Source organism: Ylistrum balloti, unplaced genomic scaffold (genome assembly GCF_031769215.1).
Source record: "Ylistrum balloti isolate Yb309-2 unplaced genomic scaffold, AGI_CSIRO_Ybal_v1 Utg371518, whole genome shotgun sequence".
Lineage (NCBI taxonomy): Eukaryota > Metazoa > Mollusca > Bivalvia > Pectinida > Pectinidae > Ylistrum > Ylistrum balloti.
Window position 1 is genome coordinate 50,308 of NW_026782784.1, and position 69,693 is coordinate 120,000.

At 34.9% G+C, this 69,693-nt stretch overlaps 2 protein-coding genes across 3 annotated transcripts; both read right to left on the reverse strand.

The window, feature by feature from the left end:
* Nucleotides 1-19,003: 19,003 nt before the first annotated feature.
* Nucleotides 19,004-21,718, reverse strand: LOC132562813 (uncharacterized). The gene is made up of 2 exons (XM_060227585.1): nt 20,404-21,718; nt 19,004-20,365 (listed from the first exon to the last, which is right to left on the reverse strand). Exons 1-2 carry the CDS (start codon nt 20,782-20,784, stop codon nt 19,820-19,822), a joined length of 927 nt encoding a protein of 308 aa, XP_060083568.1. The 5' UTR covers nt 20,785-21,718; the 3' UTR covers nt 19,004-19,819.
* A 6,699-nt stretch (nt 21,719-28,417) lies between these two features.
* Nucleotides 28,418-59,292, reverse strand: LOC132562814 (LHFPL tetraspan subfamily member 2 protein-like). Of its 2 annotated transcripts, none has more exons than XM_060227587.1 (4): nt 59,222-59,292; nt 39,713-40,560; nt 33,241-33,354; nt 28,418-29,159 (listed from the first exon to the last, which is right to left on the reverse strand). In XM_060227587.1, exons 2-4 carry the CDS (start codon nt 40,149-40,151, stop codon nt 29,017-29,019), a joined length of 696 nt encoding a protein of 231 aa, XP_060083570.1. In that variant the 5' UTR covers nt 40,152-40,560; nt 59,222-59,292; the 3' UTR covers nt 28,418-29,016. The 2 variants fall into 2 exon arrangements, with proteins under 2 accessions (XP_060083570.1, XP_060083569.1); XM_060227586.1 differs by lacking the exon at nt 59,222-59,292 and adding an exon at nt 44,572-44,677.
* Nucleotides 59,293-69,693: the final 10,401 nt, after the last annotated feature.

The following is a 69,693-nucleotide window of genomic DNA, read 5'->3' on the forward strand; positions in this document are numbered from 1 at the left end:
GTGAAACCTGACTGTTCTAATATTTATCTTTGTTAAAAGATATTGTTTTATATATTTTGTTAGACAGAAAAATCTGTCTTCATCGACACACAACAATAAACGTCACTTATCACGTTAAACCTTGGTTTACTGAGACATGTATGACGCTAATCATATTTGGTGTCGATGTATAATGGACAGCATTTTTAAAGCGTTAACGATTGTAAGAACGCTATATGATACGGACTTGTTAGCGCTATATTTAACATATATTTGTATCCGTTTGTGTTCATATCATCGTTCACGCAATAAAATTGTTAATCACTATATTTTCATCGTTGTCACTTTATTTTGGGTATACATTTGTATTTTAAGTGTTTTACTAAAAGGAGTAACTATGGTAACCCAGATTTTAGGTTCAAATATCCTGAACGTTCAAGTTCTATCTCCAGGTTGTGGGAAGTGTTAACCCTGTCGTATGTGATCACCACACTTCACAAAATTATCATGACGTCATCAAATCGCTATTAATGTTTATTTACTAAACTGTCATTAGAGCTAAGGAAGGCAGACCTGTGACCAATATATTTTAATATAATCTGGCTAACTAACCTCCTATAATTACAAAATTTAATTTGTTACAAGTGTACTCTTCGTGTTCGCCATCAAATTGCGCTTTTAAGTACAATTGTGGAACTAAATTTGAACTGAATTGAAAATTGATATATATATATATTTTTTTTTTAGAATTATTACAATATTTGTCTACATTAATGAGTGCTTTTGTAATAGATATAGCAAAGAAAACGAAAACGATTTGTCAGCCACGCTATAAATGAAACATATATCAAGATCGTTAAGGTGAGTGTAACCCACGAACCAATGCAGTGATCCGGCAAAAGTTTAAAGTGTTCGCCATTTTGGTTTCAATACACGGATATATGTTGCTTTCCGTCTCGCTGAAATAACAATGATAGGCGGTAGAATGTTGGTGTAAAGGTTTGAGTGCCACGTTTATCAATACTGTCTCTGTGCGCTAGCTAAATACATTGTGTCTTCATAGAATCGGTCTTTATCTAATATCGAATAACTATGATTTTCCTAATTTGATTGAACATCACAGATTTCTATCGTCTATCTAACCATTATATTAGTATGAGTCATTGGGACGCTTGTAATCAAATAATTCGGAATGGCTTGGATTTTTTCCATTACTTTGCCAGAGGTCATCCATCTTTTTTATTCTCATGCTGTTTGCGTACGTAATTCGGAACGCTTCGGTTATCGATTCAATCTCCCGATCCTTTCCGAGCAGGACACATATAATCTGATTGGTCGATACGTATGGTAGTCCTATTGAATTAATCGAAGGGGGAGTTCCAACTGGACGTGCATATGATAGATAGGTGAAGAGAATATTTCAATTATTGCTAATACGATGATATATACAATACTATAGTCAGTATCAAAGGCACCCCACAAAGTCATCTCGCCAAATCTGACTTAAGCGGCACCTGACTTATTGGCATCATGTTATACAGTGAAACCTAACTTTTCTGACACCTGCCTTTATTGGCATCATGTTATACAGTAAAACCTGACTTTTCTGACACCTCTTTTAGAAGTCTACCTACCATACATGGCGGCGACGTAAAGTACAATCAGGATTAAAATAGCGTTATTTCTGTATTTTAAATTTCGTCAACATGGCATGCATTAATGTACTTTCTGGTCCTCTTTCCATCCTTTCGTTTTTTTTTTGTTTTTTTTTTTCATTCTGTCGTTCTGTCATTCCATTACTTTAGTATCTTGTCACTCTGTCATTCTGTTGTCCTCATTTTCTCTTTCTTGCATTCTGCCGTTTTGTCTTTCAATCATTTTGTTATTGCACTACTGTGTTATGTTTACATTGTGCTTATTTGAGAACGTGACATTACTGACTTGGATTGGCCAATATTTATTTGACGGGTTTCATCGATGAAGTAAAATAATTGCCCTTTCAAGAAACTTTGCATTGTGATCTTTGTATTTTGCAGGAGATTTCGCGTAATGATTCTTTTGTTAATATTTGGATTTTTTTTTATTTGAATTTGTCCATGTTGTTTTGTCATCCCTTTTTCTGTCAAAATATCATTCCGTCATTTCGTCTTTAATTGCTCGTTCTTTTGTCATTCTACTATTCCATCACTCTGTCATTCCTTCGTTCCACCATTCTGGTTCTTGGATCATTTTGATGTTTGTCTTTCCCCAGTTATTTCATTTAATCAAACTACCATTCTATTTTTAGGTCATTCTGTCATCCCATTATTTGTATGCTTTGTTAGCGTGTCAATCTGTCATTCCGTCATCGGGTCATTAAGTCACTATGTCAATCTGTCATTCCGCCATCAGGTCAATTTGTCACTTTGTCAATCTGTCATTCCGCCATCAGGTCAATATGTCACTTTGTCAATCTGTCATTCCGTCATCAGGTCATAACGTCACGTTTTCAATCTGTCATTCCGTCATCAGGTCATAACGTCACTATGTCAATCTGTCATTCCGTCATCAGGTCATAACGTCACTATGTCAATCTGTCATTCCGTCATCAGGTCATAACGTTACTTTGTCAATCTGTCATTCCGTCATCAGGTCATAACGTCACTATGTCAATCTGTCATTCCGTCATCAGGTCATAACGTCACTATGTCAATTTGTCATCCCGTCATCAGGTCATAACGTCACTATGTCAATCTGTCATTCCGTCATCAGGTCATAACGTCACTATGTCAATCTGTCATTCCGTCATCAGGTCATAACGTCACTATGTCAATCTGTCATTCCGTCATCAGGTCATAACGTCACTATGTCAATCTGTCATTCCGCCATCAGGTCACTATGTCAATCTGTCATTCCGCCATCAGGTCAATATGTCACTTTGTCAATCTGTCATTCCGTCATCAGGTCATAACGTCACTATGTCAATCTGTCATTCCGTCATCAGGTCATAACGTCACTATGTCAATTTGTCATCCCGTCATCAGATTATTATGTCAATATGTCAATCAGTCATTCCGTCATTAAGTCATTATATCACTATGCCTCTCTCTCTCTATATATATATCGCTTTAGATAGAAGTTGCATTACTCGAAATATCCTCTATATATACAATGTATTTGATCCCTGTTAGCTTGCCTGGATGGTTCTGTTGTTGTATACCTTGTTCTCATTTGAGAACGTGACATTACTTACTTGGATTGACCAAGGTTTGCATGGCGGGTCTCGTCGATGAAGCAGAAGACGCTTACTCTTCTGGAACACATGGCTTTATTCTCCTTGTACTTTTTCAGGAGTCTCTGTGCAAATCTTTCTTTTATTCATATTTTGTCTTAGTTTTATGGAAGCTGAGTTTGAACTTTGATCATGTTGCCATGTTGTTTTTTTTTCACATATAGACCTTGCAGAACAGTATTCTCAATTAAATACCGTATTTAATGCAGTATGTATGTTATCTAGATCCTTCCTGAAATATCCACCTTCTGGTTTTTGTTAGAAAAACGTCATCTTTACAGTACGATAGAATAAGTACATAACTCAAAATCTTTTTAAAAAATCTTAAGGAATTGCGCTTGATTTGTGTTGTTAAATTTTACGGAATTGCGCATGATTTGTGTTGTTAAATTTTACAGAATTGCGCTTGATTTGTGTTGTTAAATTTTACGGAATTCCGCATGATTTGTGTTGTTAAATTTTACGGAATTGCGCTTGATTTGTGTTGTTAAATTTTACGGAATTGCGCTTGATTTGTGTTGTTTAATTTTACAGAATTGCGCTTGATTTGTGTTGTTAAATTTTACGGAATTGCGCTTGATTTGTGTTGTTAAATTTTACGGAATTGCGCTTGATTTGTGTTGTTAAATTTTACGGAATTGCGCATGATTTGTGTTGTTTAATTTTACGGAATTGCGCTTGATTTGTGTTGTTAAATTTTACGGAATTGCGCTTGATTTGTGTTGTTAAATTTTACGGAATTGCGCATGATTTGTGTTGTTTAATTTTACGGAATTGCGCTTGATTTGTGTTGTTAAATTTCACGGAATTGCGGATGATCGTGTTGTTAATTTTTACCGAATTGAGCTTGATTTGTGTTGTTGAATTTTACGGAATTGACAAAATGCATTTGCGGAACTTTTAACTTGATCACCGAATCTAAAATAAATTCGATCATTTTGAAGATGATGAAATCTATGCTACTTATATTAGCAAACAATAAGGTAACCATATCACAAATAGCTAGATATAATCAAAGTCAGTTTGAAAAATTATCTCATTCGATGTAAAATCTCTTCAGTCGACGAAGACAGCGTTAGATATTCTTTTGTCAGGAAACCGCACGTAACATATTTACAATTTCTGACTGAAGCAATTGTACAAAGATAATGTCAAAGCCGGCCTGATAATTCAGAATTCACTACAACGAAAAGGCTAAGTAGAGACCATTTCTTTGATATACGATGTATATATATGACCTCACTTCCTCTTTTAGGAATCGGTAACAAGCATGCAAGACATTTAATATTTTTCAAAAGTCGAAGCCACGAATCATGAATTATAAGGAATTTGACTTTCAAAGAAGTTAGTATGATAGATTCATATTTCTCATGGGCGCCATTACTTTATTAAATTTTGGTGACAGCTTGGTCGTAACTACGACCTTACATATTGTACATCATTGCGGCAGTTTTTCATCATTGATATTGTATATTGTGAAATGAAAGTGAAATGAGATATCTTTTTATCATAAATAAATTTGCTTTTCTATAACATTTTCGCTGAGTCACACTGTTTCTATATTTTCATAACTGACGTCATATTTGATTGCGAACATTAGTATCAACCCCTGACGTCACAATATCTCATATTACATGTACAAACAGGTAAAATTGATTGCAAAACGTTGCATATGAGATTCGTACATAAAAAAAATAATTTCATCTGAATATTTCTTAAACCTTATTTTTAAATTCTTTACTGTCTTCTACACAGAATCTTTTAATCACTTGTGAAGTTATTTTCCCTCTTTTTGGGACCCCGCGATAGTTCCGAGGTGTGTGATATGAGTCTCCCTACTCATGGCAGTTTGTGTTTGTGGTAGCTGAGAAACAGACCGGTCTATGTTGACGTGAATTTTGTCCTTGAGCAAACCACTTACCCTGATAATGCCGAGTGGTATGAGACGGTCATCCCGCATATTGTTCAGTGATGTTCATACAAGCTACTACAAGGAGAACCAGCCTCAAAATAACGCTTGCTTTTCAAGGGAACGATAGTACACCTGTAATCTGGCGATATGCATGGAACCTTATCTCATCCATCGATCGCCAAATCAACCGATATTTTCCAACTTTCTATTGGGTACCAATTTGTACCACGTACAAGACTCCCAATACGCAGGCAATATCAATAGATATGGCGTCTTCAATCGGAGGTGTACAAAACAAAAATGTGATGACGCAGAGTTTTAATTAACTCTCCTTCTGATACGGATCAAGAACAATAGGATTGGATATACTCAAAAAACCAATACTCTATACTGCATATATGTCATGTGACTATCGCGTGATGTATATGATTAAGGCTTTATGTTACTACATTTAACATGCAATTCCTATCTAAAAAAATGGAGTTTTACGCAAAAAAAGAAAAAAAAAAAAAGATTATCTGATGGAAATGTATTCTGAATGTAGTCAATACTTGTCAGCCCCGGTAGAATCTCTAATTAAACATGGTCTTCTAGTGTTATACCTGTTCGAGATAACGAGGTTCGGCAGTATTTATTTAGTCATTTTATTTTAATTTTTTAAATATTTTTTTTCATTGTGGGGGCGTGTCTAGTTAACTATAATGGCCAACATTTTACTACATTCACAGTAACATGAACGCATTGGGATAGAGATAAAATCTATATAGCGAATTAATAGAAAAACTTCCTTTCTAGTACACGCTTGTAACTCGTGTTGAAATTGTGCATTAGTCGTTGCGTTCACTGTTATGCCTAATGGGCAGATGCACTGTTAGGAAATGGTATTTGTATGTTGAAAGTTTATCTGTAAAAAAACCAGAAGTTGAGATGTTAGCAGTTGTTAAAATGAACATCTTTTTTGCAACTTTTTAAACATACGGATCCATGAACGTTTCCATCCAGTGATTTGGTCAAGTTTTTCTGTACAGACAACTATGGGGGTTTTTCACTTTGTTTTTTCAATGATCTCAAACAGTATCTGTTCTCTTATTGAACATGAAAACATTTCTTTGTTATGCTTATGCGAGTCCTCTGAAAATGGTCTTTTATTTGTTTTTGTTGTTTGTTTTTTTTTTTTCGTTTGTTTGGCGTCGTTTGTCTTTTGCATCTTTTGTGCCATCATTTCTAGGTCCCTTTTACGTTATTTATGTTGATGAACCGTCATTGATATAGAATTATTAACTTTGTTCTTGATTTCTTCGCAAATTTTATCTTCCCATATATATATTTATATATACATGAATTTGTCTCTTTTTTTTAAATACTTAATTTTCTATTTTGATTTTGTATCTCTTTTCAATTACGTTTTTTTCTTTATGTCTCTATTTTTTTACCTCGATGTTCTCTCTATGCATTGTTGATGTAATTAATTAGCTACCTACATCATTTACCCTCCCCATCCCCAAAAGAGGCGGGATAATGGGAGAAGGAGTTTGAAGGAGGCGGGATAATGGGAGAGTGAGGTTAAAGGAGACGTGATAATGGGTGAAGGAGTTTGATGGAGGCGGGGATAATGTGAGAGGTAGGTTGGTGGAGGCGGGATAATGTGAGAGAGGGTTTGAAGAAGGGGGGATAATGTGAAGGGGGGGATTTGAAGGAGGCGGGTTAATGTGAGAGGGAATTTGAAGGAGGCGGGATAATGTGAGATAGGGTTTGAAGAAGGCGGGATAATGTGAAGGGGGGAATTTGAAGGAGGCGGGTTAATGTGAGAGGGAATTTGAAGGAGGCGGGATAATGTGGGAGAGGGTTTGAAGAAGGCGGGATAATGTGAGGGGGGATTTGAAGGAGGCAGGATAATGTGAGAGGGAATTTGAAGGAGGCGGGATAATGTGAGAGGGAGTTTGAAGGAGACGGGATAATGGGAGAGGAAGGTTGAATGAGGCAGGGGTATTTGGGGAGAAGGTTGGATGAATTTAAGAAATTTACATACTGGCAAAACTAATATTCATTCAATTAATACTGTTTAACTCACAGCGATCATTGATAAGGCAAATTGTCAGTAATTTTTATTACAGAATAATGACCATTTACAGCTTAGCTATCTATTAATATGGGAATTATTTATCGTACGAAAAGGTATCCAAATTCATAAGCGTGATGAATTAATGAATAATCGTCTGGTAAATACCAAACTAAAGCTATCAACATATTAGTTACGATACATATGGTGACTGTAAGTTATCTGGGGTTTGTTTCTTGGAAGGACGCCGGTCTATCTAAATTCACACTCCCCGGGTTGTCGGTACTTGTTTGTCCAACTTGGTAGACTTTAACAGTTATTGCTATTTAACGTTAGGTCAATGTACCTGCTTGATATCTTGATACACTGATATTGTGACCCTCACTTTGTATAGAAGATCTGTATCATTCGTCTTACGCGAATTTGCCGCAGATAACATTTACTCATTTATTTATATTAATTCAATTGTCTACTTTATCGCTTCAATTATCGGTTAATTTTGATAAAAACCTCAACATGATAAAAGTCTATCCCCTGCCGAGAGCCTCTCGATCTTAAGACCAATCAGAACACCGTTATAAGGCGCGTGACATGCCATGTTCCATGAATAATGGCTGTTAACAGACGAATCTAAATAAAGAAACATCTTCTATTCACAAGGCACAATAACAAAGTGTTGTGCAATGAAGATTAACTCCAACCGATTTCTGGACTTTTTGCATATACAGCTGATAACAAACAGAGTCGATTTGACTGGCATATAATAAATTCATTAGTAGTGATACAATAGTACCAAGATATATCATGTAATTATATATTCTACTGACTCCAGTAGGCTACTGCTATTAGACTGAACTCAGTATTTTTTTTACAGATACGTATAAAGCTGTTTGTTTGAAATGTAATTATAAGGTTTGCTATCCATTGCAGTAATCACTTTTGTATTTGTAGTTGAATATATGTTGTACCATGCTATGATATGATGAACCTTATGCTGCAGCATATTTATCTTATGCTATGCTAGATTATGCTATATGCTCATGGACGTTATGTCATGTTTCGCTATGCTATATTATGCTATACTAAAGCACAGATAGCTTATGCTATAGCAGATGTATCATACCATACAACGCTACGCCATGCTACGCTACTCTATGCTACATGTTTCTGTGCTCGTTATATTGTGATATGCTATTCCATGCCATGCTATGCTGAGTCAATATATGTCATTCTATGCTGTACTGTGCTGTGGTATGATATGCTATGCTATGATGTACTGTGTTGTGCTATGCTATGCTCTGCTGTACTGTGTTGTGCTATACTGTACTGTATTGTGATGTGGTGTGCTATGCTATGCTATGCTGTACTGTGTTGTGCTATGCTATGCTGTACTGCATTGTGCAGTGGTATGCTTTGCTTTGCTGTGTTGTGCTATGCTTTGCTGTGTTGTATTGTGCAGTGGTATGCTATGCTATATTGTGTTGCGCTATGCTATGCTGTACTGTGTTGTGCTATGCTATGCTATGTTGTACTTTGTTGTGCTATGATATGCTCTGTTGTACTGTATTGTGCTGTGGTATGCTATGCTATGCTGTACTGTGTTGTGTTATGCTATGCTGTACTGTGCTGTAGTATGCTATGCTGTGTTGTGTTGCGCTATGCTATGCTGTTCTGTGTTGTGCTATGATATGCTCTGTTGTACTGTGTTGTGCTATGCTTTGCTGTACTGTATTGTGCTGTGGTATGCTATGCTATGATGTGCTGTATTGTGTTATGCTATGCTATGCTATATTGTGTTGCGCTATGCTATGCTGTACTGTGTTGTGCTATGCTATGCTGTACTGTATTGTGATGTGGTGTGCTATGCTATGCTGTGCTGTACTGTGTTGCGCTATGATATGCTGTACTGTGTTGTGCTATGCTATGCTGTATTGTGTTGTGCTATGCTATGCCATGCTATGCTGTACTGTGTTGTGCTATGCTAATCTGTACTGTATTGTGATGTGGTGTGCTATGCTATGCTGTGCTGTACTGTGATGCGCTATGCTATGCTATGCTATATTGTGTTGCGCTATGCTATGTTGTACTGTGTTGCGCTATGCTAAGCTGTACTGTGTTGTGCAATGCTATGCTATGCTCTGTTGTACTGTGTTGTGCTATGCTATGCTGTACTGTATTGTGATGTGGTGTGCTATGCTATGCTGTGCTGAACTGTGTTGTGCTATGCTATGTTGTAGTGTGTTGTGCTATGATATGCTCTGTTGTACTGTATTGTGCTATGCTATGCTATGTTGTAGTGTGTTGTGCTATGGTATGCTATGTTATGCTGTGCTGTATTGTGTTGCGCTATGCTATGCTATGTTGTACTGTGTTGCGCTATGCTATGCTATGTTGTAGTGTGTTGTGCTGTGCTATGCTGTACTGTATTGTGCTATGGTATGCTATGCTATGTTTTGCTGTACTGTGTTGCGCTATGCTATGCTGTACTTTGTTATGCTGTGGTATGCTTTGTTATGCTATGCTGTACTGTGTTGTGCTATGCTATGCTATACTATGCTGTACTGTATTGTGCTATGTTACGCTGTATTGTGTTGCGCTATGCTATGTTGTACTGTGTTGTGCTATGTTATGCTGTATTGTATTGTGCTATGTTACGCTGTATTGTGTTGCGCTATGCTATGCTGTACTGTATTGTGCTGTGGTATGCTATGCTATGTTTTGCTGTACTGTGTTGCGCTATGCTATGCTATGCTGTACTTTGTTATGCAGTGGTATGCTTTGTTATGCTATGCTGTACCGTGTTGCGCTATGCTATGTTGTACTGTGTTGTGCTATGTTATGCTGTACTGTATTGTGCTGTGGTATGTTATACTATTCTGTGCCGTACAGTGTTGTGCTATGCTACATAATACAGCTTGAATGCCAGAGACATCTGGACATGATTTAGCTAAAACAATTACCTACGACAGATATTAAGAATGCTACTTTTTTCCTTAACCGTCCCGTATGTCTTTACCTTTCAATACCCTTTCTCAGCGTACTATACATGTTTTATTTCACCAGCATTTTTTAGAGGATCAAAAGTCAGCTTGACATACACTTTTTACGGACCATATAAAGCGCCCAAACAATTAGCTATCGGATATGTATAATATAGGACAACTATTTATTTGTACATTCAAATAAAATATAGATACAGCTCTTGTGGTAGATACAAGATAACGACGAATAAGTTTATATATAGCGATAATGGTCTTCATTGTAAGATGTAAACTGATGTAAATAAGCCGTTTTAAGGATAGTATCACCTTCTATTTGAAAAAAAACCCACACAAACTCTTTCTTGCGAACATCGATATAAAAACAGGAGACACAACCGTACAAACACTTCGTTACGTGGAAATTGTGTTTAAACAGTACAACCTAACCTTTATTGGATAATCGACAGCTCTTTTGTTACAACAACATACACAACGAGGGACGAAAGCTAAAGACGCTTTACAATAACGTTACCATTACTGCCTTGCCCCCTACAATAGAAACACATACGGTGAATCACGTGATTACTGATTAAAGCTAGCCTATTGTTACCAGAACTGTGTATGTAAAGGTAATACCAACCGTAGACTACAAAATTTATTTTTAAAATTCCCGAATGACAGCCGAAATCAATTTCTTTCAAATAGTAATGTACGAGTGCATTTAGTTTTCAACATTCAATGTATAAGTCGCATTTCCTCGAGATGGGTCGCCCTTAAGGTGGTATGGCACAGGTCTTTTTGGAATACGGTATGTCATCACATGGTATTCAGCTGTTATCTTGGCACTTTTTGATTAAATAGCATTGTTCTGTTTTTATATTCTTTGTCTTCTTTATTCAGATGTTATAACAAATATGTTTTTTATAAACGTCCTTTTTGGGAGAGAGGACGAATTTTGTAACAAACCGTTGCTATAGACCCTCGGGGCCTCTCGGGGACGACGTCCAACAGCCGAATATTAGTAAAGTCTTAATCATCCTTCTAATGTAGGCATGAAGGGATTGAATTTGAATTAATACATTTGTCTATCATTTACGTATTTATTATTTTTATCATTAAGCCATCTCTTTGTTTCTCATCTATCTATCTATTGATTTGTTTATCGTCTATCTATCTATTGATTTGTATATCGCCCATCTATTAATTTGTTTATCGTCTATCTATATATTAATTTGTTTATCGTCTATCTATTAATTTGTATATCGTCTATCTATTAATTTGTTTATCGTCTATCTATTAATTTGTTTATCGTCTATCTATCTATTAATTTGCATATCGTCTATCTATCTGTTAATTTGTTTATCGTCTATCTATCTATTAATTTGTTTATCATGTATCTATTTAGTAATTTGCATATCGTCTATCCATCTATTAATTTGTTTATATTTAGTAATTTGCATATATCTATTTAGTAATTTGTATATCGTCTATCCATCTATTAATTTGTATATCGTCTATCTATTTAGTAATTTGCATATCGTCTATCTATCTATTAATTTGTATATCGTCTATCCATCTATTAATTTGTTTATCGTCTATCTATTTAGTAATTTGCATATCGTCTATCTATCTATTAATTTGTATATCGTCTATCCATCTATTAATTTGTTTATCGTCTATCTATTTAGTAATTTGCATATCGTCTATCCATCTATTAATTTGTATATCGTCTATCTATTTAGTAATTTGCATATCGTCTATCCATCTATTAATTTGTTTATCGTCTATATATCTATTAATTTGCATATCGTCTATCTATCTATTAATTTGTTTATCGTCTATCTATCTATTAATTTGTATATCGTCTATCTAATTTGTATATCTATCTATTAATTTGTTTATCGTCTATCTATCTATTGATTTGTATATTGCCCATCTATTAATTTGTTTATCGTCTATCTATTAATTTGTTTATCGTCTATCTATCTATTAATTTGTTCATCGTCTATCTATTTAGTAATTTGTATATCGTCTATCCATCTATTAATTTGTATATCGTCTATCTATCTATTAATTTGTATATCGTCTATCCATCTATTAATTTGTTTATCGTCTATCTATTTAGTAATTTGCATATCGTCTATCTATTTATTAATTTGTTTATCGTCTATCTATCTATTAATTTGTTTATCGTCTATCTATCTATTAATTTGCATATCGTCTATCTATCTATTAATTTGTTTATCGTCTATCCATCTATTAATTTGTTTATCGTCTATCTATTTAGTAATTTGCATATCGTCTATCTATCTATTAATTTGTTTATCGTCTATCTATTTAATAATTTGCATATCGTCTATCCATCTATTAATTTGTTTATCGTCTATCTATTTAGTAATTTGCATATCGTCTATCCATCTATTAATTTGTTTATCGTCCATCTATCTATTAATTTGTTTATCGTCTATCTATCTATTAATTTATATATCGTCTATCTATCTATTAATTTGTTTATCGTCTATCTATTTAGTAATTTGCATATCGTCTATCTATTTAGTAATTTGTATATCGTCTATCCATCTATTAATTTGTTTATCGTCTATCTATTTAGTAATTTGCATATCGTCTATCTATATATTAATTTGTTTATCGTCTATATATCTATTAATTTGTTTATCGTCTATCTATCTATTAATTTGCATATCGTCTATATATCTATTAATTTGTTTATCGTCTATCCATCTATTATTTTGTTTATCGTCTATCTATTTAGTAATTTGCATATCGTCTATCCATCTATTAATTTGTTTATCGTCTATCTATTTAATAATTTGCATATCGTCTATCCATCCATTAATTTGTTTATCGTCTATCTATTTAGTAATTTGCATATCGTCTATCCATCTATTAATTTGTTTATCGTCCATCTATCTATTAATTTGTTTATCGTCTATCTATCTATTAATTTGTATATCGTCTATCTATCTATTAATTTGTTTATCGTCTATCTATCTATTAATTTGTTTATCGTCTATCTATTTAGTAATTTGCATATCGTCTATCCATCTATTAATTTGTTTATCGTCTATCTATCTATTAATTTGTTTATCGTCTATCTATCTATTAATTTGCATATCGTCTATCTATCTATTAATTTGTTTATCGTCTATCCATCTATTAATTTGTTTATCATGTATCTATTCATTCCTATTGTTTTTTCAATTATCTGGTAATTTAATAGATTATTTATTGATTGATTGGTTTATTTGATATATTTCATTTAATGAATTATTTCTGGACCAGAGTGCTGTGGTAGCAGTCAATGGAGCGTTGCATTGTCCTATACAATCTTGGGTGTTTTTAGGTTTGTAACAACGTTAACAGATAGAATACCTGATGGCTATCTCACTGAACAACGTACAAGAGGCCTATCGCATGATCCTAAGCACTACAAAACCGTAAACAACCACGTGAAAATTAATCCGGATGAATGTATCTTCCCCAAAGATATGTTTCCGTATATGAATAAGTTACGTCCTGATCAAGTTGATCTTTGTGGTAACATATAACACTTTGAAATATTTTCATAGATGGCGCTGCTAGTTTTAAATAAGTATAGATCGTCTTTAAAAATGTTTTGGTCTTGTCATCCCACCAAATAATCCTTGTATCAATGAGACCTAATACCAAAAGAGGTTTGGACATTTTAAATGACAAACTAAAAAAAATTTTGGCTTCCACCATCCACAAAATCTCTACCACTAATCGATATGAAGACATGAAAACCGCTCGCCCCATATATGGCGCTGTTGATCGTGTGCTCCAGACTAACACAGGAAGACAGGCTTTTAAGACAAAGTGCTGACTTTTACAAAGTTTACAATAAAGTATGTACTATGATAAATTGAATCAATAACTCACCATAGGCTACATGTTTGTTGACAAACATCCCGTCACCATTACAAATCCTAAAATCAGCAATGAACGCAGGCGGGTGCGTACAAGTCAGAGGTGTACTATTTAGAGATATTTTAATCTGAACCCCTTGATGTAAGTTTGTAATAGAATTTTGGAAAAAAAATCGATTTCAGACGATGAATGACTCTCTTCAATTCCAACACTGTTCTCCACTGTATTCCTTAGCGTCAATGACATTAACTGGTATAGAATAATACCTAGTTCGGCGATTGAATTGAAAACACTCGACAAATTCCTCGCCCGAAAATTGGATGTGTATGACGAAGTCAACACCTCTCCAAAACACCAACCGTTATAAAAAAGACTCCAAAAATCAAGAGTGAATCAGTCACGAGGTCAAATTCCGTGACGTAAACAGAGTGGAATTAAACATCACTTTAAAACAATTCAACATATCCTTTAGCGAATGGAGGTTATCGAGTATGAGAGACAAGACCTCCTGTGCGCTCTCCGCTTGCTTATATTCTACTACCACCACCACTACACAACCCGGACTGTACGGTATTTAACTGGCCCGTCTGTGCACCCTGTCCCGTTATCGTAAACACCCAATAATTTAATCAATTTCGTCTCAAGAGCAAGCTTTGTTACGGGGCTAGGCGACTGTTACTGTGCGCTAGTTTATATACACTAGTTGCCGTTTGCTTTCTTCCGTTCCTTTCCCGATAGATAAACAAATCTAGTTCGGTCGCGTTTACGTCGAGCGCAATTGATTCTCCCATATGACGTCATACATATATTACAATATTCCGATTGATTTTGAGCAATAATTCACTGTACTGGCTATATGACAGATAAGTTATTTCCAATGGAGTGGTATTTTTATCATGAGTAACTTTAAAGACATTACAATGATTTTACCATATCATTTAGTTCCTTTGACGATAAAGAAAGAAGTCTTATATCAAATGTTCTTCCTAATGCAAAAACGTTTCAATTAAATTCCAGCTTCTTAACAATTTCGTCTCAAAAAGGTCATTCACACTGATACCGTGATTTGCGCGAAAATGCTGTTAATGATATCAGTTTTCAGCAGGCACGAGAGGGATGGCCTGTCTCCCGCCAATGTTTGTGTCTTTGACCATGCCCATTTGAGGAGTTGTCAGAGCCTTTCCAGATCTATAGAACAGAATCACGTGCGGAACAACACAGTGTATCCTGCGGGGTCTGGCTCGAATGTCCATTTATTTTCTATTTATATTTCGTTCGAAATCGTTTGTAGTACAAATTATACTAAAGTATTGCAAATATTATTTTTGTGACGGGAAAATAATACAGCCCTTTGGTAAATGTGGTTTTCATATTACGAATTAAATATATATATATTTTTTTAATTTGATAACCTTGTAAGCTGTCTTCAAATGATATTCATATGCCATTGAACGAATTCAGCGCTCGAAATCAATACCTCCAAGGTATGAACGAGAGTAGTGACTATTTTTTTTACGTTATGAACAAGTTTTATTACTCGCAATGAATCCTTTCACACGTGAGTGCTCTCTGTTTCACTCTAGAATACCGTCAAGGAATGCATTCAATTTCAACCGTTTCGTGGATATATTACCTCTCATGTGATACAGCACAAGAAATACAAACACGATTCTTCTATGAGTTTGATGTCGTTCAGTTAAATCAGCACATCAATTTCCAGGATAACCCTGTTATTCACCTGTCCACTTTTAACGAAATTCTATTCTAATCGAAAGTCTATTTAAAAACATTTTTTCCTTTACTTCATATTTCTGCCTTACCCTAATTTCGCGATGTTTTGTTTGCAATAAAGTCCTTTGGTTATCGTCATCACGACATTGTAGCCTTCTCTTATAACAAAACCCGATTATTGTCTCACGGTCCTGTAATTAGTCTAGTTAATTATTAAAACAACCAAAAATTATAATCAATCTAGTTCATTATCGCAAGTAACTGCTGTTCCAAAATACGCCATTTCTTTCATTATCGTCATTTCCCCAACAAATACGTTGCTTATTTCATCATCACCACGACATTTATCCGTCATTACTTTTACCACTGCAAAAGTTTTATAACAAATTAAGTCGCTTCTTTCATCACCAAATATTTTTCTCCAGAATAAATTGCTTCTGTTATCATCACATTTTTTTATACCAAAATATGTCGTTCCTTCTTCATCGCCATAATTTTCTTCCAAAAATACGTCGTTTCTTTCATTATCACAAACCAAAGAAGACAATACGGAATTGCGTGTACCTAGGTACGGTTTCTATTTTAGAAAGAACGGTAAATAAACTATAAGAATTCTAAGTCAAACTCGTCTAGCCAAGAATGAATGCATGATTGTTACAAGTTCAGCGAGTACCTAAGGAAATGTTCCAGATCATAATATTGGAAATTAAGATGCAGTCGCACAAAACTTTAACCTTTTCCCACTTTTAATTAATCAATTTTAGATATGATGCGATTTGGACACACCACCTTTCAATAACTTTACACCTGTATCTAACTGTGATGTGCGTCTTTGTTTACGCATCGGTAATCGTATCCACTCAAGAATAACAATGTCTAACAAGTCCGATATTTAAATTGGGAGAATATTGATAAAGAAAGGAATGATAGAATCTTTACTCTGTGTGACAGTGGTGACATAAAAGATGGCTTTCATTTTATAGTTAAATGTGAAAGATATGTGGATTTAAGGAAAAGTTTCATTAGAAATATTATTGTAATATAACCAGTATGTTTAAACATACTCCAACTTAAAAATCTATAAAAAAAAACCCAAACAAACAAACAACCCCCCCCCAAAAAAAAAAACCTAAAAAAAAAAAAAATTCAAATTTATTATAATGAGTAACAAGAAAAGAAATGACTTAGCTGTACATGGGTACCATGTTGAATTCCCTTACACTATGCTAATTGATGGTTTGTGTGTTGGATGAGAAAGTTTTGTTCCAGTGTTGTCCATACCTGTATATGTTGTATGTCAATCTGATCTGATGCGCTGAAAGGCTCAAGCTAAAAGAAATATTTGAACTGATGACCGGTACCCTCTCCATATTTGAGAGTTAAAAGTAGATCTGAAAAATTGTGAATGAAAGAATCTACAGATAGGTACTTGGCAGTTGAAAAATACGATAGCGTGTTTTGGGTGTTGGTAAGGCAGGTGCCACAGGTTAACAACCAGAGCCACTTTGAGGCGAGGTCTCCTTGTAGTATCTGGTTAGTATCTCATTAAATAACATAGGGAAGGCCCGCCGCATGTCATCCAGAGGTATGATATATTTATAGGATGAAGAAGAATTACGACATGCATATAAATGAATTCAGATTTTTGAAGAATAATTGAGCTGACTTTCATGACAAAAATAATTACACCGGAAGAATTATGAGAACTTGGTTTTTGCACATTACTGATCGACCAGGAAAAAATATAAATAGCATTACATTCACACTCTGCCAAGTTCATGTTTTACTGACGGTTGCGGCAGAGAAGAGTAGTCATGAATAAAATATCCTGCTTCGCGTTCAAAGAGTAAGAATAGATCAGACACGCAGTAGAGGTCAAAAAAAGGTAAATTTAAAATTGATGAGTCCGGAAAATTAATCTCACTGAGCATGAAATCGATGATAACATCCGTATGTCAAAACAGACCAGTACAATAACAGTTACTAGGCGTCAATTTTTCCCCGTCTTTATGAACGAGTTACCTCCCTTCGTTTTCCCATCCGGTTTCAATCTACTATACTTAGCAAATCCGTTTCGTTCAGCAGCTTTCTTATAGTTTAGGAAGGTTTGCCTTTCAAATGAAATCATTTCTTACACACTGGTCAGGAGATACTTTCCAGCCCTCTGTAGGTTCCGCCTTAGCTGATCTATGATTCAGTCTCCAAGGTTCGCCATATAACATACTTGACTCAGAAACGTGAACTGGATAATGTTGTCAAATATATTTGAAAATTACGAAATTACAAATTCACAATGTGTGCGAGTTAGTATTTGTTTCTTGTTGGGTATGTTTCTGATATGAAGAACGCCACAATAGGTAGATGTCATACTTGAAATATGGTTAAAGCAGCTATTTTCCTTTCATTTTTGATCACGAACCAACCCAAAAACACATTTCCCTAACGCCTGACGTCGGTACATGTTTTGCTTCTGCATATATGATGCCTGCATCAAACACTACAGATATTGAAAAAAAAAACTGCCTCAGTCATGTCCCTGTTTAGGTTATTTTTGGAGAAATTTGGCTGAACTGGTTGGTGTGTGTTATTAGATTCATTCTCGACCCCCATCAGTTGTCAATGTTTTAACTATGCGAGACTAGAATGCCCGCTTCAGCCAGTGTCATTCATTCTGATCTTCCCGAGTACCTACCTTTTTCATTCAGGCAGAGCTAGTTGGTATAGCTATAAGCTTGACTGACCGAAAATGCATCTCCCTAGAATAATAAGTGAATATCAGGGCTGTTGGTGTTTACATTTTACTGGTAACACTGATATCTTGTCGGTCTTTGAGCTTGACAGTGAATGAAGGTCAACTATACAGTCAGCTCGATGGAGGTATTACTTAGAACTAGGAATCTAAGGTAGGCCCGTTACATGCCATATAGGACAAATAACAATGGGTAAATGGTTATTCGCATACAGATATTTTTTTAGCTTTATATATATATATATATATATAAAAACACCCACACACCCCTTATACACTACATTTGGTGTGTCGCTGTGTAGAGTGTGGAAGCACACACTTTAGTTCTTCAGCTGAGGTTCGGGAAGACAACACTCTACCGAATGCACTGAATGAACCCCTTATAACAGTAAGGACAGACACTTGAGCCATAAACTTTTGTCACTTTTTTATTGTTCCTTCATTGCTACTGTATAAATGCTAGCAGACATGCAACACAAATATATCTAAATGTAAAGTTATAGACAGTCATGTTTCTGTAGGAGAGGGAATGGTAGCAGTGTTGACTCCAGAGGTAGGTATTCAAAACTCTATATATGTACATCACACCCCTTTTCTTAAAAATGGTACAGTCCCATTTCCTCTGAATTAATCACATTAAGAAATTGGACATTTTTAAATTACCCGAATGTTATGATTTTTGGTGCAGTGACATGGCAACTGGATTTTTGTGAATTGATTTGTCGTTATATCATATACTGCCCTGAAATAACATGGAGTGTAAATTCTGTAGTCTGGGGCAGATTTCGTCTCTGGTGGACATGAGTTTGAAGAAAATGGATGTGATGAAAGACCTTCTCAGGGAACAAAAAACTTACTTTTGCAATAAAAATTTGCAATGCATGTCATTCGCAATATTATTTTCAAAGAAAAACAATTTTCTATGAAGAGATGGCATCAAAAACAATAAAGATCCATTTTCATGTGGAATTTCTACATTCATATAAAACCTGAACAAAAAATCACATGCACCACCACATCTATAAAGCATGCTGAGTATTTGGTTTCTATAGAAGCAACGATAACACATCTGTGTTCAGTGTAAAAGATAGCCCATAACCATATTGTATTTTTCCAGACATTCTTTTCTGTGAAAAAATTATATTGAGTTATGAAAAATGAAATATTAAATGTATATATAAATTATGGAAGACAAATAAAACATGAAATGTCTAGCAAAATATGTCAGTCAAACCCATCCTTGTGTAATAAGACCACTCTTGTGTAATAAGCCCAGCCTTGTGTAATAAGCCCCAGCCTTGTGTGATAAGCCCAGCCTTGTGTAATAAGCCCAGCCTTGTGTGATAAGCCCAGCCTTGTGTGATAAGACCACTCTTGTGTAATAAGCCCAGCCTTGTGTAATAAGCCCAATCTTGTGTAATAAGCCCAATCTTGTGTAATAAGCCCAATCTTGTGTAATAAGCCCACTCTTGTGTAATAAGCCCAATCTTGTGTAATAAGCCCAACCTTGTGTGATAAGCCCAGCCTTGTGTAATAAGCCCAATCTTGTGTAATAAGCCCAGCCTTGTGTAATAAGCCCCAGCCCTGTGTAATAAGCCCAATCTTGTGTAATAAGCCCAATCTTGTGTAATAAGCCCAATATTGTGTAATAAGCCCAGCCTTGTGTAATAAGCCCACTCTTTTGTAATAAGCCCAACCTTGTGTGATAAGCCCAGCCTTGTGTAATAAGCCCAATCTTGTGTAATAAGCCCAGCCTTGTGTAATAAGCCCCAGCCTTGTGTAATAAGACCACTCTTGTGTAATAAGCCCAACCTTGTGTAATAAGACCACTCTTGTGTAATAAGCCCCAGCCTTGTGTAATAAGCCCACTCTTGTGTAATAAGCCCAACCTTGTGTAATAAGCCCAACCTTGTGTGATAAGCCCAGCCTTGTGTAATAAGCCCAATATTGTGTAATAAGCCCAGCCTTGTGTAATAAGCCCAGCCTTGTGTAATAAGCCCAATCTTGTGTAATAAGCCCAGCCTTGTGTGATAAGCCCCAGCCTTGTGTGATAAGCCCAGCCTTGTGTAATAAGACCACTCTTGTGTAATAAGACCACTCTTGGATAATAAGCCCACCATTGGATAATAAGCCCATCCTTGGGTAATAAGTCCACCCTTGGGTAATAAGCTCACCCATGGGTAATAAGCCCATCCTTGGGTTATAAGCTCACCCATGCATCTTTGCTGTTAGAAAAATAGTACAATACCTAATCAATTCGCTACCTCTGATGTACAACCAGTGTGGTCCTGTAAGAAGCCTATCCCCTGGCTTGGAATAAGAAGTGGATTTTTGCCCCTGGGGTCCTGCAATAACCCTAAATCCTTATTTTGAATAAGAAGGTTTGTGTTTGCGTACAGAGGTCCTGTAATAAGCCCATCTCCTTACTGTGACAGAGAAAATGAGTTTTCCCCCGGGGTCCTGTATTTAGCCTGTCCTCTGAATCATACTGGTACTAATACAAGTGATTTGTAATATAACAGTTTGTCTATGAGAACAATGGTACCTGTTCCTTCATAAAAAACAGCTTGTTGTCAGTGTTTGAAACGTTATAATCATTTTCAAATATATACAGCTATAACATACTACCTGGTCCTTACTAACAGTTCTAACCGTGGGACTTATTAAAGTTATAAGCAAAATGTCACCTGAAGATAAATACATTATCAGTATAAGCACAAAAAATTTCCAAAACATAAATACAGATGTGGGAACGCACAGCGTTATACAATGTGCGAGATGTCTACGATACACAAAACTGTTATTGTACACTTGTGCAGTTCTATCGCACAGTTGAAGGATTAAAAGCATGGTTAATATAGATATAGAAATGATTTCTGAAAAAAAAAGTATCGGATATCTTTTATCTATTTTCTAGATATATTGTATAGCTACAAGATGGAAATATAAAAGTTTATGGGTCAGATACATGCAGACCTATCTGTCACAGTACAGATGTTATCTAAAGTGGGTTTTTTTTACCAAGTCCAACTTGTGACCTGTCTATTTTCATTGTGTGTGTGTGTGTGTGTGTGTGTGTGTGTGTGTGTGTGTGTGTGTGTGTGTGTGTGTGTGTGTGTGTGTGAGAGAGGGTGTGTGTGTCTGAGGGTGTGCGTGCATGTGTGCGTGCGTGCGTGCGTGTGAGTGGTGGTGGTGGTGGTGTGTGAGTGGCGGTGGTGTGTGTGAGTGGTGGTGTGAGGGTGTGCGTGCATGTGTGCGTGCGTGCGTGCGTGCGTGTGAGTGGTGGTGGTGGTGGTGGTGTGTGTGTGTGTGTGTGAGGTGTGTGTGTGTGTGTGTGTGTGTGTTTGTGTGTGTGTGTGTGTGTGTGTCTGTGTGTATGTGTGTGGTGGTGGTGGTGGTGGTGGTGGTGTGTGTGTATCTGTGTGTGTGTGTGTGTGTGTGGTGGTGGTGTGTGTGCCTCTATTTTGGTCTCAGAAATGAATCATTTGAAATCTTAAACTATGAAAACTATGAAAAAGGAAAGAAGAAGTTTCATCCAATGTGTTTCTATATTACTCCAATTTTACAAATGTTTTGAAAAAAAAAGAAATATTGTGGTAAGTTTTCAGTGTTGTGTTAGCTACAACAGATATCAGATTGTAGAGACCTACCAAGGATTATGTATATACCTGTAAACAGCTAATGTACCTGACTAGACACTCGCTGAAGTGTAAAACTTTACATTAAAGAGATTTAATTAACAAAAACTGTTACTTTTATTTTGAAAACCATGAACTTTAAACAGTGTCTTGTATGCAAAATTCGGTTTGACATCATTATGTTTATTGTAAACTATGATATGTGACATTATAATAAGATATCATTGTTTTGTATCACAATGTCGATACCTGCTAAATCTAAATGGTTTAATCCTGTTTGTCCCAAAACTGAAAAAAATCTATGTCCTGTTTGTCCCAAAAACATTATGTACACAAATAGGGCAGTGTGTTGTTATAACATTTACGGTACCAGTGTGTGTTGTTTTAACAGGTAAAAAATTTGTCCAAAGTTTTTTACACATGTAAACCATAAAGCTATTTGAAACATTTTGAAAAAATCAAATACAAATATTATTACAACGTTAACTAATATATATGCATGTATGAATAATTAATATGAATTAAATAAAATAATTTAAATAGGATATTAGAAAGAAATGATTTTGCTAAAATATTCGCTGAGTCGCTGTTCTTCCACTACCACCACATCACATCGAGGACTGCTGGTTCAACGCCTTGGAGGACCTTGAAGACGTCGACCTACCCGTAGATACAATCACTGACTACGTCACCACCCAATGGATAGAAGGAGGCCGACAAGTTTGGAACCACTTTAATAACGATGGACACAGGACCACAAACAACTTGGAAGGATGGCATAGCAAACTCAAGAAAAATATCCCACATGCACATCCAAGCATTTTCATATTCCTCAGAGAATTGAAAGACATTCAAGCTACCAATTACATTAACCGCCTACAACATGCTGCTGGAGGACTGCCTGTGCCAAAGTGACGTCGCTACAGAATGCTAAATGACCGTCTTATCCAACTGAAAACTCTCCTACGAAACAACAACATCAACTACATCAATTACAGAGACAGATCCACATACCTGTTGCACATGGACTGATTTCGTTTTATTTTGAATTGTGTTAATTTATCGGTTTCATTTATTTCTATAGTTATGTCCTGAACTGTATAGTTGAACATAAAATGTACACTATATCACATCCTTCCAAGTTAAATTTTGTTGTAAGTATAATTGTATAATTATATAAAATGTACATTATATTATAGTGGTATGTAGTGCTAAATTTACCTGTATTTTAAATAAAACTAAGATTAATTGCTGGTTTGTTTTCTTAGCCATTACAGACTTATACATACAAAATCCTGTTTGTCCAAAAAAATATTTTTACCTGATTTTTCAGTTTTGGGACTAACAGGATGACACCATATGACTATGGTCACCATTCTGTCATAGCTTCACAAGTTTCCGATTAATTTTCAATCCGTAATATGAATCAACCATTTTTTTATCAATTTTTTTTTGTACACATATTGTGCGGTTCTATCGATTCTGTATCATGTGTGGACAATGTGTGCACAAAGTTTTGTTGCATTGTGTAATCCAACAAGTATACGGAAATAATCTATGGTCTGAAACAGGTGGAGGCCGTGGGCTCTGCTCATTATATGTCAGTATTTTTTTTCACATTACCTGTGTGGACTCTTCTAGTTTACCTGTAGTCTGTTTCTTGTGAACTAAAAGTTTTTCCACGTGCACTACAAGTGAACTAGAGTATAAATGTGTATATGTCATACCTAGCTAAAGCAATACTTTAACAAAACCACATTGTCAGATTTTTGTCCTGACAACCATCAATATTCCTTCAATACATCATCTTAAATTATAAGTTAAAGCATTTGTACAACATGGCTTGATAATATTACAAATATGTATATATCAAATGTCAGTATGTCTATATTATATATGAAGTCAAAATTGAAACATACAATTTTCACAGGGAATTGTGATATAGTCAGTAACTTAAAAAAAAAACATTGTGACACGGGGCCTGGTAAACTGGTCAGTAGGTTATATACATATTGTGACACAGGACCTGGTTAACTTTTCAGTAGCCTATAAAACACTGTGACACAGGGCCTGGTGAACTGGTCAGTAGGTTATATAACACGGTGACACAGGGCCTGGTGAACTGGTCAGTAGGTTATATAACACTGTGATACAGGGCCTTAGTGAACTGGTCAGTAGGTTATATAACACGGTGACACAGGGCCTGGTGAACTGGTCAGTAGGTTATATAACACGGTGACACAGAGCCTGGTGAACTGGTCAGTAGCCTATAAAACACTGTGACACAGGGCCTGGTGAACTGGTCAGTAGGTTATATAACACTGTGACACAGGGCCTGGTGAACTGGTCAGTAGGTTATATAACACTGTGACACAGGGCCTGGTGAACTGGTCAGTAGGTTGTATAACACGGTGACACAGGGCCTGGTGAACTGGTCAGTAGGTTGTATAACACGGTGACACAGGGCCTGGTGAACTGGTCAGTAGGTTATATAACACGGTGACACAGGGCCTGGTGAACTGGTCAGTAGGTTATATAACACGGTGACACAGGGCCTGGTGAACTGGTCAGTAGGTTATATAACACTGTGACACAGGGCCTGGTGAACTGGTCAGTAGGTTATATAACACGGTGACACAGGGCCTGGTGAACTGGTCAGTAGGTTATATAACACGGTGACACAGAGCCTGGTGAACTGGTCAGTAGGTTATATAACACTGTGATACAGGGCCTGGTGAACTGGTCAGTAGGTTATATAACACGGTGACACAGGGCCTGGTGAACTGGTCAGTAGGTTATATAACACGGTGAACTGGTCAGTAGGTTATATAACACGGTGACACAGGGCCTGGTGAACTGGTCAGTAGGTTGTATAACACGGTGACACAGGGCCTGGTGAACTGGTCAGTAGGTTGTATAACACGGTGACACAGGGCCTGGTGAACTGGTCAGTAGGTTGTATAACACGGTGACACAGGGCCTGGTGAACTGGTCAGTAGGTTGTATAAAACGGTGACACAGGGCCTGGTGAACTGGTCAGTAGGTTATATAACACGGTGACACAGGGCCTGGTGAACTGGTCAGTAGGTTGTATAACACGGTGACACAGGGCCTGGTGAACTGGTCAGTAGGTTATATAACACGGTGACACAGGGCCTGGTGAACTGGTCAGTAGGTTATATAACACGGTGACACAGGGCCTGGTGAACTGGTCAGTAAGTTATATAACACGGTGACACAGGGCCTGGTGAACACAGTAGGTTGTATAACACGGTGACACAGGGCCTGGTGAACTGGTCAGTAGGTTCTATAACACGGTGACACAGGGCCTGGTGAACTGGTCAGTAGGTTATATAACACGGTGACACAGGGCCAGTAGGTTATATGGTGAACTGGTCAGTAGGTTATATAACACGGTGACACAGGGCCTGGTGAACTGGTCAGTAGGTTATATAACACGGTGACACAGGGCCTGGTGAACTGGTCAGTAGGTTATATAACACGGTGACACAGGGCCTGGTGAACTGGACAGTTATATAACACGGTGACACAGGGCCTGGTGAACTGGTCAGTAGGTTATATAACACTGACACAGGGCCTGGTGAACTTATTCCATTATTCATGCTGCTCTATTGAATAAAGAGATCAATGTCAATGTCAAATTTCTGTTCAGGATGTTCTATGTTTCTACAAAGTCATAGCAACTTTAAAACATTGCAGATTTTTTGTCTAAGGTCTTTAGAAATCAGAATACTGTATTTATCTGCCATTAAGCCAATGTCATGAATTAGAATTACCATGGTTTGTATAACACTTTATTTTGCCATATAAGTAAACCCCTCACAATCATGATTTTAATATTCAGACACTGGCCTCACCGACAATGTATTAGAAATGAAATGTCAGACACTGGCCTCACCGACAATGTATTAGAAATGAAATGTCAGACACTGGCCTCACCGACAATGTATTAGAAATGAAATGTCAGACACTGGCCTCACCGACAATGTATTAGAAATGAAGTGTCAGACATTGGTCTCATCGACAATGTATTAGAAATGAAATGTCAGACACTGGCCTCACCGACAATGTATTCAAAATGAAATGTCAGACACTGGGATTAATGAAAATGGTAATATACAAACTCACACATCTAGGCATAATTTCAGGATAAATACAGTACTGCTAAAGAATTCAGTCCATAACCTTTTTCAGCAAGTCAATACAAGCAAACCAGATTATGTCACATTCTGTTTAAAGAAATGAACTGCTAACATAAGGTACAATGCAACGATCATCTATCTATGGAACAAAACCCAATTTTGATGAAAATTGCATTTATCATACAGAACACAAAAGAACAGCCAAAGATATGTATAGCAGTAAAAAATATTATTTATCTATTTACTTATTTATTTATTTATTTATCATGCTGTATCTGCCCTTAGGGTCAAACTTTACCACTGAAAGTAACAGGTTGGATAAAAGCTTATTACAGAAATCAGATTTAGTTTCTTGGTGGAAAAAATTCTGTGATTTAGTTCTCAGAAACAAACCTGTATAGAATATACTTCCTGATTTCTCAAAGGCTATTTTTAGACATAACACTCTAGAGACTGACCTGACTATAGAGCCCTGAATGGATAAAGATTGATCTACGCAAGATCACCTTGATACAGAATATTTTTTTTAAACTAAGTATTCTTCATTGAGGTTTACAAATACAATATACTCACAAAGTGACAATAATTGAAGAGTTGTCTCCCTTCATCTATTAGGAGCTCGTTCATATATTTCAGAAAAGTATAAGTCTTATTGAATGCTTTTGTGGGTATGATATTTTCTCTATTTCAAAGGGTGTCAACATGATGCCATAAATATGATCTGTGAAATAAAAAGACACATGTTAATGTTGTCTGTGGCATCAAACAAAACCAGTAAATCAGTAGACTACAATAAAAAATTAGACCTATTGTAAAATTGTATAAAGTTTTGTTGGACTTAATTTTTTGTGGTTTTTCAAACGTTTTTTGTGTACACTTAATTTGGGGTAAAGCTCAATAGATCAAGTTATACTGATTTAATCATTTGTGGACTTAAACATTCATGAATTAAAAGTACCCAAAAAATCAATGAATATAAAACCCAATGTTTCACAATACCATGTACTGGTATTTTAAAGAGATTCAGCCGTGTCTAATTACCCAATGACATCATGTATTTTGACAATTACAATTAAATACACTATGATAAACACTTGAAGAAAATCATTGAAAGACTTCTTTATGCACCAGGCACCAGCTCACCAAGTTTTTTAAGGATGATGAAAATTCATGTGGTTTTTTAAAGGGGAGATAACACAAAGCATAAAAGAAATCTATAAAAGATTATGTATCATTTGTTTAATGTGTTTCGGATCAGGTAGGTTTGGGAGGGGGGAATACAAAAAAACAAACCCTAAATACCCAGATGATTTTAAAAGTTTTATGTCAACTATAATCTGTCTATCTATCCCTGTAGAGAACATTACAATCTGACACCGTTTTAGTCATAGCCATCTGTCCGCTCTGTACAGAACAATGCATTGGTCATATAAACCTATCTAATATGACCTCTTGTTGACAAAACATACAGGTCTATATATAAATACTAGTGTCAGGCCTTACAACCAAAACTAGCAATCTTCCAGGTCACATGGTACCAACCCCATGAAAGAGTTCAACTTCTGGGAGATAGGTTTTACTGATATCAGATAGGAATTGAAATGACTATCTTTTTTACCTGATCAATCTAAATTAATACGGTACAGGTTATTTATTTTGAGAAAACAATACACTTGTCTGACTGGACAAATGTAAGAGAATAAGGAAAGCTTACCTGTTTACATTGTCTGAATCATTACCAGTAAAATCATGTGAATGCTTAACTGTGTCAAGATGTTCTATAGCAATCTAAAACTGGGCTTGTTACTATTTTCTAGCAACTTTCACAGGGAAAATGTAAAAAGAAAATATTCACATCATTTACAAAGAGATTACATTCAAGTAAAAGTCTATCTGAATTATTTCCACCTGTGGCACAATGATATACTGCTCAGATTAACCTGTCTAATCTGACACCCTGTTGTACACTACATACTGGTCGGATTAACCTGCCTAATCTGACACCCTGTGATACACTTAATATTGGTTGGATTAACCTGTTTAATCTGACACCCTGTGGTACACTACATACTGGTCAGATAAACCTGTCTAATCTGACACCCTGTGGTACACTACATATTGGTCGGATTAACCTGCCTAATCTGACACCCTGTGGTACACTACATATTGGTCAGATTAACCTGTCTGATCTGACACCCTGTGGCACACAACATACTGGTCACATTAACCTGTCTCATCTGACACCCTGTGGTACACAACATATTGGTCAGATTAACCGAATGTTCAATTACATATGATGTCTTATAACACAGAATTGTTTCATAAAAATGAGAATACAAGACATATACAATGTATATACAATAGAGCATAAATGAGTATTCAAAATATTGTCAGAATTCAATAATCAAATCAGTTTCCAGTTTTTACAATAATCACTTTGTTTTGTTCATAGAAATCTATTTAAAAAGTTCACAACACCAATGCTGAAAAATATAACTTGAACACATATCTACTATCTGTATAATTGTCATCTGTGTAATGATAAATCAAAGCTGATACTAAAGGACTTCAAAACTGAGTAAAATTTGTCTTTTATAAAAAAAGATTCTTTCTTGTTCAGCTAATCATATGACACAAATAAGATTTTTGCCCTCCAGAACTTCCTCTTCAACTTTCCTGCTTGTGGTGGAATGATCAGCTTGGATAGAGAGAATGGAGCAGAGAAAAACCAGTACCGTTCCGACAACGCACAGATAGAATGACCAACCTGTGAAGGTGAAACATAATCATTGTCACAGTATTTCAGATAGAGTCAAACCTTTATATAAAGGCTGCTCTAGAGAGCAGAGAAAGGCGACATTTATAAACAGATGACCTTCTTATAAACATGGCTTTTATGATATGTGATATCTATATAAAGTTGGCATTGAAGACAGGTAATCTATATACAAAGGTGGCCTTTAAGACAGGTAATCTATATACAAAGGTAGCCTTTCAAGCAGGTAATCTATATACACGGATGGCCTTTCAAACAGGTAATCTATATACAAAGGTGGGCTTTCAAACAGGTTATCTATATACAAAGGTGGCCTTTAAGACAGATGATTTATGTATAAAGGTGGCCTTTAAGACAGGTAATCTATATACAAAAGTGGCCTTTCAAACAGGTAATCTATATAAAAAGGTGGCCTTTAAGACAGATGATTTATGTATAAAGGTGGCCTTTACGACAGGTAATCTATATACAAAAGTGGCCTTTCAAACAGGTAATCTATATACAAAGATGGCCTTTCAAACAGGTAATCTATATACAAAGATGGCCTTTCAAACAGGTAATCTATATACAAAGGTGGCCTTTAAGACAGGTAATCTATATACAAAGGTGGCCTTTAAAACAGGTAATCTATATATAAAGGTGACCTTTAAGCCTGGTAATCTATATACAAAGGTGGCCTTTAAGCCTGGGAATCTATATACAAAGGTGGCCTTTAAGCCTGGTAATCTATATACAAAGGTGGCCTTTAAAACTGGTAATCTATATACAAAGGTGGCCTTTACGACAGATGATCTATGTATAAAGGTGGCCTTTAAAACTGGTAATCTATATACAAAGGTTGCCTTTAAGCCTGGTAATCTATATACAAAGGTGGCCTTTAAGCCTGGTAATCTATATACAAAGGTGGCCTTTAAGCCTGGTAATCTATATACAAAGGTGGCCTTTAAGCCTGGTAATCTATATACAAAGGTGGCCTTTAAGCCTGGTAATCTATATACAAAGGTGGCCTTTAAGCCTGGTAATCTATATACAAAGGTGGCCTTTAAGCCTGGTAATCTATATACAAAGGTGGCCTTTAAGCCTGGGAATCTATATACAAAGGTGGCCTTTAAGCCTGGTAATCTATATACAAAGGTGGCCTTTAAAACTGGTAATCTATATACAAAGGTGGCCTTTAAGCCTGGGAATCTATATACAAAGGTGGCCTTTAAGCCTGGTAATCTATATACAAAGGTGGCCTTTAAAACTGGTAATCTATATACAAAGGTGGCCTTTACGACAGATGATCTATGTATAAAGGTGGCCTTTAAAACTGGTAATCTATATACAAAGGTTGCCTTTAAGCCTGGTAATCTATATACAAAGGTGGCCTTTAAGCCTGGTAATCTATATACAAAGGTGGCCTTTAAGCCTGGTAATCTATATACAAAGGTGGCCTTTAAGCCTGGTAATCTATATACAAAGGTGGCCTTTAAGCCTGGTAATCTATATACAAAGGTGGCCTTTAAGCCTGGTAATCTATATACAAAGGTGGCCTTTAAGCCTGGTAATCTATATACAAAGGTGGCCTTTAAGCCTGGTAATCTATATACAACGGTGGCCATTAAGCCTGGTAATCTATATACAAAGGTGGCCTTTAAGCCTGGTAATCTATATACAAAGGTGGCCTTTAAGCCTGGTAATCTATATACAAAGGTGGCCTTTAAGCCTGGTAATTTATATACAAAGGTGGCCTTTAAAACTGGTAATCTATATACAAAGGTGGCCTTTAAGCCTGGGAATCTATATACAAAGGTGGCCTTTAAGCCTGGGAATCGATATACAAAGGTGGCCTTTAAAACTGGTAATCTATATACAAAGGTGGCCTTTAAGCCTGGTAATCTATATACAAAGGTGGCCTTTACGACAGATGATCTATGTATAAAGGTGGCCTTTAAAACTGGTAATCTATATACAAAGGTGGCCTTTAAGCCTGGGAATCTAATTTATATACAAAGGTGGCCTTTAAGCCTGGTAATCTATATACAAAGGTGGCCTTTAAAACTGGTAATCTATATACAAAGGTGGCCTTTAAGCCTGGGAATCTATATACAAAGGTGGCCTTTAAGCCTGGGAATCGATATACAAAGGTGGCCTTTAAAACTGGTAATCTATATACAAAGGTGGCCTTTAAGCCTGGTAATCTATATACAAAGGTGGCCTTTACGACAGATGATCTATGTATAAAGGTGGCCTTTAAAACTGGTAATCTATATACAAAGGTGGCCTTTAAGCCTGGGAATCTATATACAAAGGTGGCCTTTAAGCCTGGTAATCTATATACAAAGGTGGCCTTTAAAACTGGTAATCTATATACAAAGGTGGCCTTTAAGCCTGGGAATCTATATACAAAGGTGGCCTTTAAAACTGGTAATCTATATACAAAGGTGGCCTTTAAGCCTGGGAATCTATATACAAAGGTGGCCTTTAAGCCTGGTAATCTATATACAAAGGTGGCCTTTAAAACTGGTAATCTATATACAAAGGTGGCCTTTAAGCCTGGGAATCTATATACAAAGGTGGCCTTTAAGCCTGGGAATCTATATACAAAGGTGGCCTTTAAAACTGGTAATCTATATACAAAGGTGGCCTTTAAGCCTGGTAATCTATATACAAAGGTGGCCTTTACGTAAAGGTGGCCTTTAATCTATATACAAAGGTGGCCTTTAAGCCTGGGAATCTATATACAAAGGTGGCCTTTACGACAGAGGTGGCCTTGTGATCTATGTATAAAGGTGGCCTTTAAAACTGGTAATCTATATACAAAGGTGGCCTTTAAGCCTGGTAATCTATATACAAAGGTGGCCTTTAAGCCTGGTAATCTATATACAAAGGTGGCCTTTAAGCCTGGTAATCTATATACAAAGGTGGCTATATACAAAGGTGGTAATCTATATACAAAGGTGGCCTTTAAGCCTAATCTATATACAAAGGTGGCCTTTAAGCCTGGGAATCTATATACAAAGGTGGCCTTTAAGCCTGGGAATCTATATACAAAGGTGGCCTTTAAAACTGGTAATCTATATACAAAGGTGGCCTTTAAGCCTGGTAATCTATATACAAAGGTGGCCTTTACGACAGATGATCTATGTATAAAGGTGGCCTTTAAAACTGGTAATCTATATACAAAGGTGGCCTTTAAGCCTGGGAATCTATATACAAAGGTGGCCTTTACGACAGATGATCTATGTATAAAGGTGGCCTTTAAAACTGGTAATCTATATACAAAGGTGGCCTTTAAGCCTGGGAATCTATATACAAAAGTGGCCTTTAAGACAGGTAATCTATATACAAAGGTGGCCTTTAAAACTGGTAATCTATATACAAAGGTGGCCTTTAAGCCTGGGAATCTATATACAAAGGTGGCCATTAAGCCTGGTAATCTATATACAAAGGTGGCCATTAATCCTGGGAATCTATATACAAAGGTTGCCATTAAGCCTGGTAATCTATATACAAAGGTGGCCTTTAAGCCTGGTAATCTATATACAAAGGTGGCCTTTAAGCCTGGTAATCTATATACAAAGGTGGCCTTTAAGCCTGGTAATCTATATACAAAGGTGGCCTTTAAGACAGGTAATCTATATACAAAGGTGGCCTTTAAAACAGGTAATCTATATACAAAGGTGGCCTTTAAGCCTGGGAATCTATATACAAAGGTGGCCTTTAAGCCTGGTAATCTATATACAAAGGTGGCCTTTAAGACAGGTAATCTATATACAAAGGTGGCATTAAAGACATTTTATCTCCCCAAAGTAGTAAAAATAAAGTCCTGGTCACGTTAATGCCTGGAATCCCTTCATCTTCTGACAGATCTTGTCCAAGTTATTTCATACTTCTCTATAGTCATATATTTCAGTGGGGCTCAGTTTTTGTGGTTTGTCAAAAATTACCTTTTTTCTCTCCTTAAATTTTATGTTATGGATAAAAATAGTTCAATGAAATTCATACCTATTTTGACAGTTCATGGATGCATGTAGGAATTAATGAACAATTTTACAGCACTAAGTGCCAAGACTGGGAGGGGGCTTACCTAGTTCACATCGATCTATGATATAAGGATTGGCATATTCCCCACAAAGACGATTTATCCTGTCAGATCCCCAACCAGCTGGATAGACCACCAGTCCTAGGACACTTAACAAACCTGTAATAAAATCAATCAATGTAAAATACAAGGTAAATGAAAGTAAGAATAATCATTGAAATCATGGCTCTATCATGACATTAATCAAACCTGAAATAAAATTAATCCATTATGTAATACATAGGGGAAATGAAAGTAAAAATCAATCAAATTTACTAGCCCAGAGGGATTTAATTAACCTAAAATTCAATAAATCCATGTAAAAATCAAAACATCTAAAACAAAACAAAAAAAAAAAAAAAAAACACAGAAAAACAAAAACACAAAAAAAACAGTCTTTCATGATCATAATTTTTCAGTTGAAAAAAAATATAGTAAACAAAGTCATCAACATACTGTCACAAAGCTTGTTTACAATTGTTATGTGGATATTTAAAGTGGATTTGGGTGAAAATGGGACACAAATTTGATTTACTCTAATTTATGTTTACAGGTCAGGAACTACACTGTAAAATTATCAATAAAATTAATGATTATTAACGATAAAAATGATAATTCATAACTCCCTATTATCACTGGTACTATAAATCTATTCAATTAATACTGTACCACTTCTTGCCTAAGCACTCGTGACATTTGACCTCATAAATTACTGAATCAGTAAAACCGCTACATACTGCCAGCTGTGATTACTTATAATAGATTTGTTAGCTTTACATCACACCACTGAAACACTTTTTCAATCATTAAAAAATGTATCTGATAATTTGAACTAAAAATAAAAATTGATATGGCCTGCATTGAGAATTAATCCCTCTTAGAAGTTATTATGCATTACACTACTGATTTTCCCCCTAATGTCATAAAACATTGTCTGATTGAAGAACTTATTTTACACTTACAAAATCATACCTTTATCTGACCTCAAGCTAACCTTTGACCTTTGAGTTTGTAGAAAGATGTGACCTAATTTGACCTCTACTCCGATTTTGACCTTCACATTTGCTCCACTCTCTCTCCCATCCACATGACAACATTTTCAAATCAAGTATGCAGATAGTCAATCAGACCTTTGACCTTTTCTGGGACCATCACACCTTTGACCTTTTCTGGGACCATGATTTATTTAGAGAAGAGAAATATGATAAGATTTCCGACAAAATAGCATGAATGTGTAACTGTAGTATGTGTACTTTATTTAAAACTCAGGAAGTTCTTCTTAAAAAAAAAAGCTTCACTACATGCACTTATCAATCTATCAGTCTTGATTCAAATGTAACCTTAAGTTTTTACTTGATTTTTTTTTTTTTTTTCAAATAATTTTTCCAAAAAATAATTCAAACATTTTATAAATCCAAAACTACTTTATAACCGGAATTTTTTGCACTTTGAGGCCATTTAACCCCTGCCCTTCTCATCCATGAACAGGGAGGACGAATATAAGATAGCAGAGAGTATTTGTTATATTTAGGTACAACTTTTTTTTGTCAGAGGACAAAATGAACCACTAAACCAAATTTGTGTATTATGGTCCAATGACGAACTAACCTGGGGTTGAAAATATAATATGTTATACATTAAGCTAGATACACTCATTCTACTGGTGAAAAAATCATCAGTTTAAATTTTAGAAATATCACAGTAGCATTAAACAAGTGAAATAGCTTTCTTTTATTTGGTCATTTTGAGGAGGTCAGCCTCCTTGTAGCAGCTGGTCAGTGTACATGTATTGTAAGACTCCATTCTGAATAAACACATTACTAAACATTAGGCAGATAATTGTAAAACTTTTTATATGTAGAGCTATGGTATCACACAGCACACTAAAAACTGTTTGTGCATACATTATTAGCACATTGTACACACATCTACATACAATATAGTGTCTAGTATACAGATATGACATAGCCTAACATCACACATTTTGTGCAGTTTGGCAAAAAATGTTCATCAATATTACAGACTGAAAATCAAATTTTAAAACTCTTGTAGTTATGACTAAATAGTGACCAACTATGTGTGGTATATTAAATGTAGATCGGTGATTAGAAGTCATTTACAATTGGACAGTTATCGAAACACAACTCGACCCTTCATTAATCGATCTATTTATGGTATGGTACTTCTGAAAGCGGTAACAGGTCTGTATTAGTCAAGGTCAAAGGTGTAACAAACACAATATTTAAAATATTTCTGCATTACAAAATGATAGAAAAATGTGAGTAATACAGTGACAATGTAAATGAAATGTCCATTCTCATGGTTTAAGATTTTAGATAATTCATTGCCAAGGTAAAAAGAGATGGTCATTTATTTGTATTACATACATAATATATATGGGAGTGTCTGACTTGCCATGTGTGGTACATCCTAAACAAAAGGCTATCGGTCACGAGAGTATAGATCTAATCACTTTGTACCTAATAGATGTACATGTGTCTGACCTATAAAGATATGGCTTAAATACAGGAAACTATAATATCATTTATTTAGAAAAGAAATGAATATCATTCCACACATATTTACTATCATTTATTTCTAAAGTCATATGAACCAGGATTAAGTAAAGAGTCGGACATCTGTGCCATAGAACTATACTCTGTGTGCACAGATGTGTGAATGCAAATTTCATCTAGATTTCCTGTTTTGCTCATGATTCATGCACATGTTGTGCAGATATACACACACACTGTGCTGACATTGTGCACACATCATGCAGACATCATGCACACACACTGTGCTGACATTGTGCACACATCATGCAGACATCATGCACACACACTGTGCTGACATTGTGCACACATCATGCAGACATCATGCACACACACTGTGCGGACATTGTGCACACATCATGCAGACATCATGCACACACACTGTGCTGACATTGGCACACATCATGCAGACATCATGCACACACACTGTGCTGACATTGGCACACATCATGCAGACATCATGCACACACACTGTGCTGACATATGCACACATCACGTGCACAACATGTTATGCGATCCCACAACTGATATATATATATATATATATATACAGGGATTCTTTTGGCTTGTATATCAGACTTTAATATTTTCTCTGTTCAACGTGGGTGGTGTATTGAGAGCCAAATGAAACTTAGACTGTTTGGGATAATTCATAACAATTTTTTTCAAGTCATTCATACATCTGTATACACGTACATGGACTCTATATCAAAGCTGCTTATATGTTTAAACATTAACGTTTGTGTTTTAGGAAATATTTACTACATGTATAATATGAATATGCTTTTTAAGTACTTTACACATAGATTCAGTCAAAACTAAAAAAAATGCTTTTGAGCTACATATGAACAAATTATTATGAAAAATGAAGTCAGAACATGAAATTTGATTGTATAATCTGATGACCACACCCTTCAAAATATGACCACACCCTTCAAAATAAAAAAAAATTCAGAGAATCAAGACTCATGATGATATTTAAGTAAATACGTTAAATGAGTCAGTCAGAGACAAGAGTTCTATTGTAATAAGTCTTTACACTTGGAGATGACAGCTAATAGCATAAGATCAATGATACAGTCTTGTCTGAACCACAAAGAAAATAGGAAACCCCACTAGTCATTATTACCCAACACACTGTACTTCACTGTAGTACAGATAATATCTACCTCCCTTTATGGATCTATACAGTATATCATGAAAGATTTCTGAAGACTACAATATGCCTAATATAGACATTATTTTTTACCGAAAGTAATCCTTCATATCACGTCAGAATTTCACATCTAATACAAAAGTTGTTAAGTTGCCGTTTATAGTCACCATTGATTTGGAAATTAGAATAAAAAAAGTCTGCTTTAAGTTTATTCCACTCAATACCCATGCATGGTCATCTTGAGATGAAGATGGGGCCTCATAACTGTACCTGGTGGAAACCTCACTGAACAACATACAGGAAGCCCATCACATATCATAAGAAGGAACTGATGGGAAGAACATTGATGAAATATAATCACGACATCACCAAACAATAACAAAAACAGATCTGTCAAAAGGACCAAACAGCACACATCAGATCTTCAAAAGATAATGAAATGCTCTACTGACTGAGCTATCAAGGCTGAGTTTCCTCATTGGACAAGTTAAAAGAGTCAATATTAAGGTTGAAATTCAGATTTCCTTAGAGGTTGAAATGTCCCATGCTCTGTTGATTAAGCTATCATGGCTGAGTTTCCTCATTGGACAAGTTAAAAGAGTCAATATTAAGGTTGAAATTCAGATTTCCTTAGAGGTTGAAATGTCCCATGCTCTGTTGATTAAGCTATCATGGCTGAGTTTCCTCATTGGACAAGTTAAAAGAGTCAATATTAAGGTTGAAATTCAGATTTCCTTAGAGGTTGAAATATCCCATGCTCTAATGATTGAGCTATCAAGGCTGAGTTCCCTTATTGGACAAGTTAAAAGAGTCAATATTAAGGTTGAAATTCAGATTTCCTTAGAGGTTGAAATATCCCATGCTCTAATGATTGAGCTATCAAGGCTGAGTTCCCTTATTGGACAAGTTAAAATAGTCAATATTAAGGTTGAAATTCAGATTTCCTTAGAGGTTGAAATGTCCCATGCTCCCACTGATTTCGGAATGAGATTTTATAGCCACATTCCGACATTTGCAACATCAATTTTTCAATATTGAATAGTAATTGAGACTAGTAAGTGATTGTTATCACAATTGCTACTTATATTGTAATTCATTTGTAAATGGTAATTACCATCCAAGGAATATGCTGTATATTATGCTAATTATATCATGAATATTAATAAGATTATGATAACTAGTGAACAAGATTTCTGTATATTTACATATAATGATGCATAAAGGATAATTGTTTTTGACAGGAATACAAGTATTGGTATGGAATTGAAGAAATTCCCATTCAAAGTTTTACTGATTCTTTAAAAGAATAAGAAGAGGCAGATGGCCCTAAACAGTCACTTGGCTGTGACCTCAACTGATCTTAAACTGCAAAGAACCTCTACTCTGTAAGTTACATTAAATAAGTCAAATTGTTAAACATATTCAAAGCAGTTCATATTTACTTATGCTAATGTGTACACAAGCGAACGTTTAAAAAATATAAAAACATGGATTTTATCTCACGACCCAAGACGACAGACAAAAGATAATCTCTACAGATTGATTACCATGACAAATAGTCAGGTGACCTAAACAGTTCATGGTAAATTTCTTAGAACTCATATCAAATGGAAACTAATTATATATTCTGTTTATCACATAGGTTAAGTACAATTTGCAAACATTTGTCATACCAAGTAATAACATCTACAAAATGTAATTAGGATAATATAAAGTCTAATGTGACAATATTTTAATTATATTAGATCTCTCCCTTTAGTGGCGTCACAATCCATAAAGGATATACCCAGACTTATGAATGATTGTAGCATCCAATCAAACACAGATCTACCTTATTATACACACATCACAAATAAAAATGAAATCCCTTAGGGATCTTGACACATCTTATTGTGTGACCTTTATTTGTACTTTACAAACTGGATCTTTATAACTTCTTGTTTCTTCTCTCCTCTGTTTTTGCGCTTAATGATACAAAATTTGAACATACCAAATTCAAGATGGCCACCTCTCAGTCATTTTATTTTTCTGATCATGCAGTCCCAGAATCAAATTGGCACAACTATGAACCAAGGGGAAACAAAATGTATGAGCGATCCATAAAGTACTTCTCATCAAATAGCAATAACAAACTTTCTTTGTCAAAATCCAAGATGGCTACCTGTTTGCCATATTTTTTTTTTTCTGATCAGTCCTGAAAAAATAAAATGGCATAACTAGTGACCAAGGTGAACCTACATAGGAAATTAGAGAAAGATCCTTCCAGTACTTCTCATGAAATAGTGATAACCAACATTCAAAAGCAAAATCCAAGATGGCTGCCTTTCTGCAACATTTTTTTTCCTGATCAGTACCAAAATCAAATGTGAACAACTAAGGACCTCTGAGTCTTATATATGAAATTTGAGAAAGATCCATTCAGTAATTAATAAGATATGGCAATAAAAAACCGGGAACAACACGGGACAGAGTGGAACTTCCACATGAAACTTTAGAAAGATTCAATCAGTACTTCTTAAGAAATAACAATAACATGAATTGTTTATGGAGAGACGGACTGACGGATGGATGGACGACAGACTACAATCAAAGAAGGATTTGAATAGCCTACCATCTGATGGTGGTGGGCTAAAAATGAAATATGAAATGGACGATTTTATGCTGATATTCATGGGAATGATGAGATTTCTTGTCCAAAATAATTTGATACAAGAAGTTTCATTGTAAACAGGTTTTCTAAAAAAATATCCATCGTGCATTGTAACCATACCTGCAATACTCTGTACTAGGCCAGCTATTGTGAATATACTTTTTCCAAAGAATGAACGTACAAACAGACTCAGCACTGCCAAAATCATAGCAAAACTAAGCAATAATCCTGCTATGGCAAAAAACACTAACGCTGCCTTCCAGGCATGAGGAAAATCATCATCTGGGTCAGTGTATCCTGTCACGAAAGTTGCACAATTTTCTCGCTTCATTAAACTTAATCCTCGCTGTAGTTTTCTACATCGATTAAATATTCCGACAGTTGGAATGAATTCTTCTCTGCTCTGCTTAATACTTTCATTTTGTGAATCAAGTCCATAACTTGTTGGTATTCCAATCAGCCAATATGGGGAGACAACTGAAGTAACAATTATCAAAGCGACTGCGATTGACAGTAAAGTCCAGCCGAGGGACCTACATGTGATTATCACGTAACACATTTTCACACTATCTGTTATTTCAGTAATTTTTCGATCAGAAAAAAAAAAAAAATAAAATTTTTGATTAAAAAAGAATTAACAAAGAAATGAAGAAGATTTAGATGACTCTGTGAAGAATAAATCCTGCGAAATTGTGTTTTCCTCTAACATCCTTTGTATTGTATATAAGCAAAAATGTCTTATTCTCCACCAAAGTCTTGAATTCCCAACCTCATCTGTAAACACCCTCTGAGTCAATAGCTTGTGACATTTAAACCCTTTCAACAACTACAAGATCAATGCCTTTCTTTCAATTCAGGACATGTTCCATTCTGCTCTCTTTTTTATTCAGGCGAATTTGGTACAGGAAAGTAATCAGTCTTGGTGAGTCATTTCCCTATCCCATTCTCAACCGGCTCACTGCTGAAGTCTGTAAAACATAAAACAATGGATATTTAAACAAAAGAAAGTTTAGAAAAGACATTTGGGTGCATGCAGGAGTAAGGAGATCTTGTTGCCAAGCTTACGGTAAATATGCTATAAATTTTGCTATGAGGCTTAAAATGTCCCTATACATTTATATATATGTACAACAAAATTGAATTAGCGTACAAATTGCATCGGATATTTGAATTATTAGTCCACAGAACACAATCTGATTTTCATAACTACATTGTATAAAACTTCCTGAGGATTCTATTTAAGAAATTACAGTTTCAACAAACCTGAAACATTTCACCTAATGAAATTTTCTTTCTTACAGTTAACTAAAAGACAGTGTAGATTTATAGACATATGATTTTTAAAAAGTTAATATTGTCTTATATACATATATTACAACAAATTTAAACTACAACCTTAAAAATAACTCCTTAAATTTTGCTAGTGCTGTACTTTATTAAATCTTCATAAAATGAGAACTATCGCAAAGGGAGCTAACTCCTATATAAAACCCAAGTATACATATACATATCATATAAAAAACATAAAGGTAAGCTATATAGATTTTTTTTCCTTTTTGCAATGTCTGTTGTAGAAAATGAGAACATTGTCTTTTTCTGGTATCCATTTTTACTGTATTCTACCATATCTGTACACTTGCATCACACAATACAAGGGACAATTCAGACAGCTTCTCAGAGAATTGAATCAGTCTCTATCTATTATACAGACCAGGACCCAGGTTTCACAGTAGATTGGCCCAGCAATTAGTTCTGTAATAGATAATGATGGTCCATTGATGAAGAGCTTCCACAAAAAGCATTCATGTTAATCAACCTACAACAGATGTTTATGTACATCGTACATAAACTTCCACAGCTCATTTATCATTGTTTCTTCAGTGATGTACAGTTTTGTATGTCTCAATTTTATATAGAGATGGAAGGGGACAAAACAAAACCGGAACAGCCAGCAAGACAATTATGATATCAGAAATAGAAAAAAGACCCAGTTGCAGTTATGATCTCATAATTACATATACAATGGCCTGCCAGTGAATGTTTGCAATGAACAATCAGAGAGCAATGTAAATCAATTCTTTACACCAACAGTCATAAGGAGATATAAAATTTCAACAACAAGCCCACATTCTTTCCTTCATAGGCAGTTCAACTGATTTCCTTCAACAAACTTCAAACCAGAGAGTTGTAGGGTGGAATTAATTCCCAGGATAATACAAGGACTTTTTTAAAGAGATTTCACACATGCTTGATTAGTATTACAATTGTACTTTAACCATATAACTTACTGTACAATCATAGAGATTATAAATATTTCTCATTTCATCTAAACTTTGAAAGCTGTGCAATTATAAACATTTCTCATTTCATCTAAACTTTGAAAGCTGTGCAATTATAAACATTTCTCATTTTGAAAGCTGTGCAATTATAAACATTTCTCATTTCATCTAAACTTTGAAAGCTGTGCAATTATAAACATTTCTCATTTCTCATTTCATCTAAACTTTGAAAGCTGTGCAATTATAAACATTTCTCATTTCATCTAAACTTTGAAAGCTGTGCAATTATAAACATTTCTCATTTCTCATTTCATCTAAACTTTGAAAGCTGTGCAATTATAAACATTTCTCATTTCTCATTTCATCTAAACTTTGAAAGCTGTGCAATTATAAACATTTCTCATTTCATCTAAACTTTGAAAGCTGTGCAATTATAAACATTTCTCATTTCTCATTTCATCTAAACTTTGAAAGCTGGGCAATTATAAACATTTCTCATTTCATCTAAACTTTGAAAGCTGTGCAATTATAAACATTTCTCATTTCTCATTTCATCTAAACTTTGAAAGCTGTGCAATTATAAACATTTCTCATTTCTCATTTCATCTAAACTTTGAAAGCTGTGCAATTATGAACATTTCTCATTTCATCTAAACGTTGAAAGCTGTGCAATTATAAACATTTCTCATTTCTCATTTCATCTAAACTTTGAAAGCTGTGCAATTATGAACATTTCTCATTTCATCTAAACGTTGAAAGCTGTGCAATTATAAACATTTCTCATTTCTCATTTCATCTAAACTTTGAAAGCTGTGCAATTATGAACATTTCTCATTTCATCTAAACGTTGAAAGCTGTGCAATTATAAACATTTCTCATTTCTCATTTCATCTAAACTTTGAAAGCTGTGCAATTATAAACATTTCTCATTTCATCTAAACTTTGAAAGCTGTGCAATTATAAACATTTCTCATTTCATCTAAACTTTGAAAGCTGTGCAATTATGAACATTTCTCATTTCATCTAAACTTTGAAAGCTGTGCAATTATGAACATTTCTCATTTCATCTAAACTTTGAAAGCTGTGCAATTATAAACATTTCTCATTTCATCTAAACTTTGAAAGCTGTGCAATTATAAACATTTCTCATTTCATCTAAACTTTGAAAGCTGTGCAATTATAATCATTTCTCATTTCTCATTTCGTCTAAACTTTGAAAGCTGTGCAATTATGAACATTTCTCATTTCATCTAAACTTTGAAAGCTGTGCAATTATAAACATTTCTCATTTCTCATTTCATCTAAACTTTGAAAGCTGTGCAATTATTAACATTTCTCATTTCATCTAAACTTTGAAAGCTGTTCCAATGTGACCATGTAGATTATTGTTTTTTGTACAGAAATCAATATATATCAAATATTCAGTTAATCCTTGAACATCCGATTATTTGGTATATAACATATACCTGGGATATATTGTTTGAAGTAATACTATATTGACCAGTCATTACTGTGGTCACATATTTGTTTTACCTTTGATATATCTATAAATTTTCCTACAACTATGACTTTCATATGTTTATAAATGATGTTCTACTGTTGTGAAGATCATACTCAAGTTGGCTGACAATGTATTCCTGATTTCACTTGTTTGGATCAAATTACATCATTTACATTAAGTAATCATACAAATTTATTTACATGCAGTGTAACCCCATATATACCCTACAAATGACTTCTAAATTCGTTGTGTACACATTTTGTTTATCGTAAAACTGCAGTTAACTACCCTGTGTGCTGTAATTCTTTGGAAATCCAGAAACAAAAAACTTCCCAGAGGGCTTTAGTGCTCAACATTGTGTGAAATTTATTTGGTATTTAAAAGTAGTATCTTTTCTCCATTTATTTCATGTGAAACTGATATCAGACATAGGATGAAAATGATCAGATGTCACAAATAACCTAAAATCACCACATATTTCTCGACTTTTTTCAGTATTTCAAAATTTTAAAATGAAGTTTTGGGTCTAATTTGGTCAAAATATTATGTCCAAAACAACAAAAAAACGTTATTTAAATACATACAAATTTAAAAATGAAGTTTTGGGTCTAATTTGGTCAAAATATTATGTCCAAAACAACAAAAAAACGTTATTTAAATACATACAAATTTGGTAACCTACAGCATTATAATTAATTACAAGGTAATTTCCTTGAGGATCATTTAAAACACACTGCCACCTTTGACTAAGTTAGACTAAATGTATATAATAACCAGACAATAAACAAAGGTACATGTACCTGTGCTATAAATAATGTGTTGTACACAGTACACTGTGCACTGTCGTTGGTATTTAGCTAAAATATGACATCAACCACATGTAATTTTTGTAGTGTATTTTCAGGTGTATCCAGAACACTTGTTCCCTAAATTCTGATGTGAGATAAAATGACCTCAGAATTTGAGCGAGTCCTACAGGAAACCATCGGTCCGGCACACAAACATCTGAGTACCAAGTATCATTGTAGGGGCATGAATTTGTTATTACATATATATATGTACCTGCAAATACAATATTTATATCCAAAATAATGAGAACATTTTTAGCAATTACACATATGTTCAAATCTTATGTTTTGAAGGAATCTGTTGTACTGTACAATAATAAATGTACCTTAATGTACCTGTAAAATTCTCACCTGAAAACCTCAGTGGCTGTATAAAGTTATAATACCTCGGCTCTGTCACCTTGCCCTATTGTCACTGTGGAAAACTATCAGTGTGTGCTGAAGCATGATGCTATACAAATAACTCACAAACTCTGTGTAATAGCTTGTAGGCAGAATACTTAATCTTGATCATTTGAGAGCTTTGCATGGATAGAGGAACACTGAGATGTAATTAGCATGTCCATCACCTTGTATTTCTGTTTATTTATGTTGAGGCTCACTAGAGGGGAGACTTATGGATGGCCCATGTTTACCCTTCAATGGGCCAATAGACTAGATATAAGTCAACAGATGAATAATTGCAAGGCAATGAAAAAACAACTGTTTTAGAATTCTTCTAAACTACAGTATGGGTGGGCTTATTGCCAGGTATCACCCCTTTGAGAATAGTAAAGGTTTACTGTGGGAATATCCGGACTTGTCCTTCCCAAATATGGTATGACTTTTTGTAGTCTGGATAAGTCAAGATATTAATTAAAATTAAGACAGTTTAATAATTAGAAAAGAAAATGGACAAGGAAATAAAAGAAAATAACATATCTATGATGTGCAACAGGAGTGGAAAATTGTGTGGCCAGACCAGGGTTCAAATGCGGGACCTTCCAAACTCTAGAGAGATGCTCTACCTACTGATCTAACTGTTCGCGGATGATCGAACCCGACCAGTTGCATTACACACCTCCCTCCTTAGTTTTAGCTTTCACCTCCGCTGATGATCGACTCTGTTGCGCTACATAAGAAATGTTTATATCAATAAAACTTCGCAGTCTATAAATGTTAAACTGATATCACCCCTCAGGAAACTCTTATAACTGCTTAATATATTATTGAGTCAGTCAAGATCTGTTAGATTTTTTAAAAAATCACTAATAAAGAATTAACACTTCAGTTACATCAATTTACCTGTAGACCAGAAATACATCATTTTGATGCTCCTTTTCTAGACAGGTAAAGCTATCTAACACATGACAGCTCTGACTTCCATCTAAAGCCTCCATTTGTAAATTAATGTAGCACACCTTTGTGCAACAGAACACCACCTGTGGGTAATTCAGAAAACACACCTGAACAATGTTAACACATCTGTCGTATAAACAGCAGTGTTTAGGATGGTGATGTCTTCATCAGTGGTCAATGAGCAAGACGGTTAGGAACCACAAAAATAGAATCATAAAAATCTTACTGACATGGAGAGCAGCCAGCTTTTTTATTTTGATACTGAATATAAACAAATACAATGTTTCTCCATTTTTCAAAATATTTGTAACTATTAATAATTCTAATATATTAATTGAACATTTTAATCTAAATTGCTGCAACCTTAACACATTTAAACTTAAACCATTTGTTGAGTTCCTAAAAATACTGGTATAAACCTGTTGATGTATTTTTGTTCGTCAATCCTCTACCAATTTATCAATCTGTTCTGCCCTGATATTTAACGATCAGCATCTGTTCAAATCTTTAACATCTGGATAAATTATTCCTAACTGTATAAATCCATTTATCTATCCATCACTTCAACATAGAGGTTATCCTTTCGATCCCAGAATTAAGTAACCATATAACAATTTAACTAATTGATCCAAGATCTTTGCTCTGTTTAAAAGTATTCTTATACTCTATCACCGTTTTCTTTTCATCAGACTGAAGTTAGCGGACATTTGATTTTATTCTTGTCATGTAAATCAAGTGGCCCATAGAAGTGTATAATGGTCATTTTCTCATGTGCTACTCTCTTTATGTGGCTATGGTATGAAATATAGTTATTTCCCATTGTATCCAGCCCCTACAAGTAATTGTCTCCCTTTGTATGTGGCCACTGTAAAATATGATTATCTCCCCTTGATGTCAAGCTATTGCATACATATGACCATCTCCTCTTGTAACATACCACTACATATTTATATAATGTTATCAGCCTTCTTTGTTTCTGACCGCTGTATAAAGAAGTTAAATCCCTGTGTATGTGGCCACTGTAAAATGTAATCATCTCCCCCTGATGTCCAGCCTTTGTAAATATTTATCTTTCCTTGTAACTTGGCACTACATAATGTTATCATTATTTATGGTATCTGGCCACTGTATGGGATTCTCCATCTCTGCATAAAGTACATTGTGACATAATTTTCTCCCTCTTAGAAGTCCAACCGAGGTATATAATTATTTCCCCTTGTATCTAATCTAAGCTTGTATGGCTAATCTTCCTGTATCAGATCACTATGTGTAACTCTCTCCCTTTGTAACTGGTTACTGTTTATGACTATACACCTGCTTGTCCAGCCACTGTATATAGTTATCTCCACTGGTATCTGACCACTAGGAAATATTATCATCTCCTCTTGTAAGATAATGTCTACCATATAAAGGTATCTTTGTTACTTCCTGTAACTGGCCATTGTATGAAGTTATCTCCCTTTGCGACTGGCGACTGTTTGTAATTCTATCCCTATGTGTCCAGCCACTGTTTCAGGTAATGCCACTAACATTTCTTTTTAATCAATTTTGTAATAAATTCTTATGTTGTTGTGTTTCATCATTGTTATATCTGTATTCTTGTTTACTGTTGGGGACAACAGCACATTCTAAGGAGGGAATTTTCTTGTAGTATACCACACTGAAAAGCATGCGGAAGGCATCAAACTACACATCTCAATTCTTCACATGAGGTTGAAAAACATCATTAACAATCCATTAAATCCTTAGTAAGAATATTGCAGGCCAAATTATGTAAACCCTTAACCAACATATTTATTTTCCCACAGCCTTTTAACCTTAAAAAAAATCTTTAAACTTCCAAAACCTTTAGAATGGACAATTTTACAAAACACACAATAAAAAAAATCTGATTTAAGTAAGACATTTTCATATGAACCAGAAAAACTGGAATGTGTTTTGGCAAAGTATCACACTGGTTTGGAACCTTCAAAGCATGCACACACTATCATACAGATGATACTGGGGGATTTGTTTCCTTGAAGATATGGCTCATTTATTACAAGAGTCCAAGGTACACAGATACAAATCTAGGTCTACAACATACTTTGAGGATCAGTATGTTTACCAGGAGACAGATGGTAGGCAGAAATACATTATTAATCTAAAGTTAAATCAGAGAACACAACTGAGGTGAGACAATTATCTAAATATTTTTTCTGACCTTTGACCTTGTGTGAATATATAATGTTATGAAATACAGACAAACCAAGATGCAATTTATTTAAAAACTTAAAAAAAAAAGTTTAGATAGGTAAATGTCATTGGATAAATGTATCATTGTCCATGAAAATATCATCTTTCAGAATTATTTATTTCAAAACAAATAATGACTTAATATTGAAAATCATTCTATGATCTACTGATTCTGACTTTCTGCTGCTGATATATTTGTGTATGTTTATTTGTTTTTTTTTTATATCTTGCTGTTGTTGTTTATCTTAAATCAATCACAATATTACCATCTTTTCCGAATACAGAGTTACCTGCTCTTAGCAGAAAGCATCAATTGTTAAATCATTTGTTTGCATGAGAAAATTAAGTCGCTTGCTCATGACATTACTCTCACACAGAAATAACATAACTCTATGATACAAGACAGATTGACAACACTACGATACTGATCTACAATCACCCCTTATCATATTTATCATTAATAGATGGTTCAGTCTCCTCCCCTTAAAAAGATTGAAATATTGGACAAAAATCTGTTTAAAAATTAATAATTAGCTAGCTAAAAGTTTTCGTCTCCTGTCACTTCTCTGGCAATATTAATGATCAGAAGTTTGTTGATAGCACCAGGTGTCCCTAAGAAAGAGTATTTATGGTATACCCATTAAAATAACTCCAACCCTATAACTATTAATTCTGCCATCACCTACTGGTGCATGCTGGGTAATTGGTGCTCCTCTGTAAATATTGGTGTGGAGGCATGCTGGGAAGGATAAACTTATTTCATTCTATTTAGTGAATGCTTATACCATACTATATGCAGAGTAGAGTGTACTATTACAGTAAAAAATAAAAGGAAAGGATGGGATTTTTTCCATCAACTTAGGATGCTGCCTGCTTGTCAAATTAATTCATAGATTCATAGGAAGGTTTTACAGTTGTCATAGCATCCTTGTGGGATATGAAGCTTGACATGTTTTAGATGCACATTAGTAGGGTTTGTTGTCTAAATTCTTCTCATGTTGAAAATGTGACATTACTTGATTTGGATTTATCAAAATTTACATGGCAGATGTCATTGATAAAGAAGTAGACGGCACTTACTCTTCCGAAACATCTGGTCTTAATTACCCTTGTACTTTTTCAAGAGTCTTTGTGTAAAAAGTTTTTTGATTGCATTTTAGTTACAATCTTATTTATTTGATGGAATATTAGTATTTTCTTGTAGTTTTTAAAAAAGTGGGTAACTAAAACATGTTTCTATAATAATTTGAAATCTTTACTTGAAATTATGTTAAAAGATATATCCTTTAGAAAAGGGAGCCATTTTTAACCCAAAAAGGGTGTGGGGTATTCAGATAAGGGAGGGGTAGGATTAGAAAAGAGGTTAAGATAGAAAAGGAACCTTGACAAAACAAGAGGCCCAATGGGGCCTTAACGGTCACCTGAGGAATATATGTCAATAATCTGGGGATTTTAAAATGTTGCAAAAATGTAACAACACTTGTGCAGGACCATGTGTAAAACATCTGTACCAAGTTTGAACATGATCCACCCAGTGGTTCTTGAGAGGAAGTCCAAAATGTCTTAGCCAAACAGAGGCCAGGGTGGTCATCTTGCATTTTGAAGTTAAAACACTTGCCAGAACCTTGTGTAGAACATTCGTATCAATTTAAGACATAATCAACCCAGTGGTTAATCTGACTGTTGGTTCATGCGAAGAAGATTTTTAAAGATTTACCTAATTTTACCCCTTTTTCCCCCTCCTGGGGCCCCTATTGGAGCCACACCCTTTTTCTTCGCAAACTTGAAGTGGCTTTCCATGGGAATGCTTTCTGTCAAGTTTGGTCAAAATCCATTCAGTGGTTCTTGAAAGGAAGTCGAATATGTGAAAAGTTAACGACACACGACAACAGATAAATCATGATGGCAATAAGTCACCATGAGCCTTCGGCTCAGGTGACCTAAAAATAAGATGGGACAGTATCTTACAAGTGATTGGATGCAAGGAAACAGCAATACAATAATCAGGACTGGAGATACATATTTAATCCATAAAATCCATCATAAAAATCCTTATGGAAATATTATACCTTGTTAGAAATCACACTTGTATTTTGCAATTGACTTAAAGCCCCAATATACCCATCATTTGGCAAATTTGACATATGGCTTTTTCACAAGGAGAAGATTAAAACATTCTTAAGCTGAGAAGTTTTGGGGAATATCAAAACAAACAAAGAGTAATTAAATCTTTAAATACAAACCAATATTGTACAAAGTAGAGAAGTCTGACATGAAAAATAAAAACACATGACCATTCTGCATACTTAAATGTACAAGTGTAGTAGGTGCATTTACAGGTAATTTGTGATGTCACACATTCTGCATGCTCTTTGCGACGTCATTCACAGGTAGAATGTAGACGTATATTCATCCAAAGCCTCTCTGTGTAGTCCGTGTTTATATAAATACAGACCTTACAGAAATATCTAAATTATTATCTGACTTCATCCTGGCAAATATCGTAAAGGGAGGCATGTTTACAAATATCAATAGCCTTTATATCAATACTAACGCACATTATTGTCTTGAATATGTCTCAGATAAATTGATATTACCTTTATCAATATGAACATATTACATCTTCTCTTTGCTTGTTAAGTGAAAGTCATGTATAGTGTTTAGTGCTTCTCCACTCTCCTCCCTTCATTTTTTTAATTGCTCAGCTAAATCTGGCTTATTGTCTTCACATTGTTCGAAACTTGAAACACACAGACCAAAATTATAAAGCTATATCTTATTTATGATATCGATATTCCAGGGACCCCCAGGTCTATGTGGAGCTCACAGAACCCAAACTCTAGTATTTCCTGCCAGCCCCTGTAACTTGTGTGCCAGCAGGGGGGATCCCCAGGACTCCTCTGGGGAGTTGGAATTCACATATGGTAGGGTTTAGAGAGAAGGGAAAAACATGGTGGACAGCTAAGATAACACACAGAGTGAACTTTTCAGAAGGCCAAACACTTCTGACCCCCAACTGAGACCTTTAGCAACAGATGGTTCCAGCACTCTTAATGCACCTCCACCACAGCCTGGAAGCTTGTACATCAGAAATCACAACCTAATAAGAGATAAAGACAAAACAAATTATACTTTCCCAATAGCACCCAAAGCCTCTGTCCCTTTACTGTGATCAGCCAAACCATTCATGCTTCAGTTACAATTAAAAAAGAGTCCTGTCATTGCTACAGAATAAAAAGAAATGGTACCATTTCCCCTATTACAGATCCTGCTCCTCCCGCCCCAAGGGTTAAGGAACATATCATTTATAAAAAGATTAATCACCTTTACCAAAGGAATTCTTCAGATCAAATTTGGGGAAAATTCAATCATTTCTACAGGATTTTCCCTCATCTACCTACCATTTACATAAAATTTGTTCTCTTTCCACAAGAGATACTTCTGGCCAAATTTTGTCAAAATGTGCTCTGTCCTTCATGACTTGTAGCTATTTGCAAAAAAAGTTAACAGACAGATGGACAACAGGTAATTTGGACCAGATGAGCTTAAAATCAATCACCCCAAATTTAACCTTTTGGTTGATAAATACAATTTTCATGGTAAAACATCATTTAATTGTTGATTAATAATTCATGAATTTAGTCTACCTGATACATACATGCAGTTTATCCAAATACATTAATAGTTTCATAAATTTGTTGTTAATTGAAAAGGCCATGACAACCTATCTGCGTTTAATGAGTGTTCATTTCCGCAAAGTCCTTTACCAGAAATTCTCATGTATTCATCACAAGAGTGCTTGGATTCAATGAGTGTGTCACCTGTATACTAACCCATACAAGCTTTCTGTAGATCTTTAATATGCTATAAATAGCATCGAAAAAGCATTTCATATCAACTGTCACACAGCAATTTTTTCTGCCCTATTTTACAGTCGTTAAATCAACAGAATTAAAAAAATATTGTCCTATTTTTTTCTGAAAATCCCACTTTATTTTCCCAGTTCATTAAGGGATTGGCTGTTGTAAAGAAAGCAAAGTCATCATCAGTGTTTCTATCATCTTAGCAGATAAACATTAAATACTTAATATAAGTCAAGGATGTCATCTTTTTGTTTTTAAGTTTTCTAGTCAACCTGACCACAAATTACATAATGATAGTAAATACGGTTTCTGTTTGTCTAAAATTGAGTAAATATTGTCAAATATCCAGGTAAACATCCCCAAAGTCAAACAGAGGATTCCTGTATGACCCTTACAAAATATCCTCCAGGGTCATATAAGATTCCTGCTTGACCCTTACAAAATATCCCCCAGGTTCAAACAGACGATTCCTGTATGACCCTTACAAAACATCCCCCAGGTTCAAACAGACGATCCCTGCATGACCTTTATATAACATCCCCCAGGGTCAAACAGAGGATTCCTGTATGACCCTTACAAAATATCCCACAGGGTCAAACAGACGATTCCTGTATGACTCTTACAAAATATCCCCCAGCTTCAAACAGACGATTCCTGCATGACCTTTATATAACATCCCCCAGGGTAAAACAGACAATTCCTGCATGACCCTTGATAAACATCCTTCAGGTTCAAACAAAGGATTCCTGCATGGCCCTTTATATAACATCCCTAGGGTCAAACAGACGATTCCTTCATGACCTTTAATAAACATCCTTCAGGTTCAAACAGAGGATTCCTGCATGGCCCTTTATATAACATCCCTAGGGTCAAACAGACAATTCCTTCATGACCTTTAATAAACATCCTTCAGGTTCAAACAAAGGATTCCTGCATGGCCCTTTATATAACACCCCTAGGGTCAAACAGACGATTCCTTTATGACCTTTAATAAACATCCTTCAGGGTCAAACATGATTCCTGCATGGCCCTTTATATAACATCCCTAGGGTCAAACAGACAATTCCTTCATGACCTTTAATAAACATCCTTCAGGGTCAAACATGATTCCTGCATGGCCCTTTATATAACATCCCTAGGGTCAAACAGACAATTCCTTCATGACCTTTAATAAACATCCTTCAGGTTCAAACAAAGGATTCCTGCATGGCCCTTTATATAACACCCCTAGGGTCAAACAGACGATTCCTTTATGACCTTTAATAAACATCCTTCAGGGTCAAACATGATTCCTGCATGGCCCTTTATATAACATCCCTAGGGTCAAACAGACGATTCCTTCATGACCTTTAATAAACATCCTTCAGGGTCAAACATGATTCCTGCATGGCCCTTTATATAACATCCCTAGGGTCAAACAGACAATTCCTTCATGACCTTTAATAAACATCCTTCAGGGTCAAACATGATTCCTGCAAACCTTATTATCAACATTAGCATCATCATAGCATAAACTCTGATATACCTACAGTATATAAGGTAAACAGTTAGAGAGGGGGTTTCACTGACTAGCAGCAGGTATTTGAGAAATTTCTATAGATTAAGACAATATGCATTGATCCTTCTAATGACGTCAAATTTTATCAAAAGTAATTTTTTTCCCCAATTTTTTTTTTCAAAATGGCTGCTTCCTCAAACCATTGATCATTCCAATTTAGTAAAATCCCAACAGATGTTGTTTTACTTTCCTGTTTTACTAACAAAAATTGGGCAAAGCCACAATTGGCCGGGATGAGAGGAATGTTATATGGTATTTATAAGACAGTTAAGGGTGTTTCATTTGTTGAGTATGTAGAATATTTGTTATAAGAGAGAAAGTTTGGTTGTATTTTATGAATTGGTGCAGGAGAGGGGCATTTGAAGAAGGAAGTTGCAGCCATTTTATATTTGGAGATGTTCAAAATATAGGCAATGGACATTCTACAAAAATGGAACCCCTTTTCCCTGCCCAACTGAAGAAAATGACTAAGTTCCAAAGCCCCAAAAATCCAGCAAAATGTTTAGAATGAATCCATAATAAAAGGTGCACATCTTCAACATATATATAAACATCCTACAAAGTTTCAAGCTTATATGTCAAAAACTCCAGGAGGAATTGATTCTACAAAACTGGTACCCCTTTTCCCTTCCCGCCCGACATTCATCATACTATAACCCGGATTTGTACTATGTGCAACCCAGCCAAAAATCCATCCTGCTTTGTGTTTTTGGCTCTATGGGCTTAATACCTAAACAAGAAGAGAAAATTGTCATTCTACACCTCTAAAAGTTCGTTATCACTGTGAAGTCCTCTTGTAGAAACTTGATACCTTGAATATTTTAAGAACATTTTTGATACTCCAAGATTTCAGCCCTGTTTATTGATTGTATGACAACAGCAACATGTAGAACTTTCATTTGAGAAATTATGCAACATTTATCATAAGAGTAATCATAAAAGTCACTTGTACAAAGGTCATGAACAACCAATGGAAAAAAAAAGCTGCCATGAGCCACCTCTAATCACATAAAGCAAAATAAAGATAGCTTCATGTTGCTCATTTACTGTGGTTTGAAAACAAACTGCTTTTTCATGGCCACATGATGCAATGGATAAAAAAGTTTAACAAATCTACCTACTAATTTTAACAATTGGAATCAATTCAAATAAATTTCAAATAAAAAGTAAGATCTGACAGCATGGTAATTTTTTTATTTATAAGTCCATGCCGTCTATTTAGCCCAATCATTGTTTTTCAACTTCTAATAATTTTGTTCCATCATTAATTGAGAGCAAGTTCAAATATTTACACACCTTTTCAGATCAACAGGCCATATGTGCGTATCATATTTCTCTGTGTATGATTACAAAGTTACAAGGCCTTCCTTCCAGGCTTGAGAATGAAAACATCTAACCACACTACATTAACATGTTGTTGACATATCCCTCTGACTCTGATCAAGTTATTCATTTTATGCAAAAATCTGTTTATTATCCTCTTGCAGTTTCTGATGAATAACCTTTTATTCTTAATCTCAGAAAATTCAACACAACAACGATTTATCCACAAAGTTGATATCATAAATTTACGAATTTCATTGAACAGTTCCACTTTGAACTCGTAATTCACAGATACCATTAAATTTTATTTTATATGACCAGGCCAGATTCTTTTCCAGACAAGCAACCTTACTTATATTGAATACTTGGAAAAATTTAAGTTTCCCAATGATCTTACTGATATGTAATCAATAAAGTTTGACTGTACAATTAAAACTTTCAATTCTTTGAAAAATATTAAATGGTTTCAGTAAAACACAGAAACAACTCATATAGGAAGAAATTGATTCCCAAAGCAGATTATTCTGGTTTTTTTTTTAAACATAATTTTATATAGCGTTTCCTGGTTTGAGCTTGTTTTGCTTTTCATATAATTCAAGATTTCTGCAATATATTTCATTAATATTTTTTTCTATAAATCTAACCATGAATCAGGGTGAAAACTTTCCTCTTAAGCAAGTCTATATGTAGCATCTCTCAGAAAGTCTATGAAGAATTCTGATTTTTCTTCATTCAGAAAAGCAGTTGTGTATGTAAACCGTAATTGTTGGGTCTAACTTAAATCAAACATCCCCCAAATTCAATTGAAAGAGGCAAAAATATAACTTATTTGTATAGAATATTTGACTCAAGAAAACCAGTAGGAAGTTCAAATCACCTGATATTTTTATACAAAGGCTACAGGTTAGAAGACAAACAATATCTAAAATTTTCTGAATTATTTGCCAATGATTATCTCCCCTGATAACGTGAATTATCTTCTCATCTTCCTATGATTATATTCCTTGATAAAATGAATTATCATCTCCCCTGATAATAAAAACTATCATCTCCACTGACAGAGCTTATATCCCTTGGTAAAATGAATTGTTATCTCTCCTGCTACTGATTACCTCCCCTGATAAAATGAGTTATTATCTCCCTTGCCAAATTAATAAAAACTATCATCTCCACTGACAGAGCTTATATTCCTTGAAAAAATATAAAAATTGTTATTTCTCTCCTGCTGGAAAATGATTACCTTCCCTGATAAAATGAGTTATTAAATCTCACCCCTGATAATAAAAACTATCATCTCCACTGACAGAGCTTATATCCCTTGATAAAATGAATTGTTATCTCTCCTGTTTTTACAATAAATTACCTCCCCTGATAAAATGAGTTATTATCTCCCCTGATAATAAAAACTATCATCTCCACTGACAGAGCTTATATCCCTTGATAAAATGAATTGTTATCTCTCCTGCTACTGATTACCTCCCCTGATAAAATGAGTTATTATCTCCCCTGATAATAAAAACTATCATCTCCACTGACAGTGATTATATCCCTTGATAAAATGCATTGTTATCTCTCCTGCTACTGATTACCTCCCCTGATAAAATGAGTTATTATCTCCCCTGATAATAAAAACTATCATCTCCACTGACAGTGATTATATCCCTTGATAAAATGAATTGTTATCTCTCCTGCTACTGATTACCTCCCCTGATAAAATGAGTTATTATCTCCCTTGCCAAATTGAATAATCATTTCTCCTGCCAATCTCTCCCAGAGTGCATTGTGGTACTCTAATAACATTTCTGTAAATGACTCACTCCATTTTAAGATTCTGGAAAAAATATATTTGTGCCAAAAAATGATTTCTTTCTGTTTTGTTATTTGTATTGTTATTTTGAAAATAAATCTTTGTTCATCTGGAAAATGACTTCATTAGTTCATCTAATTATAAACATTAATGATTATTTTGTTGAAGATTAAACTTGAGCAAACAATCACCAACAGTCATGTTCACATTTTGTACTTTCACTTTCCAACTACTGGTATGATCTTGAGATACACATTGATATACTGTGACACCAGTGATAACTGATAGTACTACGACTACAATATCAGTGACACATTAAATCCCAAATATTTTTATGTTGATCGATGGCAAACAAAGCTGTCTACAGCTGTGCCATTCATTGGTGTTGTCAGGGATGCTGCCATTGTTTTTGCATGACAATAAACTTTGACCCTGACCAGAAGCTGTAAGCTATTTGCAGAGGTGTAAAGGAACGACCACTCTGGTATAGATTGCTCCCTGCCACTAATTTTCTCCCCTGATGAAATGAATTATTATCTCCCCTGATAGAATTATCTATTATCTCCCTTGTCAGTGATTATCCCCCCCTTATGAAATTAATTATCCTCTCCCTTCCCACTAATTTTCTCCCCTGATGAAATGAATTATTATCTCCCCTGATAAAATCAATTTTAACATCTTCTTAAGATATGTGCAAAATGAAGATGTCTTTAGTCTTCATGAAATACAAAACTTTAAAAATATTCATGGCACCGACATATTAAAATTGATCATCATTTATGAAATATTGATATCTAAATATCATTCATATTCATAAATTTTATGAATCATTACATTTGAAGTTAAGATTGAATATGAGATATCTCTTAGAATGCAAATAATTTATATTGATAAGGTCAAAATACCAATGTTGAAATTGACACCAGCACAACATTAACCACTCCTACATTCTCATTGTGGCTGAAAGAAACCTAAGCGTTCTTATCACCTTGAGTTAATTTGAGCACATCTGAACCATATAAACAACAGCGATATCAATTATTTTGCAACCAAATTTAATTTTCTTATCTCTAATAGCTTGCAATAGTGCTAGCAATTTCAAAGCATGAGAAATTACAGGTGGTGCCAGAATCAAGTGAGGTGTATACACTAATTGTGCAGGTAATAATCTCCATCAAGAGAGGTAACTCAAACTAAAAACCTTTATGCGTATTTATCAATCATGGTGTAGAGTTACAAATATATATATATATATATATATATATATTCAGCTCTGTTTATAGTAATTGATAACTAAATTGTATAACTGTAATGAAAATTCTTCAATCCCACAAATTTTTAAATCAGTGTGGTTCCCTTAAGCCTGATTGTAACTATAGAATCACAGAAAAGATTTAAAACTGTGTACTGGCATCGAACCTGTAACCCCAGGTTTACTGATCTTAATCACTCTATAATAGATCATCATCAAGCTAACTTGACAATCTATTAATTCTGAACCCTGCAAGCAACTCCAATATCTCCATATACAATTTATCTAACAAGTTTTGTTGCCATGATTACCACCTTTCCACCTTTTAGTGAACAATCTATGAACAGCTAACCCTTACACACCAGTTATATATGAACTTTAGGAAACCAAGTATGTCTCCAAATCTAATAAACTTGAAAAAAAAAATTGGGGGCATTCATTAAAATACAACTACATCTGTACACATAATAATATCATTTACCCGCATGCAGAAAAATTAAAATACAAGAGTGATATCATTACAATATGGAACACATGTGCTGTGTAAAAAAATACACCATTTTTTCCAAAGCGGTGCGTGATATAATTTAAATTTGAAAGCCCACACCATGTGAAAACAATTACATGTGTTTCAACCATTTGAGTATTGGTGCTGAATTCCTTACATCTGCAAGGAAATAAGATACTTCTTGATTCAGTCCAATCATGTCTGACTGATACAGGCTCTTTATTTTCCTGAATGGTATTATGGTCATAACATCAGGATTTACAAATGAGTTATCTCCCCTTTACATTATATTAAGCTATATCAAATCATAATCTCAGTGCAAAAATTGTTTAACAAGAATTATCAGTAAAATATCTTAACGTACAGTTTATAAACAGAAAAACGGAAAAGATTCAAACCAAATCTTTTCGAGCTAAAAGCTAAATCTAATATTTCATTGAAATGCTGTTGACTTTTAATGGATATTCTCACAATTTACCACCGAGGTCAATAACTCTTCGGTAAAAAAACGGTTTTGAAAATTTTTATTTCGATACAGATATTTCTGATGGTAGATATCTGTACATTATTTTCCAATGATGTCTAGAACTTTCTAAATATGGCTAGATCCGTCTGGGATTGCCTAGATACCTTGAATCAGTAGTACATGTGCTAGACATACACTCTACAGTAATTAATATTCTTTGGTTCCAATATGTATACAGCAGAATGTCTATGCTATCATTTTCCAGTAGTTCTAGAAAGGATTGAGCAATCCATGAACTTCCCTTGGATTACCATCGTATTAAACATCCTTAGCTCATGAATATATTCAATAGACATCTTGACCCATCATCATGGGCTGAAAGTTATTTCAACCAAACCCTACAGAAGGAATAATGAGCTGTCAATTAGGACATTTTCCTTACCCAAGCTGCTAGATAATGAAGACAGCTTTATACAATACTATGCCAGATACATATGTACATATTTGGAGAAAACCCATACAATATATCATTGTTTCAATGGTTTACAAAAATCATGGTAGATATTTCTGATCAACAGTTACACACCCACTGTATTATATATATTGCTTTCATATCAGCCTTAACAACAACAGTTAAACATGGCAACAAACCTGTTGAAATGATGATACTTGTAAAACTAGTTCCAAACGGATGTAAATCCAGTTTTTTCCTCCGACATGAATGTTCACAATAATAACAGGTTGATTCAAATCAAAGACCACTCACTCACTGACACTGGGCTGTTGGTAAATACAGAGAGCTATTGATGCTGATGGGTGACTAACTAGAGAGCAGCCACTCCTTGGGACGTGGTACGTGTCTGTTTTTGAAGTAAGGAGATTGTTTAATAGTCACACATGAGGAACCAACATGTCTTTTAATGATGTAACAGAGGAATACGTCTGTTATAGACTAGTTACATAATAGTATGCAGGATCTTGTGAGTGTAATTTGAGACAGACTTTGTGACAATTATATATATATTACTGGGAAAATGCTGGATTACAAAACTCAAAGAGGGTCTGTAGACTGGCCCCAGCCCCTATAAATTATAAATAAAATTAAGGCTGTAGACTGGCCCCAAGCTTTATAAATTATAGATTAAATTGAATTTGTTGACTAGCGCTGGTCATGATAAATTATAGATAAAATTACATGTGTACATTAGTCCTAATCTCTATCTATTATAGAGAAAATTGAGGTTTTAGCCTAACCCTGGTCTCTAGAAACCATAACTATGATTGAGGCTGTAGACTGGCCCTGGTCTCTAGAAACCATAACTATGATTGAGGCTGTAGATTGGCCCTGGTCTCTAGAAATCATAAATATGATTGAGGCTGTAGACTGGCCCTGGTCTCTAGAAACCATAACTATGATTGAGGCTGTAGACTGGCCCTGGTCTCTAGAAATCATAAATATGATTGAGGCTGTAGACTGGCCCTGGTCTCTAGAAACCATAACTATGATTGAGGCTGTAGACTGGCCCTGGTCTCTAGAAACCATAACTATGATTGAGGCTGTAGACTGGCCCTGGTCTCTAGAAATCATAACTATGATTGAGGCTGTAGACTGGCCCTGGTCTCTAGAAACCATAAATATGATTGAGGCTGTAGACTGGCCCTGGTCTCTAGAAAATGATTGAGGCTGTAGACTGGCCCTGGTCTCTAGAAACCATAAATATGATTGAGGCTGTAGACTGGCCCTGGTCTCTAGAAACCATAAATATGATTGAGGCTGTAGACTGGCCCTGGTCTCTAGAAACCATAAATATGATTGAGGCTGTAGACTGGCCCTGGTCTCTAGAAACCATAACTATGATTGAGGCTGTAGACTGGCCCTGGTCTCTAGAAATCATAACTATGATTGAGGCTGTAGACTGGCCCTGGTCTCTAGAAATAATAGATAAAATTTAATTTGTAGATAAGCCCTGATCTCTGTAAGATATAGATGAAATGGAGGCTGTCGACTGGCCATGGTCTTTATAAATAATATACTCAACATAAACAGAAATGATATACCCTTTTTCTGTTTTACAGAATCTAGACTCGTCGGTGAACATCACATGCCTCAATTGATGCATCCCAAACTTATTTGGGCCATTTCTGCACATCCAGTGAAGACACGCCTGGTGCCTCCGTGATGTCAGACATAAGGTCATCGTACAAAGATTCTCTTCGCACGCAAGCAGTTCCTGGCAGTTTGAGGACTAATGGGTCTGCCATGAGTACCTTAGGTTTGCAATGAAGTCTATACTTGTATCTGTTGCACAAGTATGACAATCAAATCGCCCTGTCTTGTCATTACACATAGACAACTGCTCTTGGGACGATCAGAAACTAACCCAGTTGCATTGAAACAAGTATAGAAACAATTAATTGTACACAGGGCAACACCAAACTTACTGTGGCATCTCAGTCAATGGCAAAATCAGAGTGTCAACATGGAAAATTAATATGGCTGAATATAGAGTATCAGTTGAAATTATTTTTTTGAATAAATGCGGCTCGGCTTGGTCATGCCACATGACTTGGACTAAGAAGTTCACAGCTGATTTTAGGGTAAATTGTTGAGAAGGGAGATAATTTTTGATGTAACACCTGACTAAATATTCCATTATTTACTTACAGCTAAGAGGGTGGGGGTGTCTTTTTGTTTCTTTTTTTTTTTTTGTTGAGTATAAATAAAATTGATTGTTATAGTTTTAACATCTTGGATATGTCTGATCCTTTTGTTTCACAGGAAGGAGAAATAAACTAGTTAAAATATTCAGTGAATATTTGTGAACACTACTTACATGTATTGGACTTGGTAATCACTCGTAGGGAGTATGTCTAAATTGTTTGAAAAAATTGTCTGTAAAACATTACTGATCCCACACCAAGTGAAATTAGTTTCAGTGTAAGATCAGTTGATGACTTTCTATATAGTAAAGGTGAGCTTGGCTTTGACCTTGAGCCCCTACAACAAGAAGTAAACTCATACATGACAGTTTAGTATAGTTTGACTAAATTCCAAGAGGGACTGAAGTAGTAAAGTGTTTAAATTGAATCAGCTGATGATTTTCTATAAATAGCAAGGGTGACCTTGACCTTAACTTTGTACCCCTGAAACATGAAACACACAGATGTCCAAAGCATACTCATAATTTAGCTTAGTATAAAGTTTGGCCGAAATCTGTCAAAGAATGAAGATGCTCTGTGCTAATACATTGATTAAAGCAGGGACAGGATGGGGACGGGGATCGGGGACAGGGACTGGGACAGGGACAGTAGGGATATGAGCAAACTAGATGCCTGCCATTTTATGGTGAGGGACCAGAATAATTGTATCTGCAGTTTGTCCAACTGGCATACTACAATGTAGCATATGTTTATATGACTGTTTGTAAGGTTCATCAAGCTGTAAACAGCAAAGAACCATTTTGAAGAGAGTTGTCCCTCTGCATGCTGATTCAGAGTTATCTCCCCCTGTTTTTTTTTTTCAAAATCCAGGAGATCAAATCTCAACTTTAATTTATATTGATTTGTTTATTTATTTTGATTAATTCAAAATTTCATAGACAGATCCAATGAATAGAACAATTGTACAAGCTGCTCGCCTAAATTGTATTGATTTTGTTACAGTCCTACAGAGTGGTTATATTTCTGCTTGGATGGCATGTGCCTATGAATACTGGGCATAATATTGACAACCACAAACCACCCTCGCCCTTCAGTTCCAGCCTTATTCACAACTGTACAATATCTCTACTTAATCAATTACACACTCCTAAACAGAAAAATACCTTCATTCCCCCTAACCTCCAAAATCAGTTTTTTGAAACCATTAAAACACACAATATACAAATATCAAAATCCATTAATAGATAAAATCAGTTAGATTTTTTTAATTAATTTAAAAACTATTATTTTTCACATTTCATTTTTTATGAGCACATATTTCAATTATTTGTGAAACAATTAATATTCATATTAAACCCACTAATTTTTTTCTCTGTTACATGTACTGAATTACAATATCAGTTTCCTTGTAATATCTGTCCCATCACATGCAACACAGAGCTATTAAGATAAATGTTTCTTTCCCATGAACACAACCACATGGGGTTTATTTTCAGTAAAATACGGCAGATTTAATGACCAGCAACAGGTGTTCACACTTGTGATAGGAAATATCATGATGATGTCCAGAGGGAATCTGAAGCCAAGGAATGCTGACCTTTGACCTATACCACAGATTTTTTGGATCAACATACATGTACATCTGATCACCAGTGTTTGACCCTGTCCAGTTTTCTTCCCTCCCTTTCCTCCCTTCTTAAATGCTTGATTGCTTGCTTCTTTCCTTCCTTTCTGCTGCCTTCCCTCCTTCATTCCTTCCTTCCTTCCTTCCTTCCTTCCTTCATTCATTATTCATCAATGTCTTTATTGAACTTATACAACTATATACATATATGATCAATGAAGTAATAGCAACAGTAAGGACAAGTGAATTGTCAAATTTTCAAGGCAATCTGCCCCTTTTTCAAGACACAAATATTATATAAATTACATCACATACATAGAACATAAAACTAATTCAAAATTAAAATTAAAATCAAGAACTGCAATGAAATTCTTGGAATCTAGATAATCCCTTTAGCCAACGGACGCCGAATGCCCTTTTTAAGGGACAAAAAACATCTTAAGTTGTGGTATCAGAGATGATGATTCAAACATCACAAAAAGTTTTTCATAAATCTGGGTATATTGTGCACTGTAGCCACTGAGCATATATGTGATCACAGTGACACAAAAATTGTGCTATACTTCTAGGAAAGGAGTTACTGGTACATCCTGTCCCACTCTTGAAAAAGGAACTGTTTGATTAAAAAAAATTAAACTGTTGTAAAAAATGAATAATGGTACAGTTACAATCAAAGGAATTTTTGATAAAAATCACCAGTTAAATGCACAAAAAGTCTAAAAAATATTATGTAGGAAGGTATGATAACTAGAATTGTTTGGTGATCAAAAATGTCCAGATCATTACCTTAACACTCCAGAATAACCCTGATGATCAACATCTAAGATACAAACTACATCAAAGGCCTGTCAGAAATAATTCAGAGGATTTACCGTGGTCATGGCATTGCAGAAGCCATGAAACCTCACAAGACTCTCCGAAATATTCCAGTCCATCCTAAGAATAAAACACCCAAAGAAAATGTCACAGAATGCATATAAATTTTTGGATGCAAGAGCTATGATGCATCATATATTGGAGATTTGGGGTTCAACTCAATGAACATCAAAAAGATGCAAAATCACAAGAAGGTGAAAAATTCACTAAGTCTGAATGGAAACATCCACATTCCCAGATCAATAACTCTGCAGTTATAGATCCTTCCACACAGCGAAATCATATCATTGACTCGGAAATTCCAAAATAATCAAAAATCAAAAAACAAACTTTTCAAACGGTTGGTTAAGGAAACCATCTGGATATGCCATAGCAGGCCAGTATTAAATAGGGATGAGGGGGGCACAGACTGTCCCACATCTTTGACCAAGAGCTAGACAAATCGTAGCCAAAATAACTATACTACATTGTTACCATCTTGTGTATTTGTTGGTCTATAATCTGTTTACCATTTCGTCACACTATTTTGGACTTTAGTGTACATAGAATTATAGTACAGCCGAAATAGTTTGTCAATTCCATACCATCTTATACACTACGTACATCAGGTCTAGTACAATACACACTGGCCATTTGTCTGATGAAGGTGATCATGTAGTTATCATCACACTCTAATCTTCTACTGCTTGTGTTATAAGAACTTCTATTCTACTGACATTACCAACCTGAAGAAAATGTTAAAAAAAAAAAAAAAAATAAATTACATGAAGGTCAACCTACAGAATCACTGGATTATTACTCATCTCTAGTACTGCAGTACCTGAATTCTTTAACTTTAGATAGAATTTGATCTTTAACTAAGGACCTTGTTTTATTTTCTATAAGAAACTGAAATGACCAGTCATCTGTTAGATAATATCAAAATGACAGTAAACCAACCAATCGCCTGACAGTTAACACCTGTTGAGCGAATCAGCTGTCAGTTTACATGTAGAATGAGACCATGATAACTGCTACTGTGACTGACTCTCACTACTGATGATGAACCAGTCTGACAGAGACCAGCGTTATCTTTATCAGGAACTAAAATGGCCGTGAAGTTACCATCTGCTCTTGTATTGCATTTGGCCAACACTTAACCTCTAATTCACCCTCCCAAGCTAAATCAAACAGTAGGAGACTGTTTGTGTGTTTGTTTATATAGAAATATTTATTGATCCATAATATGATGCCAGTGGCACTAACACCCTAACAATGAACAGTTAGTGATACCAACACTCTAACCGACAATGAACAGTTAGTGATACCAACACTCTAACCGACAATGAACAGTTAGTGATACCAACACTCTAACCGACAATGAACAGTTAGTGATACCAACACTCTAACCGACAATGAACAGTTAGTGATACCAACACTCTAACCGACAATGAACAGTTAGTGATACCAACACTCTAACCGACAATGAACAGTTAGTGATACCAACACTCTAACCGACAATGAACAGTTAGTGATACCAACACTCTAACCGACAATGAACAGTTAGTGATACCAACACTCTAACCGACAATGAACAGTTAGTGATACCAACACTCTAACCGACAATGAACAGTTAGTGATACCAACACTCTAACCGACAATGAACAGTTAGTGATACCAACACTCTAACCGACAATGAACAGTTAGTGATACCAACACTCTAACCGACAATGAACAGTTAGTGATACCAACACTCTAACCGACAATGAACAATCAAGAGGGTTTCACTGGTACATGTATAACACAGTGCTATATAATTTATTGGTAATTCAAAACACAATAGCAACAATAACAGAGTTAGTTTATGATGTAGAAAATGTATAGTTTTTTTTTTACTGAAGAGTGGGAATGGATGGGGGTGGGTATCGAGGCTTTCTTTGGTAGGGAAGCTGAGTCACCCGTCCCATCAACATCAACATCGACAATTGGTCTTTTGTATATGATTACATACAATAAACTAGATCAATCTGAAAGTTATCAGGCCAAGCTTTAATACAGATTTGTTTCCAGGAATACTTTACAAATCCAGAAATAAGCCTATACTGATAGAAAACTAAACATTGTTATGGCGGCACAGTGGTAAAAAACTTGCATTTCACCTGGCCATCTGTGGTTCGATTCCCTCAAAAGACCTGAAAATGTGTGGGTTGTTGTATGTGGATTTCGAGAGTATTCAAATCTCCTTCCACAGTAATACCACCTGAACACTTTTATCCTGGCCAGCAGGAGTGATTGATATACCATATCTGTCCTCAAATAACCTCCCCACTCTCTCTTAGTGTAAATGTTAGGACTGGCTTACTTGTGTACTAATTTTAGCTTACTATTTAAACTTTAATCATTCTACAAAAATGAAGAAAGGGGTTGAGGGGAAAATAAAGTAAGTAGATACCTTGTTTTGAAATTTATTTTAAAATAAATAACAATTTAATCCCTGAAGTCCATGTTAATGTATTAATAGTATCTTGGGTAATTGATGATGGTAAGAGGTTGTTTTCTAATTTGTAACTTCAACTCTTCCTTATTAAAGTTTGAAGTTTATTAAGACATCCTTAACCACAAACCACAGCAAAAACAGCAGGTGTCTTTAAAACAACACTCCTGGTAACATGATGATTACACCACATCTGTTTATTTCCAAAGCGAGATTTTTCTTGCTAACACATAAGCAAGTATAATATATTTCAGTTAAACCATTAATAAGCAGCCAGCATAATAACACTTTACATCTCTTTTGTTCTTGCACTCTATAAGTGAGGTATCACACAGCTCTTTCATATCTAAAATCATAGGCCAAACCAACTTTCATTAACTTTTCCTGTTGTCTCTACATGAACGTTTTCAAATTAATGATATGCTTAATCTTACCATATTTATCTCACAATAAGCCACATCTCCTAATAGGATCCTGTCAAGAAAGCCTTTACCAATATCTCATTTTTTTCTGTTATGAGCCCATCCATGTCTACAAACGTATTTCCATTGTCTTATAACAAGCACACCTATATCTACCAATGCTTTTTCGATGTCCTGTGATAAGCTCTTCTATATCATCTTATGCTATTTCATTTAACTCTTATATGATCAAGCACTATTTTCTTCTGCTAATTAGTGAGATGATCCTTATCATTTACAGTTCAGTAATGATAATTAAGCTGATGCAATTAATTATCCTACAACTGAAACCCACTTCCTGACTTTGGTCATATGTTATATGTTGACCATCTCTGTCTAAAGATTTAATCACTAGTATATACTGAAATAATGTAAATACCCTACAACTCATCAGAATTAACAAGATTTGTAGCTATTTGCCATTATCTTCCCGTATTTTACCTCATTTGTCAAACATAAGTAATGCCAGTAAGATCTGTCAATTCCGCGAATAACAGAAATATTTCGGAAGTCTGCCAAAAATAATCTCTGTACCCATTTTCTGACAGTTTGTACACACTTGAGGCCAACCCATGTGTTACACTAAAAACCTCATACTCTAGTTGCTATAAGAAAAGGTTGATTTGAAACAGTTATATAGACAACAATCCATAGACCACAGACTGCTGTCTGTGGTTAACTTCAAGTACCCTGACATCTACAGTCATTGGAGATCACACACACATGATGATAACTTTTGGGCCTCAGGAGAATTGTCTGCTGTAATTACAACAAACTATTTTTTTATTATTATTACCATGGAATATTGCTGTTTTATATAGACAAGCAATAACTGAGGTAATTATGTAATTGAGCAATAAAATTTATTCAAATCAGTTGCTATAACATCAATTTTCTCTTATCTGGGCTATTCTTAAGTCTGGAACCAACATAGACAATGTCGTGTTTTTACATTATAACTGAACTTAATTTGGGGCAATAAAACGTTAGCGCTTGATTACTTTTTCTTTTGATAAATTAGCACAATGATGAATTTGTACACATCCACAATAACGCTATTTTAACAACATAAAGAATTATAATTAGTGTAGTCATGTTTTAGTGTAATATTCTCAGCACATAAAATGCTAGATAAAATCACCACTATACATCATGTATGTTAATGTTAACATTTCTTTGAAAAAAAACAACAAACAAATAATAGCTGTAAATAAAAGTCTGTTATGATGTTTCTCTGAACAAAAACATGTTCTACTTGGTAACTCGTGTGTACACTTTTTCCACTGAAAAATTTGTATGTAACATTGTTGATAAAATGCAAACATGTTTTAGACCTTAAAATTTAGACCATTCTATGTATTGGTAATGTCATTCCTTGTAAAATTCCACTTTATCTTTGAAATGTTATGGCATTTATGAGTTATATGAATGATAGAGCTTTGAAGTGACCATTATTGACCATAAATGATGTTTAATTCTCAATTATTTCCCTGTCTTACACATATTACTGTCTTAAGCTTTTCAAACTGTAACTGGTTTCAACTAAAATACACATCCTTATCTTGAACAGTGCAATCTATCAAGCAGAACAGCCATTTTGATGGCAAGTGACCATCATTTTCCGTCCCACAACAATGACAGAGTAATGATCACATGTTGGATGTGATTCATTGTTTTATGTAATTTGTGATATATGTATATATTAATCATTGTACGGCATTGTCACAGAAAACTTACTAAGTCAGTTGTATGTTTCCACTTGATGAACTGCCAAAGGCAAGTAAAACAGTATTTGTATTTCAAGAGTAATATGAAATTGAAAATAATAAACATAAACACTGAACTGCTTAAAGTTGGCATTCTTGGTCATTATGAATGCCAAACGGATACAGGGAAATTCAAAATGAAGCGCTATTCCTTTTCTTGAACTTTTCCTTTTCACATTGGAATTCATATCCCATGAATGCCAAATGAAAGCAATCAAATGCCATATATATATATACTGTCTGGATCTGGTTCATAAGAGAGAAATTTGACTTCTACTTTAATGAGATATAAACATGAGAATATGGTAAGAGTATCGTTAATACTTCTACATGAATGAGATAAAAATGTGAGAATTCTTTGTGTTTCCTTGATATTATTACAGTGTACATGAATGAGATATCATTCTGCAAGAATACTGTGAGAGTATCCTTAACAATACTTTATGAATGATAATATGGTGAGAGTATCCTTAATACCACTACATCTTTGAGATATCATTCTGCGAGAATACTGTGAGAGTATTCTTAACAATACTTTATGAATGATAATATGGTGAGAGTATCCTTAATACCACTACATCTTTGAGATATCATTCTGCGAGAATACTGTGAGAGTATCCTTAACAATACTTTATGAATGATAATATGGTGAGAGTATCCTTAATACCACTACATCTTTGAGATATCATTCTGCGAGAATACTGTGAGAGTATCCTTAACAATACTTTATAAATGATAATATGGTGAGAGTATCCTTAATACCACTACATCTTTGAGATATCATTCTGCGAAAATACTGTGAGAGTATCCTTAACAATACTTTATGAATGATAATATGGTGAGAGTATCCTTAATACCACTACATCTTTGAGATATCATTCTGCGAGAATACAGTGAGAGTATTCTTAAGAATTCTATATGAATGAGGTAAGTTGTAGTACAGTAATGGGCAGGCTATTTAAGGTAACCTGACCTTAGCTACTTGAGGCGTGGATAAGGACTTCCTGGTGATACAGATGTCAGTGTTTCAAAAGAATTGCACATGTATTATGACACATTTTAGTAACACATACAGCTATCTGTAACATTGTTAAGGTTGGGTATACAGTGACCACATAGAGGTAGTGGTCATTTAAGACAGGTTAACATGAACTAAGATGTTGGGTACAGCCTTCACTGATACTGACAGTGGTCTTTCAGGACAGATTCTGATGAACTAAGATAGTAAATGGTCACGCTAAACAGGTAATATTCTATTGTAA

Excerpts from the sequence above, each read along its gene's own strand:
- LOC132562813 (XM_060227585.1), bottom strand. The coding sequence starts at position 20,784 with ATGGGCTTATTACCCATGGGTGAGCTTATTACCCAAGGGTGGACTTAT. Across the intron at positions 20,366-20,403 it reads GAGTGGTCTTATTACACAAG|GCTGGGGCTTATTACACAAG; the intron begins GTTGGGCTTATT and ends TTATTACACAAG.
- LOC132562814 (XM_060227587.1), bottom strand. The coding sequence starts at position 40,151 with ATGTGTTACGTGATAATCACATGTAGGTCCCTCGGCTGGACTTTACTG. Across the intron at positions 33,355-39,712 it reads CCTAGTACAGAGTATTGCAG|GTTTGTTAAGTGTCCTAGGA; the intron begins GTATGGTTACAA and ends ATTTTATTACAG. Across the intron at positions 29,160-33,240 it reads CATAGATCGATGTGAACTAG|GTTGGTCATTCTATCTGTGC; the intron begins GTAAGCCCCCTC and ends TCACCTTCACAG.